General features: G+C 38.8%; 1 protein-coding gene across 1 annotated transcript; it reads right to left on the minus strand.

Moving 5' to 3' along the window:
- Positions 1 to 1,003: 1,003 nt before the first annotated feature.
- Positions 1,004 to 58,818, minus strand: PDZD8 (PDZ domain containing 8). Its single transcript, XM_030452956.1, has 5 exons — positions 57,847 to 58,818; positions 38,924 to 39,046; positions 33,462 to 33,564; positions 6,738 to 6,900; positions 1,004 to 5,694 (listed from the first exon to the last, which is right to left on the minus strand). The coding sequence occupies exons 1-5, from the start codon at positions 58,749 to 58,751 to the stop codon at positions 3,500 to 3,502; spliced, it is 3,489 nt and encodes a 1,162-aa protein (XP_030308816.1). The 5' UTR covers positions 58,752 to 58,818; the 3' UTR covers positions 1,004 to 3,499.
- Positions 58,819 to 72,089: the final 13,271 nt, after the last annotated feature.

Here is a 72,089-nt window from a genome sequence, read left to right on the forward strand (position 1 = left end):
CTCAGAAGTACAACAACACTAAGGGAGAGTTCACCTTCATCTGCAACACAAAACAAGAAGAGGAGGCCCAAGGAGAGATGGATTGATCACATTCCTCTTCAGCAGAGCCAGGTTTCTAAAAGGGGTCTCATGGACCAGCAGAATTTCAAGGTAGCCAGAGTGAAGAGCCACACATACACCCGTGTTTGGGCTCCCTCTGCCACCTTTTGCCCCCAAAATAGATATTTAGCAGTTGTTCTACGTATTCTATTTTTGGAAGAATAAGGAATCAAACCCTTTTTTCTGACAGTCAGGAAGCAAAACAGACAAAGGAAGGAAGAAATGTACAAAACCAGAAATGTACAGAACTGTTCTGGAGTAATTTTGGCTTTTCCTTGTTTTGTACATTTTGATCTATGCTAATGTGTAATAAAGCCACTTAGTTACTTGCTCCCACTATTCAGTCCTTGCCCATAGTTGCAAACTTCTACACACATTGTATTTCAATTTGAGGGGGAAAAAGAACCAAGGATAGGGAATTACAAGGAAAAACTGACTACATAACTGCACTAATAAAGAGTAAGGATGTGTTTAGTTCTTACCTATTAACATTTTCTGAAGGACAGGACAGAAGAAAAGTCAGAAGAAACTTTCTTGGACAATTTCTTTCCTCCTAATATAACTCTGGTGGTTACAATACTGCCATTCAATTATTATTTGTGTAGTTCCTGGAGCTCTTAAAAAAGACAACAAATATCCTTAGAATTTTTGAAGCTTCTCTAACCATACAGAATCACCATTTTGAAAGAAATCTATGCCTGCTATTAATCTGTGTAGAGTAACAATAAATGTATATGCAAGTAGAAAGAATGGATAAAAGCCCAATTAATCCAGCAATCAGTAGTTTTATTTAAAGCAAAATGTGTTTTGTCCCCCAGAGATCCTTCCTTTAAGTACTGGCTTTAGATAATAAACTACTACAATACAAATGTTTAAAAATATTAACAAAATGCAAAGAAGTTGATAATTTAGCAAAACTATTTTATTAAAGCTTATTCTCATGATAAAATAATAGCCAACAAAATCAGATTAGGCAGATCTGCAAATGTGTGTAGCTGCCACCAGTTCAGATATCATTAAGTCAAGATATTCTTGTTTTCTGTGGTATTCTTTATTTTCAGCTATTTACAGTCAAGCATGAAGCAAAGATTACATCAGGAATGTAGTATTACAATTTTCCTCTCAAAATTCACTGCCTTTTGAAAGTAATGCCAGATAGGAATTTAGGTTTTTCCCTCTTGTCTCTAAAATACTACTATTTTTTGCCCTTTCCCCATTCGGTATGTTTAAAAATATTGCACTACATTTCATTTCTCTCTTACAATCATCATTATTAGCAGGACTAGATGAGGAAAACTATATCCAGCTTTTCTTTACCCACTGTTTTACACAAGTCAATTGAAAGCCACGAGTGTGTTTTTGAAATCAGTATTTGCATTGTTTTCACAGCTCCTTCATGTGTACCAGGGTTTCAATGGAGTACTTGGATATATTTGAAAAGCTCTATATTAGTCCATAAGAGCAAACACTGATGGAGATTGAAAGCAGATCACCACCAATGGTAAGCCACTGAGAACATGGAGTGGGAAATCTTAATATGCATTTCAAGCAAGTAGAGGTTAAATAACTTTTAGTCATTAAGGGAAGCTGATTTTGTGCGATTATTTGCTGAAGCTTAATTCCAAAGTGTGTTACATGCCTACTTTAGCATGGATAGTGTTTTCCATACATCAACTAAACAAGTCTCAACTGCCCAGAACTCACAAAGAAGTGCAAGTAGTCGCATGAGTTCAAGTAACCATTATGTTTAGAACTACAAGGATGCTTTTCTGTCTGTGAAAACCACTGCTGCTTTATTTTGCCCAGCACAAAATAAACTGAGAAGCAAACTTAATGGAGAAGTACATTACAGACTGCCTGAAAAATGTCAATGAATTATTTTACCATCTTAGACTCAATTCCATTCCCACAAAGGCGTTTGGTTTGTTTTTTTCCTACTACCAGTACCTAACACAGTACCTAAAATAAAGATGATATTTTATACGGCATTTCTATACACAGAAGATGAAACAAAGACACATTTACAGGAAATAAGTAAGAACAACAGCCTTAGCCAGGTGATGATAAGATCCACAGTTTACACATAGCACAAGACCAGATAGTTCTTTTCAAAAGCTGCTGGCTGAAATTCTTCCTCATCTCTACTGGACTCACTGATTTTGACTCAAATAAAACATGTTATATACACTATAGGACATTTTTCTGACAATGGTGATTCTTCTGTTTGAGAAGCTGAATGCAATTAACCACTATGTGATTACTCAGAAGTTTTGAGAGAACACATTTACCTATTTTGTAAAGTATTTTGTACCTTAAGCTTTCTGAAATGATACAAGACTGCAGCAATTTTTTTTTAATTTTTTTTTTTTTAATTACTTAAACTGTCATTATATGCTTTTTCATAGAATTCAATGAAGCCTCCAGCTCTTGTGAAGAACAATTTTCCTTTATCAGGTCACCAGATAATAATACAACAACACTTAAACATAGAATATTGTTCTGGAAAGCAACCAGCCTCTTATCTCAAAGATACTCCCAGCTGAATTCTTATGAGCTACTGGTTTGTACTTTTGTATCTTGTATTATTCCATCAGGATACAATAGCCCAAAGCTCTAAGGAGAATTTTCTTTACCATAGCATTACTACAATTCATGTAAATTACAAACTATGAAAAGTTCTTGTATTTAACAAAAATATGAAAAACAAATGATATGCAACATTAACTTCAGTAAATATTAATAACAGATAAAATGAAAGACCTTTTTGTTTGCTTTCACGATATGTTTGGCAACAAATACACAACTACCTAGCAGACATACAATAACTGTGATCAATGTTTTAAAGCCTGGTCCCTCAGTGACTTCTGTGTCAGTTATCAGCTTAAGCATGCAACAAGCTTATAATTTTTTTTTTCATCATACAATGGTAACTAAACATTCTGAAAATCCTGCTGGTTTCCTGTTGAAAACACCAGCTCAAAAAAAAAAAAAAAAAAAAAAAGAAAAAAAAGGAAAAAAAAAACAAACCAAAAACAACAAACAGAAAAACAAAACAAAGAAAAAAAAATGGGGGGTGGGGGGGGAAGTAATACCTTAGGGACACCACACACAATAATGTGAAATGGTAAGGTGACATAATTAGAAAACAATAAAAATAAGTTATTAAAAATAAATTTCTGATATAAACCCCAAAATGAAGCTTTAACCAGCCAGTTTAATAAAATGATGGTGCTGTAGCTGGAGAAGAACCATTCTCAGCTGTACTCTTACACAGGCAAATAACCGTGGAGAAGCTGGCCGTATGCATCATACCAGTGTTTTAATTTCATTTGTGTGTGTTTGTAAGTAAGTGCAAAGTATTCTTTCAGTTCATTCCTTCAAAGGCTAAAGATGGTAAAGATCAGTCTACTGATTGAGGGGGATCCACTGCTTCCTCCGACGTGATGCTGAATGTCGGAGCCTCCGTCAGACTGAGATCTTCGTTATCCAATTCTTCTGCTATACTGGGTTCCTCGGAATCTTTAGTCCCTTTTTTGGCCTGTCTCTCTAGTGACATGTTCTCCAGAGACTCTAGATCCTCAATTCCTGCCCTGTAGTGGATCATCAGCAGGGTAAGGGCCTGCAGTCTTTCACCCGACTTCGCCAGCGCAGCAGAAATCAGGGCTTTTTTCCTTGCCTCCGTTGTCTCTTTTTCTTCTTTCACGAGCGAATTATTGTTTTCCAGCTCCTGGTCTATTTCGTTCTGCAGCTTATCCAGCATAAATTCTAATTTCTGGAAACGCTCCTCAGTGGGTAAACTTCTGTAGAGGTCACGTCCGATTTCTTTAACGGCGATGAAGACGCTGTCATCCAGACCCCCCTCCTTCCTCACCAGCTTTATCCCCGTGCCCCCTGCACGTTTTGAGGGACTACTTGGCCCACTGATCTCAGTGTCACTGCTCTCGTTGTCAGAAGTGTTTGGGGTGTGCTTTGGTGATGGTTCCACCACCTCTGTCCCTGGTTCAGTCAGGCGAGTTTTGGGGACTGGGCGAAGGTTTAGCAAGCGGGTGCTTGTATTGATGATGTGCCTGGTCAAACCTGTGGTTCTGTTACCAGATTTAGATTCTGAATCAACACGAGAGGCCACAGCCTGGGGAACTTCCTGCCCTTCTGTTCTAAAACCTCCCGCAGTTCGATCGAGTCGCTTTTCAGCTCCTGCACAAAAGGGCATCTCAGTCAGGCATTTTTCTTGACATTTTTTATGGCAAACGTAAGCACAGAGCATGCACTGTGAAGCTGCTTTAGTCCATACTTTCTTTTTGCAGTAATCACACCAAGTTGGATTCTGAAACTGAGTATCTTGAAAGTTATGCTTGTTCTCCGTTACAACTTGTCCCAAGTAAGGTTCCTCTTTCTCAAGTGTCCGAGCTTCTTCTTCCAAGTGAGATTCCCTTTCTTTCTCCAGGAGAGAGTTTGGCTCATCAATTTCACCTTCTTTTAAATATTTGAAGTGTAAAGTTACATCTCCATAACAAAATTTTTCATTGAATCCCTTATGGGTCGTCAAATTCCGCAAGGCTGTCCTAGTGACTGCTGCTTTAGGTGTAGGAGCATTCAGTCTAAATGTTCTAATATATTCCATTGAGGATGTAGCTATACAATCTAAAGCAATTTCTTCAAGTTTTATGCTTGCATATCCTAAGCAGATGAACCCACCTGCTTTGAAAGGGTCTCTGCACCACAGTGCAACATTAAGGTACTTATGGTATCCTTCTACTTCAAACAGACAAGAGGATGTTCTTGTCCTTGGCCATCGGCCTTGCCGGACTCTGTAAGGGATTTCTGGTGATTCCCATGGTTGATGATCATCTACACTATCTTTGGAACTACGTGTATTTTCTGGAAGTCCATCTTTCAATGTATCTTGTTTTGGTGCTGCTATTACTTTTGATACTGTCGGGTCTTCTATTTGATCATTATTCTTTACTACCTTCTCTGTACATTTCTCTCCGTTATTTGTAGGTGGAGGTGGCCTTTCTGGTTTTTCAGAAGATGCATTTCCACTTTCTAACACATTCTGAGTTTCACCAGTAGGCAAAACAGGCTTACTTTGTGGCCTAGGGGGCACAGGAGGCTTAGTACTGGCTCCTTGGGATTGTTTACCCGATTGCTGTGGTGCATCTGAACTCTCAACAGTTTTGGGTGTTGCCACTTTACCTCCATCTTTCTGTTGTGTTTTTGATGTTGTCTGATAACTTCCTAAATGTAGTTTTCGATTCAGGATGGGTGATATGGTTCCAAGTGGTTTAGCAGCAAGTATCACAACTGAACGTTTGGGACTCACAGCTGTTGGCAGTTCTTCTTTTTGGTCAGGTGATTCACAAGCTAAGTCCTCAAATTCTGAATCAAAATCCCTGCTATCCACATCAGCTGACAAACTAGACTGATCATCTTCTGTCTGTGTCAAGAAAGCTGTGTCTTCCAGCTGCCCAAATCCATCCTGCAGTGCTGAGCCATGCTGATTATACCCAACAGGCCTTTCATAAAAGACTAGAACTCTGTCCCCAGCCTGTCTAATGAGCTTCAACACTTGCACAGTTGATGTGATTTTGACACCTATTAAAAAGAAGACAAAAGATTTTAAAATTCTAATTATGATAACAATCTAACTGGCCAAAAATAGTCAAGGAGCATGTTTAGATCTTTGTTAGTGGTAGTAATACTGTTGCTTATTAACAGAGGAGGTCAGTTATGACAGAAGAGCTTAACTCAAATGTAGGAGATGGATCTTTTCCATTTTATTCATATAAAGGTATCGCTGATTTCAGGAGTGGAAAAGATACTTAAATACCCTAAACTCCAAATAAAACCAGAATTATTCAAGCTGTATCTGGAGATGGTCTGATTTAAAATTGTAGATTATAAACTAGAATCTACCTACTTCATAATGTCCAGGGATTTCAGCAGAATCTTTGAAAAAAACAAAACAAAACAAAACAAAACAAAACCCCACACAGTGCCCTCCCCTACAAAAGTCAAGGGTAACTTTTTGCCTCAATGAAGCACGTATCTGCCAGCTACAATTTGGCTACAGTCTTCATATACCAGAACTTCAGAGTAGATGTCTAAATAATATTTAGGATCCTACGTGTCAGAGCTGTCAAAAATTAATGCTAGGAGTGCAAAAGAATTACTGAATATTTAGCAGATCTTCTTGTGTCATTTTGACATTTCAGACAGTTACACTGTTAGTCAAAAATATATTTATCTTACTTGTTCCATAGTCTATTTAGAATCCTTTGGTTCAAAACTAAGTATGCAGGCCTGAGGTGTAAAATGTTATGGCTTTGTAAAGTAAGCACATTTTCAACAGCACTGGAAGAAACTAAGTAGAGAACTTCACGGCACCACTATTCGGACAGTCGAATAATTTATTCAACTTTATTTTGACTTTCACCTAGCAAAGAGTAAATAAATATGCAAGAAAACAAACAGAATGACAAAATCAAGTGACCACATTTACATAAATGTTAAGTTTTTATTATGAGAGCCAGACACAGCTGTAATTGTTGAGAAAGGCTGTCTAGTTGAACAGTTTGCAGACACATCCTCCCAGTTCGCAAGACCACATTTATTGTGAAAGCTGACTTATTACTCACTGCCAATTGCCAGAAGTCTGTCTCCCCTCTGTAGATCAGCAGCTGCAGCAGGTGAGTTTGGAGTCACAGTTTCAATGACCACATGGCCTGCATCCTCTTCCTTGGACTGCACAAGGCGGAGTGTGAGCCCAACACTTTGCAGGTTCCCTTTCACCAGTTCTGCCTAGAGAGAACCACGATAAAAGGAGGTCAGTTCAGCTGACTGCAAGGATTCCTGGTTGCTAATGGTCATTTAAATAAAATGGTACAACTGATATTATTTTTAAAATTACATTAGGACATCCATTGACTTCATTAAGGAGATTATCACATAATAGATGAACTGCCAGCCAGTTCAGTTTACACCTCTGGAGGAAAACGGAGCCAAATGTGACCAGCTCTGAAAAGCCACATATGCCAAAACTAGAGAGCATTAGAAAAAACTGTCAGCAGAATAAATATCTGTTCACGTCTGTTCAATATCTTATATAAAATAATACTGAGCTAGCCTATGCAAATACAGACCAGCAGGAAAGTCAATACGTGGTTCATCTTTGCAAAAAGCCCCAGTCCTAACAAATTACATCTGAACATAACCTCAGCATCCATTCTATTGGGAAGAAGTTTTAACAAAAGGAGCACTGTACCATCAGCCTGTGTGAGAAAACCTGTAACTACAAGTAGCTCTTCAGTAATCTACAGAAAAAATGGAGTAAGAAAACTGTTATGTACTTATACATTGCTAAAGCATATTAAGAACCAATCTGAATTAACAACAGCCCAAGCAGTTTCTTCAAAGACGCAGAACTCTTTCCTCTTATTTATCTTGCAAGATAAATACAAGAAAAAAAAAATTAACTCCATAATCTCAGATACCTTAAAGAAAATAATGACTGAGGTATAATCTCCAAGTAGTTTCATCCCACACTCCTGCATGGATCTTTTATAATCTGGAAGTCCCTATGAAGAATACATCTAGATAGTGGACAACTGTTTACATGTCTCAGTGTCTGAGATCTTTGGTAATTTCTTTTGTAATACAGACTGTCTGTAATGAATTTTAAAATATAGGCTTTTTTGCCCCAAAGCACATTCTTTCTGGACTGTTTCAAATGACTGCCAACTATCATTCCACACCAAAGTATATTTTCTGTATTTGAAAGGGAAACTAGTATTCTGTGTCTCAGCTCCGAGGACAGAAATTTAATTTGCTTTTTTTGATTCCCAAGAACAGAGAGACAGACATTGTTTGAAGAAAATCTCCACAGGAAATTTTATATTTGGTTTAAATTTACTGAGTTTAGGTAGGCATTCTTCCCCTCCATCCCTCTGCATTTACTTTGTTGCTATTCAATTGTCAATGTTTAAACTGTCTGGAGTTGATCCTTCTCTTCTGGGATCTCTTTGTTTGCTTAGTTTTGTTCAATGCCTTGCCACTGAAGGAGTGGATTACTTACCTCCAGCACATGATTCTCTCCTTGCCTGCATGGCTTTCGCTCCTTTCCTACAATTTTTACAGCCCCACATCTTGCTTTTTTGTAAATTGTTGTTCAGTTCTTTATAGAAATATAAATGCTATACTGTGTAAGAGTCTGCTTAAGAACAATAATGGAGTTTGAAGCAGACCTGCATTAACTAAGTTTTGTCACTTATTTTTTGCATTTCCCACAATCACTTTAAAATAGTATTTTTTCTCAAACTTCATTGATGTCTATAATGATGATAATATCTAGTAAATTATGTAAGAATAACAAGACCAAATAAGCTTAATGCACTCTCAAGATTGTGTACTTCTATAAGAAAATAAATAGTTGCTTACAGAAACAAGGGTTGTAGGGTTTTTTAGGGTTGCTGTGTTGGGTTTTTTTGTTAGTGAGGGTTTGAGGGGGGTTGTTGTTTTTTGGTTTTTAAATTAAGGCCAGTCTGATTTACTCCTAAGAAACTCTGACACATAGTTAAATTAAAAAAAAAAAAAAAAAAAAAAAAAGTTGTGTGTTGAGAAACAAACAAAAAGAATATATACGTTAGAAATACCAGTGGAAGAAAAGAGAAGCTTTTTTTTAAAGAAAAGAACTACTCTTCTGCTCTAGTCCTTTATTTATAAATAACATGTCTTTAAGTCAGCGATTCACAAGGGCTGCATGTGCTGTATGGAAACACCATGAACAATTACTACAATTTCAAACAACACTAGTTGAATATTTTAACTGTCAAAAGCCCAAATGACATGAATTTGCTGTGGCAGCATAAAAACCTACAACAAAAACTCTTTCCAAACATCACTCCCCTGTGCTATGTAGCTCTGCATGTTATAATCAGACAAGGAGAAGACCATTATTTCAGAGATTTGCCACAGAGTCTAAGTGCTCAAATCTCTATTTTCCTATGAAGGCTCCTTTTTAAGTCTTGCTCGAAATGATTAAGGTTGGAAAAAGATTTCCAAATCATTGTGTTTGAATAGATAAAGTAACCACTACAATGCAGCAGAAAGTAAACTCCTGCTTAAGGAATGCTGACAAACATGACTCTTACAAAGGGCAGAGGAGCAAACTATAACCATGGTTTTTCCCTGATTTTTTCTTAGTCCACTGAAGTATAAAGGTCTTCAGTGAAAGAATTGCAGGAAAGTAATGAATGCTTAGCAGAATTGTAAAGAAAAAGGACAAAAGTTATTTTTCTCTTAAGACTAAGTTATTTCTGGCCATTTAATTACACACTTTTAGAGATATATCTGTTTTAATACTCTATAGTGTCCTCTGAAATTCTGCATCAATTTCTGGAACATAGCACTCAGAACTGGAGTTAATAAAACCAAGATTTTTTAATCCAAGATAGACAGTCTGTTAGTTTTGCATAAAAACATAGCTGTAAGTTTGTCTGCAACAAGAGGTAACTCTAATGTAAATCAGTCTTTAAGCAGATTAGAAAAACATCCCACTACTGCAGGAAGCTGGCCATCCAGATACTTATGGGAAGTAAGAATCATGCAAATCTACTTTTTTACAGTTAGATATTTTCTCATCTATTCAAAGAAGTGACAAGATTTCTGAAGACCTGTTCTTCAGAAAGCAACAAGCCCTATTTGAAACAGAATGGCAGAAGGAAAACATGAGCTGGTACTGAAACACAGCATTTCTAAGAAAGGCAGTGATGGCCTCTAAGCACTGTTAGCACTTGCAGTCATGACAAAGGCAATGAGATGGGGAAGTGAATAATCAGACAGTAAAAAGGAAAAAAAACAAAAGAAAATATGTTACCAAAAGCTTTCTTACAGTTCAGACCCTCATCCTCTTGAGCTTTCTTTGAATCCAAGGACTACTTTGAGCAGATCCCAACAGTGGATGACTTAACAATCAAAATATTCTCTACTGTAAATAACCAGAAACCTCTGGGGTGATTCCCAGCATTGCCCCCTTCCCTCCTCCCCCAGGGAGAGACCACATGAAAGAAATGAGGGACAGCTGGGACCAAGGACCCCAAGGTATCTCAGAACATTTGGCTCCCATGCAGGGACCCCAAGAGCAGATTGCAGAGCATCTGACTCGCTGATGCTGAGGAGACTTCCAATTTTCCAGCAGTATCTGATGGAAAGCTGTTCCTGCAAGGAGAGCCCCTTTGAACATAACAAGCAAAGTTCATCTCTACTTTTTATTAACTGGCACAGTCACAAGCTTTCTCACGAAATAAACTGGTTTTACTTATCAACCCGAACCAGATGAATAGTTCCCTTGATTTTTCTCTCAGGAAAATCCAATCTTTCCCCAAATATTCATATCACCACTGTCCCAGGCTAGCTGCTGTGCAGGTAAATGCTGTTTCAAGCTCTCAAACACGCCCAGCCCAACAAGTACACTCACAAAACCAAGCATCTTCATGAACTCAGCACAGCTACTTGATGCCTTTCTGCCTCTCCCTCAAATTAAAACTCAATAATAAATGTGAAGAGCCAAAGACCTACTGGAACATGACACATCAGAAGGACAAAAATCAGTTAAATGACACAGAGACCAGAAGAAAGTTGCTGATAATGAAAGGATATTTATTATGAAGAAATCTTACTGCAAGGCAGAAAAAACAACATAGATGTTTAAGGAAGGAAAATTTTAACCAACTAGCCATACCATATTATAGGAAATTTATTTTAACTTGATCTAATTAATAACTCTGTTTTACTAGTTCCTGCACTCCTTGGTAGTTACTTAAATAAGGAGCAAGACAAAGCATAAAATACTACATTCTTGTGAGTAAAAGGCATATACCCTGTGAGCAATTTATATTGAAAGAGTTAGAGCTAAACTGTGTCATGGAACTTAGAAAATGTGCCTTTTTTTAAAAAAAAAAGGTAAGCAACCTCCATACTATTTATGAAATATTTGTTAAGAATTAGATGCAAAAGAACAGAAATTACTATCTTGGGAAAAAAATGAAATGAAGTAAGTTCCTTAGTGTTATATTATACAAGGATAAAACCCAAGAAGAGGACAGGATGTCCTTTCGCTTTAAAATTAATAAAACATTTTGATGTGGGGCCATGAATGCCTGATTTTACAGACCAAAGTCTATAAGCATTGATTTCACAGTACAGGCTTTAGTTCATTTATATACATCAGTGTATGAGGCACTGCAATCATTAACCCCACCAGTACCTCCAGTTCAATACTGAAATATGCTCTGGAATACAATGCAGCAGAAAATTATTTTGCATCTCATAGCCCTTCCTTACCTCAGCCTTGTTCTGAAAGCCTAGCAAAAAAACCTGGATATCAGTGGAAATTTTTCCAGCCTTTTTTAACATGCTGATACTGAACTCCACAGCTACACAGTGATCACTCTGGAGTTTATGGCTTCTTAATACTATTTAAATGTCCAAATATTTAGGCTAGTGTCAACACAGAATACACTTTTAGTCTTCAAAAGCTTTGTTAAATTATCAGTCCTAAAAGAATTAGCCAACACAAAGGGATTATAAATAAACACCCCTTTTACAGGCTGCAGACACAAATCTCATGCCATAGCATTTATTATTTGCCTCCAAAATTGTACCTTTGGAGTTAGATTGGTTTTGAAAAGTGGAGTAAGAATGGCATCAATAATGCTGTAGTCTCGTAACTACAATGTAAGTTAACACGAGATATAACATTATTTATTCTGTATTGCCTCAGAAATCAAATGTCCATAATAAATACGGAGATTACAACCTCAGGAAAAGTACATGTGACAACTTCTTACTAGTAGTGCTACATCACTCAGGTAAACTTTAAAAACTGAGATGGCTACAAAACCAAGAAGTCAGAAAAAGAAGTCACAGCATAATAATTAGAGGATAAGATACTTGCTTTTAAACCAAATTACTTGTTTTCAGGAACTAAGAAGGATTTTTTTTTTAAAGTTTCATTTTACTCTAACTAAAAGTCTGCATTTGCTTAATTATTTGTAAGTATTAACATAATAAAGATTTATTAGAATTTAATAAGAAAGTCATACTCTTTTGAATAAATGCTAAGATCAACCAAGCACATATAAGAAATCTTATTTCACTGACTTTACATCAACTTAATAATAATATTTTTACAAACATTTCTTATTCCCTATCAGTGGTTTGTAGCAGGCTGTACAAGTCAGAAACTAACACCAAGTCAGTGCTCTACTGTAGATAAAAAGCTTGTATTTCTCCAACTCAGAGTTAATACAGTGAATCTTAGGTATTATTGCAAGGTAAGGTCTAATGTCTTTTGGGGACAAGGAAGAGATAATGTCTATAAACATGCCTGTAAACTATTATAGTCTCCCAGACAGCCCTGCATGCAGAGAGAAAAGGAAGGAATTTGTCATCTCAAAAAAAAAAAAATTAAAATACAAAACCAGGGATGAGTTCCCCCTCTTCTGAACACTCTGATAGTTGTTATTTTAAAAAGGATTTTGGAATTTATCTTTAAAATATAGACTTTAACATTACTGTGTTTTTTTCAACCCTGTTATTGAACGCAGTCATTATATACATGACCTGCACAGTGCAGTTATTCCTAAACTATTTATTTATAGGGGCTAGAGGAGACAGTGAAAGGAAAACAGGTATCACCAGGCTCACAGTGCACTCCTTAGCAACACTGGACTCAAAGGAAAAAAAAGAAATTTTTTTTTATGTTCTGAGAGGATTTCCATCTATGCTTTAGAGGAGGAGTAGATGTTTTTCTTTGCCTTGTCACAGAGCCCCAAAGCCACTGTTCTCCCTCTCAGCAGATGATGAACATAACCTGCACACCACTTCCCAATTTTGTCTCAAAGAGACAAAAAACCCAAAACCAACCAACCCAAAAACTCCACAAACACATGAAACACCTTTGCCTTCAAAAGACTTGTTACATTTACTGGCATCTGGAAATGGCCAGTAAGTAATCAGTTCTTATGCTCTCCTGTGACTGAAGCACAGAAATATATTCTGACTTTAAACCCCTTAGTCTGAATTCTTACCTCAAAGTAATCACACAAAATGAATTAGCCCACTTGGAGCTCCCTGTTGAGACACCACTGGGTCTGAGCACAGATAAGTGGGTGCTGCTGAGTTATTTCTGGTGTATCAATATTGTCGTGTTGGGCTGAGATGTGGACCCAGCTTAATTTGCTTTCACTTGGTTTTCATCTCTTATCCATTTCAAGCATCATTAAAATTAAGGTAAAATTTTCTCCAAGCTATGCTGGAAGCAGTTTTACAGGACAGAATTTCCTATTACTGGGTATGCCACATTTCAGCCACCCCAATGAATAAAATTAAAAAGTCTGGTACACATTTTAATTTAGAAAATCAAACAGCATTATGAATGAAAAAATCTGGACTGCAAATGTGTCACAGAAAGAGAAATCAGGCTTATAAGCAAAGGACTCACTATCTTTGCTTTCCTAGCAAGGTCTGGAACAGTTATCAGTTTTGCTTATTGTGGAATATCAAGAAGAAGAGATTTTGAATTACAAGAAAACGGTGAAAAAATGAAAGTGGGATGTTAGACCTTTTGTTAATTGTTCCAGCTATGTGAATTGTGTTGTGTGCATGAGGAGACACAACTATCAAGGCTGCAATTTTCATGTTTGTTTTACTTTTAGGAAGAAGCAAATTTATTGAAGAATTTCTTGAGGTTTTTGTACCATTCATCCCATATAGCAGACTCAAAAATGTAAGGTACCAAATATGATGGTAACTTCATTCTGAAGTGAGCTGCATATATTGGACCAAGATCATATCTAAAGTACTAATTCATTAAGGCTACAATACTTCAAGTGTTATGCACATGTCTAACTTCGCCTTCATGCACTATTTATCTGAAATAAACGTGACAATGCTCAGTAGTCACATCAAACATCTGCACAGCTGCCTGCTGAGCACTAAAAAAATTTTACATCAGCAAAATCAACCACGTAAGGAGCTGCATCTTAGTTTCCTTGGTACTTCTGACATACTGCAGGTACTCTTTGGCTAAGCTACTACTAGAAAGATTACCTCCCAGCTGTAAGGTTAAACAGATTATGTGACATGCAAAAAATAAACTGTTCAACAATTATCATGAATTGCTTCTTACTAAACAGCAATTATAGGAGTTGAGTGGAGGAGTTGAAGATAAACAAAGCAGCAAAAACCCTGCATTTAACTCCAAAATGTCAGAAGGTAAAATGCAGACCTTCTGTTTTACTTGAAGCTCTCTGGAGAGCAATTTAATATTAACACCAATGTAGCTCTTCATAAAGTGCTTTTACTGACATCCTGATGACTTCCTTTAGCCTTAAAAAAATTGAAAAGAAATATATTTTTAATCTTTTATCACCATTTATATCTCACATACAAAGGCTTCCTCCATTCTGCTTAAGCTTGATCAGATAAATGTTTTGTAAAAAAAAAAAAAATTCAGGTAGTCAAAGTAGCAACTACTGAAAATACCCAGTCTACTGAAACTGGATATTAAATAGAAGAGAGAAAGTTCATTAATAATACCATGTATGACACTAAACCAATAAAAGTTGACTTAGCTAATGGATTCCTTCATAAAAAACTGGTATGAAGTGCTGCAATGCAAATTACAGATAAAGGAGATTAATGAGAACAGAGGAGTTAATAACCTGCACACACGAGTGGCCAGCCCAGGGTTTTGTTCACCTCTGAGTTGGGAATAAAACCCCTAAAAATTCAAGTGTATACATTAAAAACAAACCCTCTAAACCAGGTAGCAATTACTTATATTTATCTTGGAAATACCTAATTAATAGTGATAAAACAGTTGCTATTAATTTTCAAGTAATAAATTCAAAATATTAGGACTATCTTGTAAAAGTTCTTTATTCCTGTTCAAGTTTTCTTCTCCACAAAGAAACTGTTTGACAATTCTGACTATCTCACCTAGCTGCATTAACCACCACATTATTGACATGGATATTGCCATCAAAATTAAAAATATAAAAAGTTATTATCCACTGCAGTTACAGTAGCACACATCCCAGAGGCCAGTTTCCATGGAAATAAAATATACAAAACTACTTTCTAATGCATATAAATCATAACTCTTGGATTTCACTAATTGGCTTTAAAGTCACATTTTAAAATGCTTGAAAGTTACATTTCTGAAAGAAAAATGTTGATGGAAAGGATAAGTGCATTATTTAGAGGCTGATTTTATTCTGGAGCAGAAGTGTTTTCTTTAAAGCAACAACAATGCTAATTGCAGGGTTATAGCTGGAGGACTGTGAACCTTCTGAAACGAGCAGGAGCTTCATCAATTTTTCCCAATTCATCAAAAGTTCCAATTTGCTGGGACTTCTCAGCAAAATACCAGGGCTTAAGAGAGAATGACTGCCCTGAGGAAGAGCTTGATGCTGCTGGAGGCAGCAGTCGGGGGTGCTGGTGGTCCCAGGAGAGGCCAGAACAGGCAGAGCTCTCCATCAGCCCTGGCTGAGCCCTCACATTGCTCCAACAGGATATCAGATCAGGCTTTGTACCAAAGCTGAGGAAATCCAAGCAGTGCCATCTGACTTACTAAAGATGCATATTTAAACAGTTACTTGCACAAGAGTGTGTATAAAAAAAAAAATAGGTGGGGACTATACTCTTTACAAACAAACCATTGCAATTTGGCATGATAGGAATTGCACTCTTAGCAATAACACTTGTACCTAGAACCATCTTAATGATACAATTTGAAATATCACAGGACTAAAATGACCAGAATTTATTATCTCTGCACTGCATAAGCACGCTGTCTTCTTGACAACTGTTCAAATTTCTCATCAATACTAATGGCCAGATAGTTTCTAAAGAAAAACACAACCCTGAATAATATCACGACCTGATCATTTTTCAGCCTCCTGCATTCCCGCAGAACCAGCTAACCCCAAAGGAGCTAAAGCAGATGTAGTAAAATGATTTGTCATTATAATAGCTTTTCATAATTAATAGAAGATCTGTGTTTATCAAAATTAAGTTCCTGTTACATACACTCCCTTCCCATCCCCACCCTTTGCCTGGTAAAACCAGATCATCAGTTTTCCTCTAAAATTCTACATTGCCAAGACCAGAAAATAGGGGATTTGTATCTAGATAGCTTATTTCAAGTAATTACTGCAAGAAGGCCAAGGTTTTGTATACAATAATGCTTCTATACAGAGAAAGGCAGCCAAACCACATTTTGTTTTCAATTAAATTCTGGACAAAACACTGCAGCATAAACACACAGCTATATAACCAGTCAAGATTTCCACAATCATGCATCTATTTCTGGTTATTTTGTTGAACACATCACATCAAATCAATTTGTTTATGGTTATAGGGCACAAATGGCTGCTGGGCAGTGAAACAGCAGCTCAGTGTCACATCTAATTAGAGGCACCAAGACAACAGCACACCTAGAAGCCAGATTTTCATACTGTTACCATTCATCACTTATAAAAATTGCCACAACTATTAAACTGAAAAAGATCTTTACACCAACCAAGTCAAATACTGACAGTTCACTTTGCAAAAATAAATCAATACCTCGCTACATTTGCTTTGCACTTGAAAAACATTCCAGGCTTTCTTTTTCCCCAAGCCCACATCAAGATCACTTCGTAATTTCTCCAAAGAATGATTTAGAAATTGGACATCAGCTGTAAATTGGGATCAACACCCTCTCCAACTTTGCAGCCTCCGTTCTGTAAATGCTTCATGAAAATCCAAAGGTCTGAGATTTTCCTACAGTGGTTTTTGGCTTGGAAAGGGCTGTATATAAAAAGGGCTGTATATAAAAGTTTTGCAGTTTGCTCTCCATCTAATCAATGTAATCATATAACTGGCTAACCAAAATATATAGGTTTTGGCTACATTTAGATTTCTGAGTGACAAGGAAACAGAACTACTTAAACCAAGAGCCAAATGTCTTCCATTTGTAGGCTACGAAAGAACTTTAATAAAATGGATGTTAAAAAAAACCCACCAAACAAAACACACTTAGCTATGCCACAAAGATTTCTGTTAAATGTTGGAGACTGGGACTGTGCATTTTCACAAGGCTGAATCACAATTCTGGGAGAAATCTTTCCAATAATTTACCTTCCCCCATGGATTTCTGGAGGTAGCAAAATCTATGAACTCTCCAGAAAACCATTTTAAATGTTAAACCCCTAACACTGAAGCATGCAAAAGCACGGAAAGAAAGATACTTTTTCAAAGACAGCTTACAAGGAATCAAAGGAAAAAGAAATTACAGGAGGAGCAGGACACTACTCATAAGAGAAGTAAAAATTCAATAATTTTGACTGGTTATTTTGAAGTATTTTCTGGCTCAGGGAAGTAATATAACCTATTCCTCATTTCCCTGTCACAAGGTAAATGAAAAAATTACTAGGAAATTATGTCAAGCTTTAAAACTTCCTTTACTTCAGCACTAACTACAAGTTCATATATTCTGGTTTTATGCTGTACTATTATTTTTAAATTAGCAACAGACCTTACTGATACCTAGTGAAGCATATAAGAAAAATACCCAACAGATTTCATCATGCAATGTGTTTCTCTTTTCCCTTCCCCTTTCTGTGCCATCTAAAACAGGGCTTGCTTGAGACCCTGACCAATGACCTTAACCAAAGAATTTACAACTCACCCCTTTAATTTAAAATTAACAAAGAATTAGTTAATGCTATAGACTGACTGATAAATACAGACCTATATATTAAAAAAAATTAATCGTGCCAAACCAGGTGTGTGGGGCAGAGGCACACACATGGCAGAAGCTGTCCTTAAGCAGATCTTACTTTTTTACCTTAAGATGGTAAATAATTCTCTTTCTACATATTAGAGGGATGGAATCTGCATCAGTTCTGGAAACACGAGTTACTTGTTTTGTTAATTTCTTACGTATGAATAAGTCAGTTAACTTAGTAATTTGAATGAGTTTTATCACCAAAAAAAAAAAAAAATTGCTTTCAAGGAGTTGATGAGAACATTCTGTGTGAAGTAACTGGAGTCCCTGGTATCAGACCACAGCACAATACTTTCTTGACCATCACTGTAAGGCTGTTGGTGGAGAAGCCCAAAAAAGTCAGTATTTAAAAGTGGCATGTTCAGTACAAGGTTTTCAAAGTCTGAATATTTCTCCTTTAAATTAATACTTTTAAAAATATTTCATTTGAAAACCTACAGGTTTTAAGAGACTTTTCTGTAGAAAAAAACCCCCACAAATGTGCATTGTGTTGACTAAATACCTTACAATAAAATATAAGTAAAAAAGATTAAATATCTTCTACCATAGCTTCAGGATACAAAATTATTAATTTAATCATTAATTTGCTTAAATTTGTTATACAGGCACTTAACTCCCACCATAGCTCATGAGAACAAGAGATGTGTTAACTCAAAAAAAATTGTTTGCTTTTACAACCTCTGCAACACACTAAAAAGCCTATGAAGAGAGTAACTGAGAAATTATATTCAGACTCCAGAGGAAAAAAAAGGGGTAAAACCACTGAATAATGTAAAGATGGGGAGGGAAAGGAGGATGACCTCCTGATTATAAAAACTTCATTAATTTACATCAACTGCCAAAATCCCAAGGCTTATATTCAGATTTCAACTACCTATTTGTGTACACTTTTACACTTAGGTAGGGACAGCCATGCATGTATTACAATATATTCAGAGGAAGGTATGAGGAATTGGCTTTTCTTTTCTGAGAGAAAAAAAAGTTATTATTCTTCTTCCTTCAGGAATGGTAGGTTAACCATTGCTTTAATATTTTGGGTTTATGCTGTGGCATAAACCTTTAGAAAAAGGTGACCTTTAGAAAAATCACAAAATCAGGTACTCTATTGACAAGAGAATTAATACTCCTGGACTCAACATTTAATGGGACATAACACTTAAAGCTTACCCAGTAATCTGTAGGACTGCCAGACGCCACCCATCAGAAAGCACATAGCAAGAAAAAATAATAAATAAATCTGTCTTTCAAATAGATTAAGAGGAAATATTCCTTTCTTGAGCTAGTATAATTACCAGCTGAGTGAAGTGACTCCCTAATAAAATTTAAAAATAAAAAATAAGAAAGAGTACTAAAATACAGTGTCAAAGATTTGGTTTCTGATACAGACAAAAGAGCAGGAAAAGGAAGGAATTGCTTGCACTTCTCCTATTATACTGAAAAGGAGGTCCAGGATACATTCCGTCTATACCTATACAGCATCTTTCCCTAAGCTGCTCATCCTGCAGCCACAATATTCCTTGCTTCCCTCCTACTGTAGTATTAAAATATTTCTTTCAGCATTTGAAGAGTTAGACAGTAGGTTGGGAGTTTGGCAATATCAAAAAAGATCTCTTTGCTCCACTAAATTGTTTTTTGAATGTGCAGAAAAGTGTATCCACAGAAAAGTGTATCCACAGAAAAGTGTATCCACAGAAAACATTTCCAATGCCTTTATAGGTTTCTGCTTCCAGCTGTCAAAACAAATCCAGGAATGAAACTAATTTCTGTAAAGTGAATCGTGTGTTCTCAGACAGAATCAGAGTTTTTATTTTCTGGTACATCGGGTTTACTTTCATTCCAATTACTAGATATGACACAATATTAATTACTTTTTAAAAATTACTTCCTCCTAGCAGCTATTTTTAAAGCTCAAGAAATAATTACAATTCTTGGGTTACCTCAATCACACGTAACCAGGACTGTAGTTCCTATAGCACTTCTAAACATCAGTCAGCAAGGCTCTGAGTGACAGTGGCAGCCAAGGCTGTTCCTACTTATTACAAACATTTTAGAATATATGTTATTGCAGACTCTTTTCCAATAGTTACAGCTTCCAAGAACTGTATTGGAAATAGAAATATTTATCAAACCTGGCAAAAAACCTGTTTAAAATAGAATTCTTTGCTCAAACATTGTTTGCAAAGAATAAAAATCCATCACAGATGATCCCATGTTTTGACTAAACACCCATTGTAGCCAGACTGCAGACGTTTAAGAAGTGAATCAAAACCATCACATATTTACTACTTTCTCCCTCCAGCAGGTCTGTAAGCCGAGGCAAAGCCTTGATGCAATTTTATTACAGAGTTTTTAGGCTCAGGCTGCCTCCTGTCTGGAGTGCCTGCAACGCAGAGATATTTAACTCCACCTGAAGCCATCTGCAGAAACAGTTCTAGACCAAATCCCTCTATTTATAATTTTCTTTTTTATTTAACTAGTGGAAATTAATTCAGATAGCTCTGCTGCCCTTTCTCCCTGTGCAAAAGTACAGTCTGTCATGTAGGATTTAGCAGAAAAAGAAATGAACCACCAGCACTGCCTGGCTGGCAGGGGCTCCCTGAACAGGGTCCTCAGCAGCCTGAGCCAGGTTAGCCCTGACCTGCCTGGAGTTGGGACCAGGTTATCTCCAGAGGCCCTTTCCCTTCTAAACTACTTTGATTCTAGTCTAATGACCAGGCAGATACCTTGTCCAGATATAATTTAAATGTTGTTTAGAAAATATGTATTTTTAAAGAAATGCTTGGAATAGAGCCAATTTTTCTGCTGAAGCCAGCTGCTTCATGTTTCTGACATGTGTACAACTGCACGTTTGCTGGAAGTTTCTATAACCCGTAGATAACATACGTTAATCAGGCATTTTTAAGCATTCCACACTTGCCAGATGTTTAGAACTACTCTACTCCTATGACCTTACTGCTCCTGTGACTGTTGGTAGTATTGCTCTTGTCATACATCCCCTGCTCTCTGATGCAGTTGATTCATCATCTTGTCTGGTTTTCTAACCTAATAGCCATTATTTACTCTCCTTTACAACTAATAATTGTAAGACATTACATCTTTAAGAGCTACTTAGAGAACTGGTTTGGTTGAGTAACACCATTCCTAGGCCCTACGGGATTTTTCTTACCTTACTTTCAAGGAAATCCTGGCTGTCTGAACCCTTTTTCCTGAGCACCTTCTTGTTCCTTGCTGAGGTGGCTGCTCACCCAGAAATCCTTTTTCTGTGTCCCTCCTAAGGTCCTGTGCTCAAAGTGGATTTTCTCTCATTCATCTTCACATTCTCACCAGCCATGAAACAACCACCAAACTCACCCCCACCTCCCCCTGGCCTCCCTGTACTTTAATCCTCATCACAAGGCAGAGAAATTGGAAGCACCCTCAAAATTCTCATCAGCTCTCAGCACTTCACTCTTCTCCAAAACAGAGGAACAGTCCAGAAACACAGCAAATGGTTACCAGGGCAAGTGCAACTGCTTCAGTTTTAGGTACTAATCAAATTAGACAGAGGAACAGATTCACCTGCACATCATCACTACCCGTCCATTTCTTTCTCCTCCATTTTGAACAATTCTATGGGATTTAAGTTGGATGTATTGGATCCATCCTGTCTTGCCCACAGTTCCCTTCTCCCAGATACTTTACAGACAGCTAGAGCCCTCCAAGTCTTTTTCTCCTGTTCTTTCCATGATCCTCTCCAGCCCTTTACACAAAACAACTTTTGCAGCAGCCTCACGGCACAATCCAAACCCATCCACACAAGCAGCCAACCTCCTGACCACCCCACAGGAGGTAAAGTTTAACCCAGGCTTCAACAGTCTCTGTTATTTCTTCACTACACCCCCCTAAACAGAAAAATAACAAAAGCTTGGTGACCTTTTGCAGACAGATCTCTCTGCCACACGCCAAGACAGTAACAAAATAAATCTCCTATTTTTTTTAAGTTTACTTGAGAGAGAAAAAGAGGTAAGAGCTGCAAGGCAGCCAAAACCAAAGATAGAATTTGCAAGTCATGTCCCCAGCCCCCAGGCTGCACCCCTTACTAATATAAGGGCAGTGTGGTATGCACGTCCTCTCTCCAGACTGTCTTGCATTTATTTCTATTTACATGTCCATGGAGAGGGCTGCTTTATCTACAGTTTATATACATACATCTCACATCCAAAATGGATGAGTAAATGTATGTTTTACATGAGTATGTACAACATCTATCAACACCGTTGTCCCATGCTTTTCATATTCCTTAAGAAAATGCTATGTAACTTAAATCCATTCTGACTCCACATTGCACAGAAGTGAACAGGAATTTATCATTTAAGCAAGTAACTTGTTACACACTTAACTAGTTCAATGCAATCTGTTTAAAGTGTATTTTTGTCTACTTATCAAACGTGCATCTGATTTAAGGTCAGTGGAAATTACTGGTATGAAAGGGGGAGAGATTACACTGGAGATGGACCTCATGTCTGTGTTATGTAGTTCTGAACACTGAAATCCTGTGCTCACTTGTAATTCTCATTGTTATATAAAGTGATTGTAATTTTACTTTACAAGTTTCTTTACAGCCTATTCTTAATACACTCCCACAGATGTGTGATTTAACTACCAAGGAACCTAGAAACAGATTTCTGCAACTGTTCTCATAAACATCATCTTTGTATTTCTTTACTATTTTGGCTATCACTGGAGCTGTAAGCAATGATGAATTTCAGATAAGCCAAGCCAGATTTCTCAGGAATCGTTTATTGTGTCTACAAGTATCTATATTTTTTAATGCTTGGCCAACTTTTTGTCCGTGAGACTTCCATTTAAATTTAACAGAAGAGCACCTAGTGATGTTTTTCATTTTATATATACATATATACAAATCTATATATATTAAGTGCATATATTTATATACATGCACAACTCATCTATAAGTATCAATATATATTTATGTATTTCTTTAGATATGAAAAACATTATGGTTGTTTTAATAATTTATATTAAAAAAAAATAATAAATCCTTTAATCCTTTCTGCATATCCAGCCTCAGATTTCTAAGAGCTATTTTTTTGGCTGTATTTTCTTCCTTCAGCTAGGGAAAATATAGAGCTTCAATTAACATCAACTCTCTCTGAGGGTACACAGACATGATGCTTGTTCCAAACTAAGAACCTAAAAATGGAAACAGATGACGCAAATTTAGATCTGCAGATATTGACTTCTGGTTAAAACATCTGTAAAGATACGAATGGTTCAAAGACTCTATTTTATCTTAACAAAAACTTAAGTGGAGGCAGCCTTTTAAGAGGCTGCATTAAGGGAAATACTCCATTTTCTAATGGTGATTCACTACCAATTACTTCCAATATGTAGGTGTTCTTTGCAGAGCAGCAATTTGCTCCATCTAACCTTAAGACACTGGAATGCCCTTTTAGTCATTTCATTTGTATGACAGGAATCAGCAATTCCAGTTCTGATCCCCAAGGCTTTTCCAGGGCAATTGCTACACTGCCCATTCATATTACTTTCTCATTTCTGCCTTCCATAATTACAGAGCATTTGGAGAACACATACAATGCTTGCTTTACAAAATGCCTGCTTTTTTTTTTTTTTTTTAATTACAGAAAGTATTTTAAAAGTACTTGGTCACCCTTAAGAAAAAGCAAGAATTGCTTATCCTGCACTAATAATTACCCAAACATGCACTTTTGCTCACAAAGATTTCACTCCTGCTGTTCCACAGACATAGAATAGCCACAGTAGTATTTTAACTACTGAAAATTATAATGACAAGAAATAAGATGTTTCAAACACCATTCTTATTCATCCGTGCTGCCTCTGGGTGTTGAGCTTTACCCTACCAGGCCTACAAGAGACTTGTAACACTGAGACAAACATCTAATTTCTGCTTTAGCTTATGATTGAGGAGGGACAAAGGAAGAAAAAGACCCTAACAGTCATTTTGAGATAATGTTCAGCTAAATAGTTACATTCAAGGAAGGTAAGACATGACATATGTAACAACACTGCATTACCTCCAGTCCAAGATTCTGAACTACTTAAACACATTTGACTTCATCAAAATAGCTACATTACATAAAAGCATGCTCAGAAAAAGGAATTCCTCCCACAAAATTAAAGGCTTTCTTTGCAGTCACTCAATAGCTTTTATGCCTGTATTTTGACACCTGAACTGCAAAATTTAAGACCACCAGATCTCAATTATTTGTGCTATATGAAAATTCATTTCTATCCCATTAAGAAACAGAGGTTCATTAGTAAAATCATTAATAGCAATAATTACCATACCATATATTATTAAGGATACTTTAAGAAATTCCTGATAATGCTTTTGTTGCAATTGTTGATTTAGCTGGTGTAAACACCAAAATGAGAATCAGAACCAAGGAGCTGAGATTTCATCTATTAATGAGAATGTTTATACACAAGACACCCAGTGAAAAGAAAAACCAAGGGGTCCAATGCACTCTGCCCTATAAGCTCTGCTTTTCACACACTGCCTGAGCACCACCATTCTGCCACTGCTTCCCACATTTTCATACCTTTCCTTTCTAGCTCACTCTTTTCAGGAAAATCTTAATTTTTCAGACTTACACCAAGTTCAGTCATACTTGAAAAGAGGGGTAAATGATCTGAAATATTACTGGGTCCAGAGTCCCTTTCAAAGACTCAGGAAAAATAACTGCATAAATCAAATGGACAAGAGGGAAAATATATCACTGTCATTAACTTCTCACTGGTGTATCCATTTAATTGAATTATACTTAAATGTTCAAGAAGAGCTGAATACTTTCTCTTCTAAAAATTCATCAGCATAGAAAGGTAACTGTGCCACTTTCATGACTTTGATCAGTCAGGAGGAGGTCACTACCACTCAGTTTTAGATGGCACAGCTCAGCAGCCCAATACACACCACTGGGTTTCACTGTGGCTCTTTCATTTTGCCAAATGAGTTACTAAAGAGCTGATATTACACCTAGCCTAGTTATGCCTTTTCAGACTATCAAATGAAAAACAAAAACTTTCCAGGAGACCAATCTGAAAAAGGTTTACTTTAATCTTTCATACTCTTAGTCATTTGGCCAGAAACTTAAGACTGTCGAATCTCCAAAATCAATCTGAAAACTTGCACTTAAAACAAACAAATAAAATACCAACAAACCAAAACAAAAACATGAAAATCAAAATAGAAACAACAACAAAAAATCCTACTATAAATAAATTCACTCCTCCTGGACATTTATTAGCACACAAACACTCCCTACTTCTTCAGTACAGCCCATAGCAGAAACAAGCAGTAGGACAGATAAAACTCAGCAGCAGCATTTGCCATACTGCAGACATACAACTCTGCAATAGGATTTAACAAAATACTTTAGAAAGTCATTCCAGAAATATACTGAATTACCCAGAAACCACTCTGTTTACTCTGGTCAATAAAACACTGTTATCTCTCTTACAATAGGCCATACTGTTTATACACACAAAGTTACCTTTCATGCACCAGCCATCTATTTATTTAGCAAGATCAGCTATCACTCTAAATCAATTTCTTTGCAAATGAGAAACACAGCTGCTGTAAAACCTACTTAAAACTCTTTCCTGCTTCCAATATTTGGACATGCAGCAGAACAGATGACATGGAAAAAAAAAAAGTCATCAGCACCAGATCTAGTGACACACTAACAGGGTGCCAGTGTTAGCTTTCACAAGGGTTTTAAAGGAAAAGAGATCACTTAGTGTCTCCTTAACACTTTTATATTTTTAATATAAAGTTAAAAAATGACAAGAAAAGCTCACAACTGCTATTCAAACTGGGTACTGCCAGGAGGATATGAAAGATGAGCAACTAAAAGGTAACTCAAATAATCTGTACTGAGCTTGTTATTACATGAATAAACTTCAAGGAAAAAACACACAGGGAAAATGAATGTTGCTTATCAGCTCTGTAAAATGCATGTAAAGAGCAGAACTAATCACCAATCAAGCTGGAAGTTTTCTATACATTTTTTCCTAGGACAGTCACAGAGGGAGGTTTTACAAAGGTGAAATCACAGCCATTTTAAATGACTGACCAGTCAGAAAGAGGTCACTGCCATCCTTTCCTGGGATACAACACCCTGCACAGTATCACCTGGGAAGACCTCAGCTGAATAGAGAGCATCAGCAATGGCACCTGCATTACTACTTGGTTACAAAATCTAATGGAAATTTAGACTGGAATTATGTGACTTCAAAAGAAACTTATTTCACTACACGAGACAAGTACCTGGCTTCAGAAGAACTTCTCTTCCTAAGTCTGAGTACCATGGATGAGTTCTGTTGGCAGCTCTTCAGAGCTGGGGATGGGGAAGTGCAAGCACACACACAGCTACATTAAGCCCTGCTCTTTACAGATCCTTCTCGTTCAGGTTATTTTATGCATTTATCTTTTCATCTGGTATTTTAAATTTGAAACTCAGCAAGTCAGATTCGTTGCAAGCATCAATCTCTGCAGCACTCTGGAGGGGAGAGTAGGGTGCTGGGGGTGTGAAACATGACAGCTTCAACCTTGGACTTTAGGAGAAAGAATGTGCATGGAAAGGAAGCTGCAGGCTTGGTTGCAGATGATGCATTTAGTGCTGTCTGCTGCCAAATGCAAACACGCACCAAACTCTGCTTTCTGCCCATCTCAGGTGAGGGTATGCCCACCTCAGGCTTAGCTTCTGAAAGATTTATAAACAGGCAAGAAGTATCAGGCTAGTCTGTGAATAGTGCAATGCCATCTGGTTCTAAACAGCCATCTCAATATCCATGTGCTAAAAAAACCCCACAGTTTGTGAGTTTTCTGTTGGGTTTTGTGTGGTTTTGTTTTGGTTTGGTTTTTTTTAATGGTGGTACTCAATTGTCTCTGAGCAGTGAAGAGCTACAGTGGATTTTCACAGAAGGTCTTTCATTAAATCACAGAAAAGCTTTCTGAAGCCCCAAGTCAAAAGCTTAAATGTTTAGGATGAGTCTGAAAAAATCCTGATGGCCTTCAAGTTTATTTGAAAGACGGATTACAGAACATTATGTAAGGCACAAATCTCAGAACTATTCCCCATTGTATTTACAAATATTACCAAATTTTACAAGATCATGAATTTTCATAAAAAGTGACATTTTCAAAAAGCTTCTCTTACTTTAATCCTCCTCCTTTCTTTTGACAGGATTAAATGCTGAAATGGCAAGCTGTTAAATAAGCACACTGAAATGCCAACTGTGAGGAATTTCACTCCATGTATTTACAAATTACAGTTTCACAGTTGCTTTAAATTTTGACATTATAGCTTAGTATCTTCAGGCAACTCATTTCAGAAGGTGCTGGATCTGATTTACATTATTTCTCATTTTAAATTCATACATTACAGTACTGCCATACCTTTAAGTTTCCCTTAAGCCCAGATAAAAGAAATTTAGTTTTATGAAAGGCTGAGAGATATTGCTTTGTTTTTATAAACAGGTACCAACCATCCTCCCTGCAGCAATTTCAAAGTTACCATTAAATTTGCCTATAAAGGCCATATCCATCAAGACAACTTTACCATAGAATCATAGAATCATAGAATAGGCTGGGTTGGAAGGGACCTCAGAGATCATCGAGTCCAACCCTTGATCAACTACCGCCACAGTCACTAGACCATGGCACTGAGTGCCATATCGAGTCGCTTTTTAAATGTCTCCAGGGACGAAGAGTCCACCACCTCCCCAGGCAGCCCGTTCCAATGTCTGATCACCCTTTCCGTGAAAAAATTCTTTCTAATAGCCAATCTGAACTTCCCCCGGCACAATTTAAGACCATGCCCTCTTGTCTTTTTGAGAGTTGCCTGGGAAAAGAGACCAACCCCTGCCTGGCTCCATCCTCCTTTCAGGTAGTTGTAGAGAGCAATGAGGTCTCCCCTGAGCCTCCTCTTCCTCAGGCTGAACAGCCCCAGCTCCCTCAGCCTCTCCTCATAGGATCTGTGTTCGAGTCCCTTCACCAGCTTGGTTGCCCTCCTTTGGACCTGTTCAAGGACCTCAATATCCTTCTTGAACTGAGGGGCCAAACTGAACACAGTACTCAAGGTGTGGCCTTACCAGGGCTGAGTATAGGGGCAGAATCACCTCTTTGGACCTGCTGGTGACGCTGTTTCTGATACATGCCAGGATGCCATTGGCCTTCTTGGCCACCTGGGCACACTGCTGGCTCATGTTCAGCTTCCTGTCAATCCAGACTCCCAGGTCCCTTTCTGCCTGGCTGCTCTCCAACCACTCTGTCCCCAGCTTGTAGCGCTGCATAGGGTTGTTGTGGCCAAAGTGGAGGACCCGGCACTTGGCCTTGTTGAAGCTCATCCCAAGAGAGCCTCTCATACCAATAGAGGTGGAGGTCATGGCCTTTAGACGTGTTCATATACTCATGCACAAACACAGAGTGCAATATTGAAAGAGAGTCACTGGTCTTCCCCTCCAGTTACTCCAGTGTGGACCACAATGTTCAGAGTCAATTGGAGAAAGCATCAAGCAGAACTCCTGAAAGAAAGGGGGTGGGATGCTCATCTTAATTCTGGAAGTATTCTATCTTTAAGTAGATCCTAGGGGCTACTACATGTGGCGTTTTAGGTGAAAATTTTTACTTTGCAGAACTTGAAGTTTCTGCAGTGCTAAAGGTAGTAATTTCAGAAGGGCTTTAAAAAGAATTAAAAGCAAAACACCACCAAGAAAAAAGCCCCAACACTTTCTATCTTTAGAAATTCAAAACTCTAGCTATTCCTACAGTACCACCTCAGACAATGCATTGAAACCAAAATTTAAAGGTGTTTCCTCGTATTTTTCTTACATTATCCAATTTGATTCTTTCAAGATCAATAATGATTCTCTTGTGCACTTGAATTTCTATAAAAAAGACTTAAGAGAGAACTTGGAAAGGATACATTCTGTTTTGCAATTGAAAACCTCTCCACCATTACATTACCTTCATACAACTAATAAAAAGCACAAAACCATTTAGAGTTTGTCCATGCTTCCTGGGTATAAAAGCAGCAGAAGATACCCATCTATTTGCAGTAGTTGTTTGTATAAAACTAATTTATCTGTCAGGGAAATCAATACTTAAAGGAAAGGCAACACGACTGCCAAGTTATGCAGAGCAGTTTGTAGGAACAAGATTCTCATTTTGATACAGCTGTACTTGATTCATTATTCTATACTGTGCTGCAATCAAAGAAAAGTGACAGTGCTTGCCACACTCAGGACAGCCAAGCATCCATAAAGCAGCCAAGGCATTGCACAGCCAAGGTAAGGGGTACTCAACAGCTGCACAGCAACCTCAGGTCTCTGCTACTAACACTCTGAGATCATTACTATGTCCATTCTTCTACCACTTTCAAGGAGGGCAGTCTGTATTTTCTTTTTATTCATAGAGCAGCTTCAGTTTCTGCTGAAAAATGACATTATGTTTTCACAACACTACACAAGAAGTGTTGGCACAAGTAAAGTCAGCAAGATTCTCACCAGATGTAACAGGGTCCATAGAAGCAGATGAGCTCCAAGGAAAACCAGAACAATCCTTTATGCTTGCAGAAATCAATGTGGTATTGCTAACTGGCAGCTCAGTGGTCAGAAATGTTCACATTTAGAAAATATTCCTAAACATTTCACACCCAGCCTGGATTTACTATTTACAAACATGTATCTAACTCTTTAGACATAGTTAATTATTTAGCCATAGAACACCTGTCTAGTAATCCAATGCTGCTAATGCTAATTACTACATCCTATCCATACATAATTAAGTTTTACATTGCAATGTAGTGATTAAAGTTAATTCCACCAGCATGTACTGCTAATGAAGATATTTAGGAATGTTTAAATGTCACATGGGGAAGTGCCAGACAACCCCTCTCTGAAGTCTTATTGGTGTTTCAGATTCATTTGATAAACATTTGAGACACCTTTGTATTAAAACAGACACTTCAATAATTCCCTTGATATCTTCAATAACAGGGCACCTTTTTTCAAAACCAATTTTGACACCTCCTAATACTCTCTAAATAATGAGATCAGATTAAAGCCTCGCCAAAATTCATTATGGAGTATTAAACCTGTCTAATCTATCACTGTTACTGAGATAATAAAAAAATGAAAACACCAGGAAATATAGAAAGTTAAGAGCATTTTCCTCAGGAGTGTTCTGGAACACAGCCTGGATCAGAGCCTGTAGTGTCATGCCCAGGTGAAACTCTTACATATTAGATGCTTTTAAACCAGAATGTTTCTTTCTGCTTTTCATTTCAACTTAAGTCTATCATTTCTTCTCTCTAGCTTCTAAAGTTGTTATTCATTCTAACAACTTCATCTCAAATAATTATTGCACATGTGAGCATTAAAAGGACTTCATATTAGGAAGATACTAAGAATGGAGCCAGCTGCCTTGTGATTAACATTGCATTAGAGCTAAAAAAAAATAAATCACAATTAATGCTAATGTAAAATTTTTGTTTAGAAAATATCACCTTGTTTTTTCTTTATAAGTTCCTATTTAACACACTGTTGCAATTTCTCAGAAAAATAACTAAATTCCAGTGTTAAGTGTGTTAGGTCCTTATGTCTTTGACAATTCTCTTGCCACCCAGTGAGATGCACTAACACTTGGTAATTTACCTTGTATATTTAACCTGATTTCCTAAGGAAAACACACTTCCTTGATTTCATAACATCTTCTGAATGTAAATTGAAAAGCAAAAAGTAGTTTTGCTTATTTTCAGTTTCTACTCTATTGAGATTTTTCAAAAGCAGGATCCTAAAATCAGGCCACCTACCCAGCGTCCCAGAGTTCAAGGTGGTTGAGCACAGATAATTCTTTATACCAAAGCCGAGCTAGAAATGCAGGAACTCAGATCAAGGGGTCCCTGCTCTCTGGCAGTGTTTGAACAATGCTTAATGCAGAACTGCCCATAAATGCATAGAAAACACTTCTGTACACTGCAGACCAGATTTCAAACAGCTTAAAAAATTTTAAAGACCTGCCATTTCATTTTAGATGCTGAAACAGAAAAGAAATTCTTGAGAATCCCATCCTGAGTACTTTTCTTTGCTCTCAAAAAGCCATTCCACCCTCCATCAGTTTAGCCCTACTGCCATCTGCTGTCACAAACACACTGCTGCCACGCTGTCTGAAAAGTGCTTTTTCTTTCCTCTTCTGCTGCTGAAGCATAAAAGGATATATTCCAACATTGCTACTCACAATTATCTAAGAATTAGCACAAAGTAATTTTTCCAGTGAAGCAAAATGGAAAACCAGTGTACTGTCACCTTCACTGCAAGAGCATCCACCCTGCAGATCTGACTCATACATTGCTTATCCCAACCAAAAGGTCATTCACATCACTAAGTATCAGCAAGACTGGGGTCCAGATCCCAAAATTCAAAATTATGGGGTTTTTTTTGTTAGTTTTGGTTTTGTTTGTGTTGATTTTTGTTGTTTGTGTTGATTTTTGTTGTTGTTGTTTGTGTTGATTGTTTGTTTGTGTTGATTTTTTGCTTGGTTTATTTTTTCAATTCTGGCAGTCCTGCTTGTTTCTTGAAAACTCTTTCCATTTATCCTCAGGAAAGAGTTAAGGCTATACGCTGGCCAGACTACTAAGGTTGAATTGCTTAGGTGATCCTTATGCTTATGTGATCATGCAAAGAGGCTTAAAACTTTAGGCTAAAACAAACTAGAAAAAAAAAATTAAAAAAAATTACAAACTGCTGCATTAAACAGATTAAACACAAAGGCCTTGAAAACAAATTACTCAGATCTACCTCCTGCCTAGTGCTTCAATGTCTCAAGTTCAACAAGCTCAATAATGACTCTCAGGACCACCAGAATGCTTCAGTCCACCACCCGTGGCAGTGCCATGCTTGAAGTAGCTGAAATCACTGCTATTCCACCATTCTTCCTCCTTTCCCCCAGCACTGGAGTTATTATGCAGCAAGTCAAGCCCAGGATCTGATTTAGCCAGCTCATCCCCACAGAAACTCCACTGCCTGAGCTAGAAGCACGTAGAGAGGGGGCCAAGACCACAACACAACCCTGGGGAGTTGCTACACCCTACCAGCCCATGAAAAACAGGTAAATCTAACTCATTTTTACATGCATAATCCTGAGCTGCCACTGGTTTCTGTGCTGTCTGGCTGCAGAACCACTTGGAGAAATTCTTCTCTGAAGCATCTCAGTCTGTGCTGAAGCTGCAGACTCCACACTCCTTTCCCTGCCACACTCAGAGGAATTGCAGACCAGGGGTATGGGTTCCTAAAAAAGCACAGGTGACCCTCTACCCTTCCTTCTGCTCTTTCATTTAACTGAGAATCAAGATGCTAAGACAAAAACAGCGACAAAAAAAAGGATTTTTGTCTGCTCGGCCGTGTGATCTTCTTGGCAAAACTTAATGCACAGTAAGCAGAAGCAAGCATCAGAGCATTTGTCAGAAGGAATTTTAAAATCTACAAATGGAATTTAATTGCAGAAACTGAAGGAGATGCTGAAATTCTGGATTCTTGCTGTGCCAGTGGAAAAACAATGCTACAATTCCAGTCAGAGCCACCAAACTTAAGCCAGTTGTGCTCAGAATGCAGAGGATTAAAAACTGCAGGACGCTGATTTTTGTTCCAGTAATTTCTTTGCATGAATCCAATTTTTAACATGTCCTTTTTCAAACTTCTGGGTTTGTTTGCTTGTTTGGTTTCAGTAAGCACATTACTGAACTGCTCAGTCTAAGCCTAGTTCGATTTGATGACTACCACAGTATCTAACATGAAACCCAGAATCTCTTTCATACATTATAACTCTCATTTGGACAAAGAGACAATTCTCACCCACACAGATATAAAAACAAAGACAATTTGTAGGCTGTATGCTGTTGAACTCATCAAGTTTGATAATTTGTAAAAAGTAACTTACAATACCACCAATACCACTACTCTCTGCATTTGCAGACACTTGTAATTTTTTTTAGCAGACAGGGTAGGATTTGTAAGATCTAAAAAAAGTTGGAGATCTATGGCACTTTTCACAAAATGCAGGAGAAAAGGACAAAGTCACACAAGCTACCTCTGATCTTTAACACTCACATCAGGAGGGAGCACACTACTGGCCACTGAAAGACCTGTGAATCTTGCCATTTTCTAAGCATGTATAAAAGAACTATAAAAATGCATATTTTACACTATTAATGCAAGCAGACAGTTGACAATACATTCAAACCAGGTACATTTTCAAGCAAAGTTGTGATAACTGAATGTGTTACACCCATCTGTGTCAGTTCGACAGTGAAATCCTGTGCATTAAAAAGTAAATAACTGGGCTGTTATATATTTTGGGTTGGTTGGTTGGTTGATTTTTTTCCCCCTGCTGTATCAGCCATTTGATTGTTCAAAGAAACACTGTATAGACAATGTAATAAGAGCATAAAACATACAGCAATATGCAAACATTATACCCCTTTTTTACCGTTTTAATAGAACTTCTTGATTTCTCTTCCCAAACATTACTGCTCAGCTCCATTGTGCAATGAACATTTGTTTCTCTTTCATAGGATCCAAACATAAATAACCTGCAATAGAAAAGCCTGTAGTAAGAATTGCAGTACTATGACACATAACCCAGACATCCCATCCAACTCACCACTCTTGGTTATACACTGCTCTTATTATCAATGTGTGCGCACACAGAAGATTCCACAGGCACAGCCTCAGCCAAAGGAAAGACACTGCCACCCTCTAGTGGAAGAACTCCATAAATATCCAATATAACTGCATTTTTAGGGGCCTTGTTTGCTTGTTTTATTAATTTATTTTGGTTTGCTATGGTGTTTCCCTTATTTCATTTTTTGTTGTTGTTTTTCATTTAAAATAACGTGTTCAATCAAAAGACTGATACTTTTTCCATGAAAGAATAAATCAATTTTTTAAAAAGCAACAATAGCCATAAAAGTCTCCCATTCTAGTCCTAACTTCACAATATAGTGCAGCTCTCCTTGGTTTAAGCCAGTGTTACTGTAGACTGAAGTCACAGCTTATTACTGATGTTTTCATTTCACTGAAATCCTCTCATATCTGTGAATTTCTGTAACATTCATAACAAATGAAAGAGTAGTTCTTCGTGCATGATATTCTACCCCAGAAGGATATAAAGCTTTTCAGGTAGATATTGATATTATAAAACAAAAGCAAAAAAACAATAATAGCCTTTAGGCTACAGAACAGCAAAAAAAATATAGAGATTATCTGGCAGTAGCTGGAAGCAGATAAATGTTTTGGAAGAAAAACTTCAAACAGCAAACCTTTCTCTTTCAAAAGAGCTATTAAATTTTAATTCCCCCCTGAAAAAAACTTTCCATATGTATTTGACAAGGACAGTTCTAAGCTTTATTCAACTATATTTTTTGTTATTGTGATGTGCAACATATTTTTATATGATAGACAAAATTTGTCAGAAAAACACATCAATTGTCTGTTTATCTGCATGTCATTAACATCTCTACAATCAGTATTTATAACCAGAAAGTTCCTAGCTTTCCAGATGTGGAGATATATATGAAATATACCTTGAAAATTATATAAAGGTATTGAAAACAACTTTCAACCACAATTAGAACTGGTAAAATTAAGCCAATCCCAAGGGAAAAAAGTATCTCTGGCTATGACAGCTTGACTGGAGCAGAGAGAGGTCAATAAATATTTATTTTCTACATTTCTCTATGAAGAACTGAAGTGATTTTTATCAGAGTGCAAGAATGCATGGGGGAGATGAGAGGAGAAGATCACATCTGGGTTGGGATCCAGTGCCTTTGGTTCAGAGTTGGTGGCTGTGCCCTGTAACCCCAACTTCAGATGGAGGTTTCCATGCTCCAGTAACACACCACAAACAGCAGCTGTCAACCTCATTTCCAGCTTGACCTTCTGCACTCATTTGTCTAGACACTATTGATTTGATTACTGTAAGCAGAAATCCAGCCTCAGAGCCAACTGATGAGGTGCTTTGTCTGGACCAGACTAAGTTTGTTCAAGGTTACTTGAATTGATGAACTCGCACCTTCCTTCTTTATTTTTAACTCAACCTCAACAACTCTCTGTGGCTTTTCTGTTCTGCTTTTGAGTACCAGAGGTTTCTCTCAGTGTCTCATTGATATCAGTTTATTAAAGCTCTTCCACAGCTCATCACTGAGTGAATCCATTCCATCTCCTGATCACCCAGACACACACGAAGAACTTCCCAAGGTTACTTACTGTACCTAAACATCAGCACAGAAGCTATTTAGCTGTCTTATATTGGTGGCAAGATCAAGAATGAGGACAAAAGGTAGCTCAAAACAGGAATAAAGCATACTTTTTATCCAGCACTGTATCATAAAGGTCACAAGAAAAACAATGACCAATAATATTTCAAGTAGGTTATCAGCATCCAACTTGCTGATAGCTCAAGACAGCAAAACTATACAATTAAAGTTTAAAAAGCTTTCATGCTGGAGTTTGAAATTGAACTTAAAAGTTCCCCTTTGTCTTCTGAAATTGGAAGTGTTGCCACACTAAGAAAATTTTTATTTGAATAATATCTCCATTAGCATGCAGAGGTACTGTATGGTAGAACAGCTGCAGATGAAGACTGACATTAAGGTTGTCACAACACATCCAAAACAACTGGTTATTAAATAGATAAATACATCCTACAGATTGAGTTTGTAGATTAGTATGAAAATATTTGTGAAAGACGTAGGAATTCAAGGACACAAAGTGTTTGTCCTCAGATACAGAAGTGCACAGTGCCCGTGGTCACCTCAACTCTTGAGCCAAGCCAAGCCAAGCACTTCAGCAAGTATTTATTCATCTTCCTTTTCCAGAGACTCTAACAAAGCTCTCAAGTTTCCTGGTTTTTGTAGGATGATGTAAAAGTACTGATTTGCAAACTGAACAAGAAGCTGGTATGGGCAAGAAAAGCACAAAACAACCTTCAGCAACACATTATTTATTACCAGGTATATGTTAAAGCACACTGAGTTTATTCCTTTCACAATCCTGCCATAATCCTTTTTTTCAATTGTGGCCTGTTTGCAAGTATTTTAGGGCCTGAAATAAGCCAAATATTTCACAAATGTTAAGAATGTCAAAAGCAGATTCAATATTCACATAAAAGGTGCCACTGTAGCACACTGAAGTCAACTTCAAGACAAAGGGAAAGGAACACATAAAACTCCAAATCTGACAAGCCAGTCTAAGGTATGCTTTGTGGCTTTTTACTAAATAACTATCTTAGGAAAATGTCCTTGTCCACGAAGGTTCTAGTGACAAATGCTAGTTTAGAGAATCCACCTGACAGAGCACTTTAGGAAGAATATTCTTGCCTAATTTATTTAGTTTATAGTGTATCTTTACACTGTATCTTTAAAAAAAAATTAAAAGCCTGTTGGTTTGGTTTTCTCTTTTTCTTAAAAAAGTCAGGCAATAAGAGAAAACAGCATTTTTGCAACAACCACGTTCTGTGATGGTCCTTCACTTGTACAAGAAAGCATTTTCAACAGGTCAAACAAAACATTTGTGAAACAGAATTCCTTTTACACCAAATTTCTTATCCTTTCATTAATCTATTTTTTAAATTTTAATTTTTCTTTCAAGAGACAGCAACAAAAATACTACGGTGAAGCCTGCAAATACAAAAAAACAAGTGCTCAAAAGTGCAAGTATTTGGTCATGTGAAGAATACAAAGAAATTAAAGTAGGTTTTTATGACATACCAAAAGTTTGCTAAATGCTTTATCACTATAGCTTCACCACTGTGCTTCAGACATAAGCAGGAAAAGTAGTAGGAAAGTAGGAAAAGTAAATAGGAAAAGTAGTTACCAGACTAAATGGAATACCATGTCAGTGGTCAAGAACCCTACTCCAAATTCTGTACAGAAGTAGAACAGCTGCTGTATTGAGAGAGAATATCAAAACTTTCTGGGACACTGAACGAAATTAAAAATCACAGAAATTGAAGGTATCTTTCATTTCTGGAATGAAAACTATCACCAGGAAAAACTTTCTGGTGCTTACCAGAAAGCTGAGTGCCAAAGCTGTGTATTTCAGGATGCAGCCCTGCACTGCCAGAGAACTACTGGGAAGCCTCTCAGGCAACCTTCACCCCAGGTACAGTGGTGATGAAAAAAGAAAATTCTGTCATTGTTACTTCCATATATATTATGTATTTCTTCTTTTATAACCAAAATCCTCTTTTAGCTTTTCTTTCATCAATATCTTCAGATGCAAAGTAAGCAAGAATGTGTTATTTATTTCAAGGCCTGGTTAGATGGGGCCTTGAGCAACCTGATCTAGAGACAGATGACCCTGCCCATGGCAGGGGGCTTTGGAAGAAGATGAACTTTAAGGTCCCTTCCAACCCAAACCATTCTATGATTCTACTCAAGGGGGGGGGGGGGGAACTCTGTGGACTGAAGTTTTCTTAAATCAAAAAAAGGACAGGGCAAGTGGAAGGTCTGAGGAATTACCATGGGACCAAGAGGTCAGACATCTAGATTGAGAGCTGTCTGTTGAGACACAGTTTTCAAGTGTGTTTCAAGGAATTTCAGGCTCTACAAACTATTCAGATTTTGTCAGAGGTGAAGCTTACAAGACCTGACAAGCCAGTAACTGCATCCTCTCCTAGCCATATGATAAGCATCTGAGAATTGAAAATTCTGAGAGGTCACCTGATGATGTCAGATGGAGTAGTCTGGCTTCTAAATGTAACAAATAAAAAAAAATAATAATAATTAAAAAACCAACCCCAAAACACTAGTACTATGATGGTGATGTTCCACAGTGTTTTGGGTTCAGGAATGACACAGTCATTATAAAATTACTTCCAAACCAAGAACAACTGCACCCAACTCTGAGGAGTTGTTTTACAAAACAAAAGAACAAACTTCTGGGTGAAACTGGAGGCTGCCTATGAACAGAGATCAGAATGGGTAAAGAGGAAATGGTCTGACTGGCCAAAGAGTAAACAGAATCCTTTGGCACTCCTGAAATAGTCATTGAAATGATATCACAAAACCAGGGACACAGGCAAGCAATTCTGTTGCCAAAATAATCACTGCTGTAGCCCATGCAATCCTTAAAAGCAAAAGAGAATCTTCTGGAAATGCATGGCACTAATAAACCACATTAGGACAGCACACACAGTCATACAAGGATACAGAAAAAAAAAAGTGCAATGAGGAGCTCATATGGTAAAACAAGCAATGAGAAAAGGTTTCAAAACAAGTCTTGCTGAAACCAAGAGTTTAGTTCATAAAGAGCACAACAGCACATGACTAGATCAAAGCCTGAGCACTACTTGGATAAGATCTAACATAAACCAAGAACTGAGAGGTCCAACAAAAAAAAGCCCAAACAAATCAAGAGCCCACAGACCTTTTCTTCAGCCCTAACAAGAATTATTTTCTCTTCAATGAATGAAGTGGATTTTATTTCATGCTACTATCTTGTTCAAGACAAAGAAAATAAATAATGTCTCATAAAAGTTATTTGGATTAATCTAAGTAAGGCTGAATGAAACAATTATTTCTCTTTGCTTACAACAATACACAATAGGATAATTACAACATTTATACTGTCCTGTAAAGAAATTCAAAATCTGGTGTGACAAACAACAAACTGCACAAATAACAGGAGGCCCAGATCAGCTTGTAACCAGACAAAATTCAGAAGAAATGCAACTGAATGTTCCCACACAAAACACAGAAGTGCCTCAGAAACTTAGTGCAACTTTCTTTTATTCATTTACACTTTTAAAAATATGGGTTTTTTTAAATTAGAGCACATTCACAACAACAAAGCTGCTACTTCATGAACCAGAACAGCCATAGTTTTTACAGCCCTAAGAAACACATACATTTGCTTAGTCAAGAATGAGCAGAAGACCACAAAACATACCTTGTACATTCCATTAATGTGACTTTTAGTCGACCTTCTGTCAACAGAATATCCTGGATACTTAAGTCTCGATCTTCGTAGTCATCAGGGGGCATTACTTGAAATGGAAAAAATGGCTTGAACCTGAAAAATACAGAAGAGAAGAGACTTCTCTTAATTTAATTATGTAAATAACACTAATACAGAGAAATAATAATTAAAAAAAGGTAACAGGATTACAATGAATCCTTAATACATCTAAAGAGAAATACTACCAATTCCTACATATTCCTTGATCAAAAGGAACAAGTAGCAGCTACTAAAGTTTTTGGAATGGAGATTGTTTGAGAGGAATATTGTTTGGGTTATATTTACTAATGCAAATAATTTTGAGAAAGTGGAAAGCTGACAAAATTCTCAAATAAGTTTATGATTGCAAATGTGATTTAAGACAAGAGTCCTTCTGCAGTAAAAATCTTAACAGGTCTTTAAGTTTATTTGCATAAAACATGACAGAATCAGAAGGTGAAACTTGACTATGACCCTGAAGTGTAAATTTTTGTGACACTACTGTATACTTGGTGGACTGGTGCATCCAAATGAACACTACACTTTAGTTATACAGATCCATAGAGCTCTTATTTTGTGAAAAACACTGGGTTGCTCTTTTCAGCCAGTCTTCTTGAATTAAAATACAGGTATTCTAAATATTCACCCTTGAGCTTTATTTCCCTCATCACAGCACATGATCCACAGGAAAAGCAGTTCATATCCAAGATACGAAGTGTTTTACACGTTATCTCACCACATAATTCTCTCTTTGATTAGAATATGCTGAGTTCTAAATACCAATTTTATTTTAAGTGATAGTGCTTCAGTGTCAGCCACTATCTGAGGGAAGGGGGGGGAAGAGACTCCACAGCTGCCCCATGGCAAGGGGAGACACACACATGAAATCCCAACAGCAAGGGCACAACCCTGCCAACAAAATGTATCACGGAATCTGCTCCAGCATTTCTACGAAATATGTCAAAAAGCACTTGCAGGGTTTTCCTTCTTTCTGTTTTTATTTATTGCTCTCGTTCCCCAGCACTGCCCCGTGCCTTGCATTCCATCCTCTATCACTGACAGCCTCCCCATGGTTATTTCTGTTGAGAAGACTCAGAAACAGCAGGACACGAGCACCACTGCCTGCAGCATCTATCTGCCATTTCATGAGAAAGGAGTCTTGTTCAGAAGTCCTGTCTGTTCAGTCATCAGAGGCATCTGCTTCTCACACTTGGGGATCACAATATGTTCAGGAAACAGCCAGGCAAATCCAAACTGAGGAGTTTCAGAAATTCAAATAAATAATGAAGCCTCCTTTCACTGCATGCACACTCGAAGGGAGGTGTGGAAGGGAGCTCAGTGCTCTGATTTCAGACACTTAATTTCTCTACAAGCTTCAGCCTCGAACAGAGCCATGAGAAAGACATTTCTTTTGTTCTCCTTGTGAATAAATACAACTCAACACTTCAGCCATTTGCCTGAAATCCAGTTCAAGTTCTAACTTTAATTTGGTTCCAAGTTTCTCCCTCATTAACTCCTTCAAGAAGAAAATGCCTTTGGAATGGATCAAGTAAATGAGTTCAGTTTTAAATACTTTATTAGTTTTTAAATCAGTGTAGGGAAAATATGAAGTTATTAAATCACACTGGCCATACTTTAGGCTTATGTCAAACACCTCAAAAGATCCCTTGTGCCTGTATTCTCTAGTCTAATATTTTATTCATAATCTTCCTTTATAGTTCTTGGATTATTAAAGAAACTGTGTCACAAGGGCATGGAAAATATCACCAAAATAACCCCAGTATTTTCACTCTACAGAACTTGCTGCCACTTCAGGGCTTGGCCACCTCCTCTTGCCATCACCATGCAAACCATTCCATGTTTCTCTCTCCAAGCACAAGCAAGGGTAATCTGTTCCTTTTAGGAATGATTTTTACCCCTTCCAAATCCAGATTTATTTCAGATTTTGTTAGGCAAAAAAGAGAAGAGTTAGGCAAGCACACTGGAAAAAAAAGTGATATTTTGAGTGAATAAATACTTGTATGTTTGGAGGGTTTTTCAGCAAAAATAACTTTTCTATTAGTATCAACAACTGCCCATAAACCTCACAAAATCTATTTTTTTTAAAAAAAAGATACTTTTCCATGAGATTCTTAAACTAATGACCACCATCAGGAGCCTTGCTGAGCTACTGAACAAAGATTTCTGGGAGGGAAGAGCCTATCTAATAGGTTCCCATCATATCTCTGAATTTCTGCAAATGTGAGGCTTAAAAGTCTAGGTATTGACAATCTATACACACCCTTATATATACACCCTAAAAGAGTCTGCAGTCTATTTAACAAAAAAACCAAACCTGGACAAATCTGTTTTCAATACTGAAAAAAACCCCTACAAAACAAAAAAGCAAATTAACAGACTAAAAGATTCCAGGAAGTCTGCAGATATCTATCTATATATCAAACCAAAAATGCCATCTCTTAAGTAACTTCAGAACAACACGAGAAGTACAGCACACACTGCAGTCTCTTGCTGCAGCACATAATGATGAAATGAAGCCATTTTTATTGGTAGATTAGGACAAAGAGTTTACTATAGTTTTGATTTCTATCTTCAGAACACACTTATTTTAATTAATACAATAGTGAATTAAAGAGGAAAAAAAAAAATCTAAACCACCAATGCAGCTCTATGCAATAATATGTAAAATGCTCAAGAGTGTATGCTGGACTTTGTGCTGCACTAGTTAAATTTTCTACAAATATGGGATTAATAAGCAGTTTTAACATCATTTTTAATTGACAGCAAGCACTCATGTTCACATTCTTACTGCTGCAACTCATTTGCCAAATCCTTAGCAAGACACCTAACACACCACCTATTTCCATGGCTGTTAACAACGTAAAAAGATCTAAATATCCCACATTAAATCAGTTCTGAATGTTTGAGTGCCTCTCTGAAGCCTTCTAATTTTGTACCATAGAAGCTGTCTATTTAAGGCAACTTACTGAGAGTTTGTACATTTCCCAAATTAAACACTGGGCATATTATGATTTCAAGTATAATTGAATTACATATTAGGTAAGTGAACCACTGACAGACTGTTTAAGTACAAGATGGCACAAATGTATTTGGAAAGACTTTCCTATTGGGAACTGGTGATTTAATACTGACCCAGATGTAGACAGGAAGTAACAGGGTGAGACTCCATTCCCTTGTGTTATAAAACCCCATAGAGGCAACTTGTAATGCACACCCTCAGCCAAGTCAGGCAGCACCTTCTTCCCCCTGTTAGGGACAGCCTGTGAGCTACCCTACCCTTTAAAGCTCTCACCACAAATGCTGGGTCCAGCAGTATCACAGCAGGACAGGAATGGATACTGCATCTCTGGAGAAGCCAAGTGCCCCACCTCTGCCATGGATAATTCTGCTGCTTGGGAACCATCATGTTGCTCCACAAAATGTAACTGAGATGTTTGTTTCATGAAGCTTTTACGGTATGGACAATAAAACACTCTGTTAATATGAAAGCAAAGCTGTGTTTCATCACATTAAAGTACCAAGAGTAGGCTTTTAGCTGCTGTCAGTGCAAATACACCACAAATCAGGGAATGAGACAACCAATACAAACTCTATCCCCACACCCTTGCAGACTATGGTACCTTTAGTGATTCAGTATCCTGCCCAAAACTTGTAAGTAACAGACCTGTAAGTTTTCTACCATCCTATGTTCATTACTGTAATGTAGAACTTTTACTATAATGTAGAACTTTTACTATAATGCAGAACATAATTTATTAAATCCCTTGGTAAATAACTTTGCTGTAACAATAGCTTCAAGAGGTATTTTGCTGCCCTTGAATTTTTACTCCATCTTTTAGAAGTCCACCAATAAAAGCTTTAGAGAAATTCATCACACTAATGAAGAATGAAAAAATGCTATATATCCTACCAATAAGCCTCTACTAAAAAAATCTATAAAGGAACACTGACAGCAAACCAAAGTCCTCAGTGAATCTCAGCTGGTCTCTGACCTCATCACAGCACCCACCCTGGGACCTGGGCAGTTCCGGTAGGTTGCTCTTGGGGATTTAAGGCTCTCACTTTCCAAACTCTGAACAAGAAAAACAATGTGGCTTCTGCTTAGCTGTACAGAACTTTAAACATCCACGCAGTTAACTTCCACCAATGACCAAAGAAATTAGTGGCCCTCCATCAGTATAGAACAAGCCCATAATAAATGGTTTGCAACAGGTCCACTCACTGCTGCTGCCCAAGAACAAAACTTTGAAGCCATGACAGTGCTGTAGGGAAGGAAACCCAGGAGTTGCTCCTCACAGTACAAGTTGAGAAAATGTTACCAAAAGGTAATTAGAAGAGAGTTGCCCTCCAAACACTGCTGAGCTGCTACCAGGTTCTCCAAGGCAGATTTTAATTGCATCTCTATCAGACCCTTTTCAAGTGGGATGTAATGGTGCCATCTCCTCATGCAGCAAGGGCAGAAGGCAAAAGTCATACTGTCACAAATCCTTGAACTACCCCCTAAGCAGGGTTACACCAACTCAATACGAATATCCAAAAGCCTTCGTTTCAATTCCAAACCTGTGAAATTGTACTAAACAACTATCAGAATTAAGTAGATTTAGTGAGGGAGTGATTCACTCTCTTTAAACCATATTTGTTGAGTCTTTTTGTAAACTCTTCATCTTCTCCTGAGGAACGAAACAGGCACATTGTAGATGTACTAGAAAAAACAGAACAAAATACTTGATGTCCCTGCCCAAAACCCTGCTTGGATACTGCATACTGTTTCAAAGCAAAACAAAGCTAAAAACCTGAAAACAACTTTTAAAAGGGCCTTATATTAAATGTTTCTAGTGCCTTTTGAATTTTTTAAGTTATCAGTCTCCCTCCACACATTGATCTACTTACTTGTCCAGAAGTCTAAAATTCAAATAGTACACTTAAGAAAATGTTAAAGAGCAACATTTTAACTTAATAAGAGGAATCTGCATCAATCAAACTGAAGGTGACATTTTATCAAGTGAAAAAAAGGTACAAGAATAATACTTAAAAGAATAGTAGCAAAAGTGTTTCTTGATAATTAACATGAGATAGAAACAGCAAAAAAATCATTTCACATGAGGAATTAACTCTGATGATTACACTGAAAGATAATGAAGTTACTCAGTTAATACACAGGATTGTAGTTACACTCTAAAGCAGCATAATACTGTATTCTCCCATGTACAAAGCACACCAAAACATTTCCAGACACTGCATGCAGTCATTATGTCTCCTTCATAGGCAAAAACTTCCTACACTTTATTCATGCCACATTTCAGAGTCACTACGGTGGCTCATTTGCTCTCCTCTCACTGCCACTTGACTCAGAATGTCCAGATCAAAACTGCACCTGAAAAAAAAATATACTTAAACACCAAAAAACCCAAACCGAAACAAACTAACAAAAACCAACCAAGCAAACAAAAAACCAACACAAAAACCCCACAAAAACTTCACAAAACACGAACAACCCCCCAAAAATCAAGTTTGTTGCCTTTATTTGGGGTGTTTTCAGCGTCTGAATACCACTGTTCTTCCTTTCAGTTGCCAGTTCTGTGAAGGAGGAACTCACTGACTAGGAACAAGACTGTAAGTCTATGGTTTAGTTTAAGAAACAGGTTTAAGAAATATCTGAATTATATTCCCCTTAATTGTATTCACTATTCTGTAATATTATTTTGTTGTCATTAAACCAGCTTTTAACAAAGGACAGGAGTCTTTTATACCTTATTTATTTTAATTATTCTTTTACCTAAATTAATTGCTCCTACCAGTACCTATTTCAATAATTTCAGTTGCACAAAGGAATCTATTAAGAACTGGGGAAAAAAAAGATCTATTTAACTTGCCAAAGATAACCAAGCAATTAGGCATTTCCATTTGTTGCATCTGTTAGGCATATCCAGGATTACAGTACAAAAACAATTGTAAAGGGCTAAATACAGACAAACAAATTGCAAAAGCTCTCAATAGCCCATTTTCTGATGGGAAAAGCAGAAAGATTTACAGCTTCATTTGTAAATGCAGGAGGAAGCTACAAAAATTCTAAAATATTAAACCCACTCCTAAAAAGCCATGATTACATTAATGAGATTTAAAAGGGACTTATCAACTAACACTTAAGTTTGTCAGGTATTATAGCACAAAGCTTATATCAGTCACAATGAAGATACAACAATGGAACTCAGCCTTATTTTGAGAATAATTATTGAACAATAATTAATTATGGAAACAACTTTGAAAGTATGACCACTATAGATTTTGCAAAAGAATTCTCCATCTTCCAGTGATTTCACAAGGCACAAGCTGAAGGAGTGTCAGTCACCATATTCAGGACTTCAGTAATTCAAACTATGCCCTTATTCAGTATAAAAATCTACTAATTTCAACTCTAGCCACCACACCCATGGAAATTTGGCTTCCTAACAACCTGAAAAACACTGCAGTAAGATTTCTTTCCTAGGCAATTTATGGAAAACTGTTAATCAGTTCTGGCACTCCACCCACTGTGTTTCAGGATATTCTGCCATAGGCATGTGGGAGGCTCATACACAAGTTCTCTGTATATGAACAGTCACTTTTTAAATCAAGATGTGAACAAAAAAGAAAAAACAAACACAAAAAAACCCAACCCCAAATAGACAGATGAATAAAAAAGGGATTTTTTTTTTCCTTCAAAATCGTTTTACACTTTTTCAGATTCTTAAACTAAAGTTGGCTTTCCTATCAGTACCTCTGAGGCTTATCTCCAATCAGACTCTTAAAAGTTCAAGAACCACTCTATAAGAACAAACAAAGGAACAACAGTAAATAGTCAAGTAGCTCCATCCACAAAGGATAGTAGATATTTTCCTGCTTATGTGACAGATGTCAATATAAATAGTCATAAAGGCTGGCAACAGCTGTCTGGAAAACAAGTAAATACAGAAATTTTTTATCAGCTTAGCAAAGTACCTTCTTATCAGCACAAAGAAAACCAATTTGACAGACACTTTTTTGGCAAAAAAGGAACCAACAAAAAAAACCCAATTCCAAATTCTAAATACCATAAATATCTCTGAGTTTTCATGTGTTTGCTTTCTTTAAGCTGTACGTGACCCAGCTGAAGTCAACTGTTGGTTCAAATTAAGAGACAGATCAAAATCCTGCTGTATTTCTAAGACAGGATAGAGACAAAATTTCTCTGTCTCACCAGAAAACAATCCTGATGTTCTAATTGAAGTTTAAAGGTCTGTAGATGGCTCATCCATTGAGCTCAAGAGTTTTAATCGTCTGCTGTAAACACCAGCCCATGTCCATACCAAAACTCATGACATCCTCATCCATGGTTTAAACAGCAAATGACAACTGCTTGAAAACAGAGTGAAAAACTATTTCTGTTCTGAATTCTATACACGAGAGCTTTCCAAGGCTTATCCTCACTCCTTCAGTTAAATTTTAAAAATGCTTCAACTACGGAAGCTTCTCCTCAATCCACATTTATCCAGGCACTTCTGACAAGACAGTGGATGGTCCAACTCACACCCCTCAAGCGGCATCTCTGGTGGAGACAGAGCTGAGGATCAATAGCAGCATTTTCAAGGCTGAGATGACTGACAGATCTTAGAACTCCAAACAGCAATAACTAAGAATCTGTTTTACCGACAGCACAGCTACTCATGGTGGGGAGGGCACTGATGGGGACTGGGGGACAGTTCATGTCACCTACTTGCCAACTGTGCCCTCAGACAAAGGCAGGAGTCACTGCATTATATTTACCAGCCCACACTGTAAAGAAACAGGAGGAAATCAGGCCAAAGCTCAGTCTGGATGTCACCTGTGGCACCACTGTTGACAAACAAATTGTCCTGGTTTGGGCCAGGATAAAGGTGATTTTCTGTTTTGTACTTTTACTTGCACTTGCTGAAATTAACAGTAAGTTTCTCAGACAGTGTGTGCTTCTAGGACTGATAACACTTGATGTTTATAGTTACTGCTAGAGACTGGTGTGCAGAGCCAAGGACACTGCTCAGCTCTGAGGAAAACATTTTACCATCCAGGAGGATACAGAGGTCCCACCTGAGCCCTCCTTTGGGGAGGAACAGACAAGATAGATGCCAGAATTGACCAAACAGAGTATTCCATCCCATATACGTCACACTCAGTATAAATTTGAGGCATCACAAGGGCCGAGCCAGATCTTTTCCTGATTTCCTGCTTCCCTTCCTTCACCCGGCATCCTGGAAGGATCCCGTCCATTCGTCTGCCTGTGGTCCTGATCCGTGCCAGCCCATATCTGTGTGTTCCTGCCTCCGGTTCCCGACTGCTGCCGACTCCAGGAGTCCAGCCTGGACTTTCCCAGGGCTGCCCTACAGCCTCGGTGGGGATGGGAGAGTTATTGGGGGAGAGGGGGGAGGAATGTGGTTTCCATTTTCCTGTATGTTTGTATATATTTAGTAATTTTTCCTATTTATCATTACTGTTTCATTAAAGTTGTGTAGTTTAGTTTCCAACCCATAAGTCTCTCTCCCTTATTCTCTCTCCTTTCTTTATCAAGGAGAGAGAGATTAATAGAGAGCGTCTGTTATTCGGTTTAATTGCCGGGCCAGTGTTAAACCGTGACACAAATACAGGAGGGGCTTGTGAGATTAATTAATAAGATTTTTCCCACTTTGCAAATCCTGTATCATTGATCACAGGTTCCAGTTGGGACTTGTGATTACATTTGAAGGAATCAGCTGTTCAAATTACCATAATCTTCCCCCACCATCCCCATAATGAATTTGGGTATTTCCTCTAATTTGCTCTTCTTTAAGAGGACAGAGAATAATAATAATAATAAAAAAACAAAATCTGGGTTTCTGTAGTATTGTTTTAAAACAATACTACTGACTAACATTGCTGTTCCCACCCCACCTCCCCTTGTAATCCACTGGGCTCTCTGCTTGGCAACTTTAGAATTTGTTTTGTTTCTTCCATCACATTGCATTAAGTTTTCATAGCAAGTACACAGAGTTATTCTTTAAAAAAAAATACAAACTATTGAAGTTTTCAGAGTTATGTTGCATCATTTCCACTGTTTAATTACTTAGGAATTATTCACCAACCAGATCATCCACAGCAGTGATTCAAACACCACCCTAAAGCCTTCTACCATGTCACTGCAAGACTTTGCCCTTCAATTTCTGCTCTTCCAATTTTATATTTTAGCTCAGGCAAACAGAAATTATGGTTTCAGTAATTTACTACACAAGTGACATTCATGTAAAAGTCCATTTTAGTTCTTAACTGCAATGAATTCAACTTAAAGTATTATAGAAAAAGTTTATTTGATAGGGTAGTTTTCAAAGGTTTTAGCATCATTAAAGAAATTTAAATATGGAATATTAGTTATCATAAGTATTAGTATCTCCTGACACTGTCAAACAACACATAATGACACTGTCAAACAATACAGCAACTTGTACTTAATGTCATTATAAAAGTAGATTGTAACATTTGTAAACATTTCCTTCTGAATGAGGACTTTTCAAAACTATGCTGCCACTAAAAGTGATGCAAGGAAACAGACTGAAGCTCAGCAGTAAGATTTAAGTTAAGGAAGTCAGGAGCAAACTATGTTATTTCCTTTAGATATCCACAGATAATTTTAAAATATTGGACAGATATTTTAAAATAATTTTGTAAATTTCTGTCTAAAATTATCCCTGTAAACTTTACACTTAAAGCCACACAAATTGCTAAACAAATTACTCCCTTATGATTATCCTGATTTAATTTTATGCTAGTCATATCTGGCAACTAATTCCTGTAGAAGAGACTGATTAACTATCATCAGCTGATCTCTGTAATATTCTTTATTGCAGACAGATTTTTATGACATCTGGCAGGTCTTCAAAAATATGAAAATTTTATTGCTCTAGTGGGGTCCTTGTATTTTCCATCAAGCAGCTTTAACAGAGACCTGGGTGAACTGCTCCTCACAAACAATTCTGCTGAGCTCTAACAAAGCTGCAAGCTGAACAAGGGAATTAAGGAATTAGAAAAGTTGGTCCTATCAAATTTTAAGGCTAAAATGGATTACAGCAGCCAGGAGGGACACAAAATAACAAAGCAGCTTTCCAGAGCTCAACACAGAACTGAAAACAATTTCTGCCTTTCCTCATCTCACAAAAAATAAAGATTTTCTGTCTCATTTCTGCTACACCCAGCATCTCCTGGGCAGCTTTCATAGCTGTATATGGCCACAGACAGCTCCAAAATGCTGCTGGGCTCCAGTTGGGAGCTGTAGGAAACAGAGATGCACTCCCAAGTCCTGAGAAAAATGATTAACCTGGGCAGGGCTCCACAAGAATAAGAGGAATCCTTCCAGAAGGAAGAGTGTTTCTGGAAGCAGATGCAGCCAAATGGTTTTGGACAGGTGTGATGGAGAAGTCTGAGCTACAAAGCAAATGCAGCATATCCCATACCCAGCCTGTTGGGTGGAGCAATTTAGGAGGAACCACATCCATAACACTCCATCCACAACCATTTCACTGTTGGTTCTCAACTCCAACTTTACTGCAGAAACCTCCTTTGCAACACAAATGTATCTTTCAAATTAAGTTTCACTGCAGAATTTTTTTTTCCCCTAATTCACTAGGTCTGGGATCATGCAACACCTTGAAAGTCTGAATTCTAACCTAGATTCAACTGGCTTGAGAAACAGCTGCAATTAATTAAACAGTGAAGGTAAATACTAACAGGGAAAAGCTTCCCAAACTTTGTGTGGATCTTACTTCTGACTCTCAAACTGAGGTAAAGCTGTTAGTTTAACCAGAAATGCAGTGACTGCAGCAGAAGCTACTCAAAGAAATTATCTGTAAATCAGTACTTCACAATTAACTTGACAAATGTCTGCAAAATAATGACTCCCAAGCCTCTTTCACACAAACTGATTTCCATAATTAGTATTATTATGAGCAATCCCTCACCAACCCTTGAGCATAAAAACACTTACTGTAAAGCATTTTTTCTTAATTATATAAAATATTGATATTCATGTACCATAAAGAATGGAACCTGCTAAAAAAAGCTAATTGTTCCCAGTGAACATTTATATGATTGCACCTTTGCTTTCTTCTGGACAAAAGCACAGTTTGAGACCATCAAGCAAAGGTTTTTGTGGTTCTGCAATTAATGCTTTTTATTATTTTAGCAGACTGGGATGGCACAAATTATTTATTAAATTAGCAGAACAACATAGGTGTGTAGCATTCTCTCCATACTCATTTTAGACAATAAGGCTTATTAATATTAAAAGAAATTTTTAAATTTAAAAAGTCCATTACTGTTCTCTAAAGAACAATAATAGCAAGAATAATGAAATGTTGAAGAAGTTTTAAATCAAACAAGTGTGAACATGAAGTGTAAACACAGCAGCATATTGGGTGACTTCAGGCAATCTCTGCAGGAATGCAGAGCAAGCAGTTTTCCATAGAAACCCGGGAACATGAAAGGACTGGCTCCAGGAGTGAAAGCAGCAGCCTGAGACTAAGCTTCAAAGTCACTGGAGCATCACACTGTTCTACCACAGGGATTACCAAAGCCTACTGTCCTTATCCAGGCTGATCAAGTACCATGTGCTGATTAAAAAATTAACTTTTCACACACTAAATACATGTAAAATAGGTTCTACAAGAGACTCGTGCATTTTGACATCAGATGAGCTCCTGAGAGCTGTATTAGCTACCCAAGGTAAATTCTGCATCTCCATGAAGTTCTCCTCCTGGAAAATCCAGTGTTGAGTTCTGTGTGACAGGTAGGGGAAGGTGAATCACACTACATATCCACAGAAACTAAAAATCATCATAAAGCCTGTAGAAGGTAAATCAGAAGAGCCCAACTCCAGTGTCTGAACACACCTACCTGCTCCAACTTGGACATTAGTTTGATGCTTCCAGTTCAGCAATATCATTACCTCCTATATGCCCTAGATTTACTCTGAAATAAGCTACCTTTCAAAAAATTAAAAGTGCTATTATTTATTTCATATTTGATTTAAAAGAACTGAAAGCTATGCCAATTATGACAACAGAACAAACAGTATTTTAACAGCAAGATCAGCTTAAATGTTCAAGATCAGAGTTCCCATGAACAGAAATAAAGTCTCAATGCTACTGCATGCAAAACTCTATGAAGTACTAAATAAACCTTACCAGGTTAAAACATTTAATCACTATCCACATGAAAAAAGTTCACTGCAGATCAAGTAATCTTTTAAAATACAAAACAGCAACTGTGTTAAATGAGGCGATTTTCTTTTCATTATTATTGCACAAAGAATCTTTTATAGACTGTTTCAAGTAAAAGAAGTTGAAAGAGGTTTTGTTTTCCTATCATACCAATTAACCTTAATGCTAACTGGATTGCCAGCTGCAGCAAACACAAGCAATAGCCACCCAAACTTACTCTTTCATGTCTGCATCCATCTTTCCCTCCAACTGAGGTTTTCTGGTTTAGTTTCTGTGCCTCTCTATACCACTGGTATCTGGTCTAGACTTCTGGTCTCCCACTTTCTGAAATAATCCACCTCAAGTCAGTGTTGTATTAGTCCTTCACCCTTGCAGGTAAAAAAGTGTTAATATTTGTTGACTAATCACAGGAAAAGGCTCAGTCTTAACTTGCAATGAATGCCACCCAGATAGTGGGAAATGTCCTGACCATTCATTACACCTGACTTGGCAATGAACAAGTTCCAAAATGAGGTTCTTTCAGGTTTTTTTTTTTCCAGTGTGAAAGCCAGTGAAGTGCTGGAGGTGGGGGAGGAGATCAGAAGGTTTCAAGACCCCTACAATCACTAGGTCTTGAACTTGGTATTAACATAAAAAGATCTATATGCATTCTTTGTGCCACATAGTTCCCTGTAATCTGAAAAACCATGTGTTTAGTGGGCTTTCAGACACAATGCATGTCTGAGTTAGACCACGCAAAATAAGGACACTAAAAAGCTCTGTGCTGCAAAAAGCTTCCTCCTACACATGTAGCATTCTTGAAGAAAGGAAAACATTTAATGTTCCAGGGTATGGTTTTGTTTACTGTGTGTCAGGTTGCCGACAGATCCATTTATCTGACTCCTGTGTGAATAACCACTTGTCTGTGCACTACAAAGATAACCTTCCAAGCATGAAACTACTGTCTACAGGCAGATCTACTGATTCCCCTTTGCCATGAGCAGCACCAGGCTTTGTGCTGGCATCATGCAGAGCATTATCTCTCTGAAACAGTTGGAAACCCCACAAGTATCACGGTTGCTGCTTTACCAGCATTTTTTGCAGGGTATTTTTTGCAGCTCCTGCAGGCTTTTTCAATGCTTCTGTACACAAGAAGATTTTTGCACTTAGAAAAAGGCCTTCAGCAGCAACAGGAATGAGAACATCAAACAGAAGTGCCTTACAAATTTTACTAGTTCAAGAGATTGATATCACAACTACAGAAGAAAACCACTCAGGAAAAGAATACCCTCTCCCATTGCAGAAGCTGTAGAGAAAGTCTCTGCTGGCTGCTTATTTCTGAAGTTAAAGACATGCTCACTATCCCAACCACTAATTACTTCTGGTATTTCTGAGTATAACCTCATCATATGAATAATGTATACTTTTTTTAAGTTTTATGTTTTCCAATAACTCTATTACCATATTATGAAATCATTTCTATTCTAAAACTCACTTCAAATCAATAGCCACTTACATTCCTTTATCTTCAGTTTTGCCAAAAATAAGAAACTGCTGTGTAACTCAAACTGCATTCTATAATGGTAAATTTAAATAAGCTTTCTAATGGGTCTTCCCAGCAAAATTCAATATAGCCCCAGCACCCAAATAAGGCATAAAACTATTGAATATGATTGATTTCATTGCAAGTGATCACTCCAAGGATAATCCCTGCTGAAAGCAACCTCAAGATGTCACCTGATACAGAAATGTTGGAAGTGCTTTTTGTGAGACTACTTCTCAAGAAAAGAAAGTTATTCCACTTTGTGCTAGCATACATTAAAATAAAGCAATAAAATACAAAATCTTGCTTTTAAAAATGTAACTGAGAAATCAGGTGTTCTTAAAACATACAGACAGCAGACTTGCTGCTCAGGCAGTACCTAATACAATCCTCAGAGTATAAATGGATGAACTTGCAAGACCTTAAATTTAAAACAAATGGGTTTTTTTTTCCAGATTAAGATATATTGGGATTAAATTCTGGAAGGAGACTAAACTGCAAGTACTTCCTCCTCACCTTTTACCTCACACAGAGGACACTGCACCTTCATGAAGGCAAAGTGTATTTTTATTGACTAGGAAAAGCAAAAAGCCCAAATTTCTCCAAAATCTATGCAAAAAGATCAGGATGTGTGCAAAGCAACAAAACTACAGCTGACTGGTAAGAACAGACTTGAGAATACAGCATATTTACTGTACCTAAACACCTGCCATGATGAAGGGGAATATCAAGGTTGCCACCAATAAACAGCTTAATAATAGGTTCCCAAGCAAGGTAAAGCTCATTAGGGAACCAACAGGTGAGCCCCGTGACCACTGCAACACCACAAGCAAGCAGACAGACATCTGAAATAGTCCCTACTACCTCTTCTAGTATCAAAACCACTGTGGCAATGCTACTAACCACAGCTTAGCATTAACCATTTTATCCTATTATTAAAAGGACATGATATAGAAAGTTAAAACCAACACAAACAATGCCTACACTACTACTTTAAAAGAAGTGTTTGAGTATAGACAATAGAAAATCAAAAGTTGGATGAACTATCTAACATCCTGCTCTAAAAAGGAACCTATAAGAAAAATACACTGTGACAAGAGTATTATTCCTGAGAGCAGGAGCATTGGACATTTTGGGACAGCAAGACCCAGCTGGTGGGTAAGTGACCACCCTGCAGAACACCAGCAGCTGACACTACAACCAACCAACAGGGAAATCAAGACTTTCCATGCTCATTCTCAAGCTCCAACCATTGGCCAACTTGTCTAAAACTTAAAAAAAAACCCAATGTGTAATTCAAACGACTCATTAAGTCAAAATAGAGTTATGGAGTATGTAAAAGCAATTTAATGATACCTAGGAGTCTTCAGTATCTTACTGAGGTTAGCACTAGTTATAAAAAAATAAAAAATTGACTCATCTGATTTTTCAAGACTGCACTGAACTCATGTACACTGGAGAGAAAAAAAAAGTAATTTTAGATTTTCCCCACATTTGAACAAGAAACTTCTTTGACAGACCTCAATGTTTTCAGAAGAGCTGTTTGCATTCTTATTACAAAGCAAGAACAGACACGTTAAGATTAAAATTAACCACAAACCAGTAGTAACTCTTGCTACTCTTAACTGAATTGCACAAATCCTTTATCAAAAATAACTTGAAAAGCCTACTATTCACTGAATTTTACCAGCAGCCTTGCTCCCAGAGATTTAACCAAATTCTACTATGAGACAGCAACTGCCAATGGCAGAGCAGCTTCAAAATAGCATGTTTTACCAGACACAAACACATTTCTTAAAGAACTAAAGAAAACTGATTACACACTATTAGGCTCAAAGACAAATTAGTACTTACTTGTTTAGACAAAGGATGCATCCCTCCTTTTTCAATTAGTAGACAATTGCTTTTAGGGAAGAAATTGTACATAAAATGCTAGACAGACCTTATAATGCACTCAGTAACCTACATTGCTTCCCCTCACAGATCCTTGAGAGCTCTTGGGGAATTCAAGATGCCTCCTTCCACTCTCAAGCTACCTACACACCACACACAACAACACTCCTGGCAATGGATGATACAAAAGAAGATTTATTTTATTAATCACTGCTTTGCTGCTTAAAATTTTGTCCATAACTGGAAAGAAAGAATATTAAAGTGTGTGTGTAATAATTTGGCTTCAGCAACAGGCAATAGTTGCATGAAGACACGTTCTTTTATGATTAAATATTAGAGGGATCTGCTTGACACCAACTCAGTTATAGGTTGTTCAAAATGAACTGCTGGCAAAAGTTCTCTTCTTATGCTATTCACTACCAAGTAATAACCTCTCGCAGTTGCCTAACACAAAAGATAAAGAAAATGTCCTATTTTAATTTTTAATGCTACCTAGCATCTTGGAACAAGATGAAACTTCTTTCTGGACTTGGATCTGGAAGCTAACAGGGTAACCAAGTGCCCCTTTTAAGCAGCTGAAAAGAGAACTCACAGTCTAAGTGCTGTTGTTTACAGGGTTGTAATTACTGCTATTCAAAGATTTATTTACAAAGTTATTTGAGCAAGACTAAAGAGACATCAGAAAGGTTTTGAATTACACATGGAAGCAAGTACTATGTACTTAAACAAAAGGCATATGGTCCATATGGAAAAAATGGGGACAGGATAAGCACATTCCCTGTAGATGAAGAACTGTAAAGCTTTAAGTGAGGTAACAGGTTATTAAGCAGTTATGAAACACTCCTAACTTCTTCCTATACATTCTTTGCTAAGGAATATATTGACATCCCATAATCCTAAACCAAGGTATTCCCACAAATTCTATTAAAAATACCACCATCTGCAGGAGGCTTGATTTTTCCATATCACTTCTCCATAGTGTATAACCATAATGTCTCAATTCCCAACTATGCCACCACAAATGAGTGCATTGTTATTACTCATCTTTTTTTTTTTTTTTACCAAGTTTTGCTGTCAAGGGAGGGATCTACCTGCTTAAACTCATCTGAGACACCCTGATGTCTGTGTTCCACCAAACCTTGGGCAGCTATGGACAGCTAAAGGTTCACAGACAGTTAAAGGTGTCTGTTAAAGTTAAAGGTGATCCCACTTGATGTTTTAAAGGCAAAGTTCTAAGACAGGTAGGACACCTTGACCCAATCTTCCTACCTTAAGACAATTTCATTAATGAGCATTAAGCTGACTGTCCTGCTTTCCTCCTGCACAGCACAGTGGGGGAATGACACATTCAGAACATGGTATAAAATTTAAAGGTCAAAAGCACCATATTTAAGGCTGGGCACTTTCACTGAATATTTGCCATCCTGTGCTACCAGCCTACTACCTAGTGTGAAAACCACCTATGATGCTGTATTTCCCTCACATTCACAAATTCCCAACTCCTTACAACTTAAATAAAACATTTTAAAATAACATTTTGTGCTTCTTTAGTCCTATAATAATAATGCTTCCTATGTTGCTCTCTGTGTCAATTACCTTCTATCCTCATACTTCTACTCATTTCCATCCAAAACATTGTACTGCTCTTCTTTCCTCACTGTCCTCTCCAGTCCCTTTAACATGTCAGTGGCTCACCTGTCTCATCCATTCCTTCTGGTACAGAAAGTTTGAGAAATATATGAAAAATTTATTATATCTAACTAAACAGTCAGAGCACCCTACAGCCCAGGTGCATCTCCCAGTGGGAAAATCTGTCTTACTCTGCTGAGGAGGAGGAACACATTAATAGTGGTTCAACAGGAACCCTAAAAACTTTCCTAGAGAGTGTAAAGGTAATTTGCTCTGCATGGTCTTGCTAGGGGTGCTGAGAGTGCTCCACAACTGTGCTACTCCAGCTTCTCATTTGGGGTTTTCACAGCTGCCAGCTCCAGTCTCTTTCTAACACAGTAAGAGAATAGAAACAAACTTGCTTGTGACAGCTTCCCTGCTGCCCCAGGACTGATTGCTCTCTTCTGGAGACAGCAAATCAGTACCTCAGAATCTGAAAGCACCACCACGTTACTCAAAGGACCTACATATTGCTTTGTAAGAGCTCTTAACCTTCAGAACTTTTAAATTTTATTGCAGAAGAACTGGCTGAAAAGTCTTTAAAAATTACATCAAATAGCAAAGCTAGTTACACTTCAAAATTCCAACAGGCATTTTAAGACTTACTGCAGAAGAATGTGGTAAACAAAACCAAAGACCCTTATTTAAGCTTACAACCTTATTTAACCCTACAAGCTAGGAAGAATAAATGTAAGAGAAAGGAAACATAATATCCTATTAGTGGTAAGACACATGACAGAAAGGGAACATAGTATCTGAACAGTGGTAAGACATTCAATACCTTTTAATCAGACATGAGGGTGCAATCTAAGTAAAGATGTCACTTGCCACTTCTCCTACAGAAATAGCACTGAACATTTCATTCTACTCACTCTATATGCAGTCTGTGCTGCAGTGTGGGCATTTATAAAAGAAAACTTACTATCTTACAACAACAACAAAAAAAAAAAAGGTGAAAAACCCAACAGGACGCCCAAAGTTTTACTTAGCACAGTAGTGGCAAGATTTTCCCAAATTTATTGAAGAAATACGGCAAACCAGAAAGGAAGAAGACACAATCTATCATGGGATCTCAAAAATATTCCCTAGAGAGTGAACTCTATTCTTTCTCACATTAAGTAACAACCACCTTACCTCTACAGGTAAGCACAAGCCACAAGACTTGCCCAGGTGGCTCACCAGTGGCAGAAATTTGGGAGAAGGACACCCCAATCCCACATGCTCTCCACAAAGTCATCCTTCTACTTTTCCCAAAGAGGAATATCATCACGGTTGTGTCTTTGGACACCTGGCAGGATCCCAAAACTTTTGACACCCACTAATTCTGCCATTTAGTAAGACACAGTTTGGTATCTCACTATGCAACAGCTTCTCCACGTTTCCAAAAGACAGAACAATGCTCACTCCATGAAAAGATTTCAGTATCAGACAAGCAATGTACAAGGAAAAAACACCTCTTCTTATGCATTACAAGCAAAGCAGGAATTTTGATGGCATCCCAGCCACAGTAACACCGAGGACAAGGGAAACCTTACCTGATTTTGTAATTGGGTAAGGTGTGCTTGCGCTTTATAACTTTCTTGAACTGGTTCACGATGATGGAAGTGAGCTGAGGCATGGGCCTCCCTTCGAACTGAGACTTCACTTCAAAGAGTATCACGGGATCTTCCATAAAAGAGAAGGACCAGTGCGTGAAGGGCAGGCGTGTGAAGACCAACTTCAGCTTCCCCATCACCCGGGAGATCTTGACAAAGAGGTAGGCGGACTTCCCAAAGACCAGGTCGGCATCGATGGCCAAGTGGAAGCCACCGTTGTACTCCAGCTCTACCTCAAAGCTCAGCTCCTCGGGGCAGCCCTCTTCGTTGCAGACCACCGGCCGGATGAGTTTCACCGATTTGAAGACGGGCAGGACGCTGCCGAGAGAGACGTCCCGGAGGCTCAGCCCCTCCAGCACCTTTCCCGTCATCTTGGCCTGCAGCAGCTCCTCGAACTCCACCTTGATCTTCTTGGTGACCCAGTTCCTGACCAGGGCTGTGTCCCTGAGCTCCCTGAAGAGGAAAAGGAAGATGGCATTGAGGAAGTGGCACGTCTCCTCGCTGGAGGAGGGGGTCGGAGGGGGCTCCGGCTGCTGCTTGGCACCGGGCTCCGGGCCCGGGGCGGCTGCGGCGGCGGCGGCGGGAGCAGCGCCGGCTGCCGGTGCCGAGGCCGGGCCCGGTCCGGGAGCCGGATCAGGAGACGCCTGACTGCCGGGCGGCTCCGAACCCTGGAAGTAATCCTTGAGGCTGTGGCTAGGCGAGACTCGAGCGTAGACGAGACCGTCGAAAGCTCCGGCGTCCGCGGAAAGCTCCGGTTTCTTCCTGTAGAGAAGCAAGAGCTGGAACAAGAGCGTGAGGAAGCAGCCGGCCAGCGCCGAGAGCAGGATCACATAGACCAGCAGCATCCTCGCCGCGCTCCCCGACGCCGCGCCCGGAGCGCGTCCGCCCTCACCGCGCCGCCGCCATGGCGGGGGCCGCGCCCGCACCCCGGCGCTTAACGGCGGCGCCCGCCCCGGGCCGCCTCATCCGGGTCCCTACGCCGCCCTCTGCGCGGCGGCGGAGGAGGGGGCGGGGCCAGGGAGGGGGCAGCCAACGGCGGCGCGGGCCTCCCCGCTCGGCGCGATCCCATTGGTGGGGCCGGCGGAGCGGCGCTGCACACGTCACGCAGCCCCGCTCCCTGGCGTCATAGCGCGGGCGGGCGGCAGGCGCGGGGCGGTTCTGTCAGACGCGCTGAGGGGTCAGGCAGGGACAAACTGGGTCGGACCGGGTCGGGTACGGTACCCCCGGTTCCCCTCAGTGCTGTCTGCATCCCCGGCCTTCGGTAAGGGGCTGTGAAGCGTCCGACTCCCGCCCCGCCGCTTGTCATGGGGAGCTGGGTGGCTGCTGTGGGGAGTTTACCTCAGCGCCGCTCTGTGCCGGTGCGGGGGGTGTCCGGGACGCGTCACCCGCGGGGGTGATTACGGCATCGCTGAGAGGGGGGAAAACGTTCCGCCTGTGGGGATGTGGTTGGTTTCGTTGGGTGCTTTCTGTCGTCCCGGTAACGTAGAAGGAGTGGCAAGAGAGAAAGGATATTTGGTTTTCTCAGAAATGGGCAATCAGTGGATGCTGTAAAATCGCTGTGGAGATGGGCAGAGAAACAAAAATTGTTTTTGTGAGGCTCTGTGCCTTCCTAGAGCCTTGCTTTCCTGCTTGCTTGTAGCAGGTTTTCAAAATACTACATAGGTGACATTTATCAAGCTCTGCTGGAGTGGATGATAAGATATAAAACTCTTTCCATCCTTTTCACCTGTTTCCTAATTCTTAAAAGCTGGCATTGAATATATGCTGAATAAATGAAGTTTAAAAAGCAAGCACACGGAGTAAAGGAATGCAGAGGAAAGAAAGCTGAGAACTTTGCACTGTGACAACTGCAGCCTCTGATGTACAGGAGATGTAGGGCTGGACCACTGCAGCAAAGGACAGCAGTTTGTGTGCAAGAGGCAGAGCAAGAACCTGGCCATCAAACTGAGGACCAGAAAAGACTGACACCAAAATTGCTTAAAAAGCCATGAACACAGAAAGAACATGTGAGGCACAACTACAGTGAGTGGGAAGAACATGGATGCTTTCCAGAGTTGTTTCAAGTGTTTTGAGAAACTAACCCAGAGACCCACTATGTTCAAATTTGGTTTAGAGAAGAGTCATATAACATAACAGTATTTTTAACTAGAAAATACACTTTAAAAAAACCCTGTTATTCTAATCCAACAAACTCATTTAAAGGCCATTTCAAAGCTGTATGTGCTGCTGGAGGATGTGTTACAGCAGTTGCACGTTGTTTTTCCAGGTGCTTCCATGTGTTGGGTAGTTTTTCAGTCTTGAAGCTTTGTATTTTGTGAAAGAATTTTGAAAGAGAATATTTGAGACAAAAGTTACATGATAAAGCTTGGTTTTTACACTTGTTTTTATTTAGCTGAAAAGTTCTCAGATAATAGAATAAATGAAAACTCAGGCTCACTTTTTTTTTTTCCCTTCCCCTCCAACCTCCAGAACTACTTAAAAATGCAAACAAAAGGAGAAATGTGAGATTTAAGTGCCACGAAGATAAAAGCTGCCTTCCCCTCCCCCTTTATGAAGCATGTGGGGTGGGAGGATTGAAAAGCTCTTAATGATGCAGTGCTGTGGTTTGAAACTGGAGATTCAGAGTATGAATTTTTTATAGGTCTTGTGACTGAAAGTTGAAATGCCTGGGTGTTTAACACAGCATTTCTATGGAAATACCAGAGAGGTCATTAGTCCAACATTTGAGCTGCTCTGTTATGGGCTTTTTTCATAGTGAATGAAAGAATATGTGCTAAGAAGGGAAGGGTTTGGGATTTGCAGCTAAATGGCTTCTCAGATAAGGAACAGTGTATTCAGAGAGGCAGTGGTGTTGGGTCAGGAGGAACAGCAGGAGAAAAAGAAAAATGTTGCATATGTCTCAACTAAGTATTTTTTTCTTCTGAAGAATAGGAATCTGGGGACATTTTGTGCACTCGATGGCAGCTGAAGAGCCTCTGAAATGTTCTGTTCAATAATAGCTTTTCTCCTCTCCCCAGGACTTTTCCAACAGGAGCTGTGTTATCTCAGACACAGCACAGAACAAGTCTTGGGTGTGTTTGAGAGTTTTCAGTAAGAGTGAAAGTAAAGGGAAGCAGCAGCAAATGCATTGACATGAATACCAAATGCATGTGCAGAAATGTTATTTAACATAAAATGAGATTGAAATAGAAAATTATTTTAATTTGTTGAGTAGAGGTGGGAAAAAAATACCCTCATCTTAATAGTATCTAAAAAGGGACTGTAAGAGCATACTCTACTTTGACTTCAATTTGGAAGCTGCTGTTTGCATTTTCTGAGAGCCTGGATAAATAGGAAGGTGTGTGCAATCTCACCACTTCCCACTCTGGCTACAAAACTTTGCAAAACGGTGCAGAATGTTCTCAACTCTTTGCACTTTGAACAGCTGTAAATTATTTATTAGGGTGAAAGGCATGCAGAAAACCTAGAGCCTATATGTGTGGTTTTTAATTTAGAAAAAAAACTACTAGGGGAGAGTGTATTACAAAGGATGTTTCACCTGTATTTCAGTGAAAATGCTCTCTCAAATTATTTTGAGGACATGACAGCAGCAAACCTGGAAGTGTAGAACTTCAAAACCAATTTTCAACACTTTGCAAGATTTTGCAAGAGTGATGGTGTATGCAGGTTGCAAAATATGTAGAGCCAAGTAACAACAGAGAACATGCAGGATAAATTCTCAGAAGGGACATTTGCTTGAGCCAGTTCTCCTGTTTTAAGCAGAGAGTAGTGATGCCCTGGGAACAAATGTCTTGATTCATCCTCATTTATGACTGCTCCAAGTTAACCCCAGACCAGCAGGACCAGTCCAAGTGGCACACTTTAAAAGCTCATGTCATGGCACTAAGGAAAGAAACATCCACATCACAAGCTTAAAAAGCAATTATAGGTGTGTTTTGTTTTGTTTCTGAACTGCAAAGTAGCCTAAAAAATGTGTTTGTCAAAGCAGGAAGTGCTGGGTTGTTTTCTAATGGCTGGTTTTAGTAGTTTTCTTCACCACTGGACTGGAGTCCCTGCCTGCTTTTGTAATATCTGCTGGCAAAAATGTTTCATTCTTTTGCTGGGCCCCCTATTGTTGTTGCATTAAATGTTTTAGAGACTGAAATTAGATGACCATTCTCATGGTGCTGCATGAAACAGGATTTAGAAAGTGATTGGGTAAATGCATGAGGGAAAAAAAAATCCACTGAAGGCCATTCAGTACAAAGATTGCTGGAAGTGACACTGGTGACAAGCTGCTGGAGGAAGTGTCCTTTTCAATGTCCTCAGGCATCTGCAGTTTCAGGCAGGATAAGCTGAACAGAAAGCAGCTGGTCTGGACCAATTCTGAAGAGACAGTTTAAATAAATAAAATTTTAAAAAAAGAAATGCAGTCATCAGACCTGCTTCATAGAATCACAGAATGGGTTGGGTTGGAAGGGACCTTAAAGATCATCTCATTCCAACCCTCTGCATGGGCAGGGTCACCTTCCACTAAACCAATATTCATTTCCAAATCCCTCAAATACATTTCACAGTCACGAGCAAAGTTCCTCCTCTCAGAAGAGAAGGGGAAAAATATGGTTTGGGTGACTCAATCAGATTTTGGCTTTATTAGTGCTATAGAGAACCTCCAGCAGATCGTTAGCCAGATGGAATTGCTGGATCCATGGAGTTGAATACATCCATTTATCCTGCTGAAAAAACTGACCTCCCAGCTTTTAGTTATTTTTAAGGATGACAACTAAGAATTTCAGGGGGTTTTCTTCCTATCCTAGAAATGACCCAATGTATGAATTCAGAAAAGGAAGCCAGATCCATGGTTACCAGATAGGATTGTATTTTAAATATTGCTTTTTTGGTTGGCTGCTACCTGACACTCATGAGCTTCAATCTTCAGAGCTAATAAACTACAGTTTACTTTGGAGCTGTAAACACAGTGAAGCAACAGAAAGAAAATTGTCTGTTGGCTTCCCAAAGATGCAGATGCCTCAAGTGGACATTCACTTTTGGGGAAAAAAAAGAAAAAAAGGCTTTTAAGTTTTGTGACTCAATTTACCAGTCTAATACAAACTGTCAACAGGGATGCTCTGGGAAGTTATGAAGCATTTTGCAAGCTTGTGTGCAACAAGTAAAGCACTTGAGTTGGTTACTAATAGTGGCTTAGAGCCCAAAGAGTTTGGATCAGAACATGTCAAAACAAAGAGTTTTCATCCAAGGTTCAGTTTGACCCAAATACTAATCCAATATTTTGACTCAAGCTCACCTTTAATTATCATCAAAAGTATGCTGGGCTTGTTTAATCAAGAGGTTAATATCTTGGATGTAAAGGTGCTTTGAATATTTACCTCAAGAGGCTCCTGTGCAAGTTTAAAGTCTCCTGTCTTAATTAGGGATTCTACCACTATCTCACCCAGACCCTGGCTTTTATTTTATCATGAAACAAGATCCTTTGTGTAAGAACTGTAACACTGAGATCATTTTTACGAGATTAAAAAAACAAAACCAATAAGCCAACAAATATTTTAGATGTAAATATAACAAAATTCAGGCTTTTTCTATACAAGCATCCAAGACAAATGACAGATTTCCTTTATTCCCTTCCTGCTGTTCTGTCTGAAGCCCAGAAACTGTTCTTCACATTGCAGCTGCAAGGGAGGTTTGTCGTGTCTTCTGCTTCTCACTGACTTTGCTTTGCTGACTCCTGGTGTGCCCCTAAATTTGAGCTTTCTAAACCTTTAGAAGATGGTGTGTTTTGGGATAGTTTTGCCTTTTAGTGGCCACTCAAGTACCTTTTCCTTATATCCTCTAAAGCAAATTCACTGTCCCTCCTAAGAATTACTGGCAGCCTCCCCAAGGCCCTCTTGCACATTCCCAGAGCATCTTTCTGAGAAGGGAGATTGTTTCAGCCACTTCCCCTAATACATTTCAAATGTAATAACGCTGTGATCAATATGTTGCAGATGTTCCACACTATTTTTTTTAATACTCCCCAGATTAGTCCATAGCAGCCTCTGGCTGATGGAGAGGCCTCGAGAAGCTGCACTGAGTTTGTCTGAGGGTTCGGTGGATAAAGAGGAATTTTTGGGATGAGGGTCCCTGTGAGGCTTTGTGCTTTGCATGCCCTTCATTAGAAGTGTAATTAATTCCCTGCAGGTAGGTGGCTGCTCCCAGGCTTTACAGTGTGGCTGTGCTGGGGTTTCTGCCTCATGTCCTGGAAGCATCCTGTCACACAGCATCTGCTCTGGCTCTTTAGCCTCCAGATAAGCTCAGTCAAATCAGGCCACAGCGAGAAGCTTCCTTCCTTCTGCTGGAATTCACCACCCTTGCAGTAAGGTCAGAGCTGAACACGTGTCCCTGCTGCAGCCATTTCAGCTCAGAGACTCTTTATGAACCTTTATGGCCATGAAGGGGGTGGGGAGTGAAAAGGGGGGGGGGAAAGAACTGCCTGGCACTCCTAGAATCCAAGCCCAAGATCCGTGTCCTGGTCTCAGGAGGGTGCTTGCTTGCTTGCTTGCACAAATACCCAATAATCCAATTTCACCAGCTGCAGTCCTGGGATCAGTGACAGGCAGTGGCAGGTCTTGGGTTTCTGTAGCTCTGTTACAGCTCCCCTGGAGCTCAGCTGGAAAGAAAAACAAAATAAGGGAATTGAAGGGGATCTGAAGGAATCTGCCCCCCGTTCTCCCAAATTCAGAGGAATATTTCTGAATATTCTGAATATTCTGAAACCAGTGAGGTTTCTCGGAAAAGGAAGGTTCTGGGTTTTCACTGTTCTTCACCTCTCTTATTGCCTCTGAGTTTTGTGTGTGGTATTAAGCCACTAAAAGGGCAAAAAAAAAAAGGATTTCACTCATCAGATGATCTAATTACATAGCAGAGGTGTGGTCTGTGTGAGTGCTGTGGACAGCCCACACTCTGGGACTCCCCTGGCTCCTTACAGGCACCCACCCAGGGCTGTAGGTAAAAGCTGTCCATCTACACATAAATATGTTTGCAGAGTTGAACCTTGCACAGCTGCCTGAAAAGATCCTTTCATTCCCCCTCCCCACCCCCCCTACCCAGGTTTGGTCATCCACACCCCCTCTCTTCCTCCAAACTGACTGAGTGGTTTACACCAAAATGAAAATAACTTGTGCCAGGCAGTGGTAGAAGCCAGACCAGGCATTTTGATGGAAATACACCTGGGGAGGGAAAAAAAAAAAGAAAAAACCCAAAAAAGAAAAAAACCCAACAAAATAATCTGTTTTAGAGGTGAGTCTGACAAGCACTAAGTAAAGAAACAGCTTCCTCAGTTCCCACAGCAAAGCTGGAAGGTGGCCAGGTCAGGTCCACGGCTCGTATGAACTCGAGGCCCTTTAAACACTGAGGAGGAGATTGGTTTCTTCTTGCTCAATATTTTGTATTGGCAGGAAGCTCAGGAAAGGTCAATGGAAACTCTTATTTACAAATCCTCATTGCTGTCCCTTCCTACTGACAGCTTTTCCCAGCCATCTTCCCATGCCTTGTATTGGTGCTTCAGGATTCCAGGAATGAGAAGAGGCAGGGGGACTCCCATGCCTCATCCTCACACAATTAGTTTTATTTTATGTTTTATGTTTCACAAAATACTTCTGCACAAGCTTGTGGAGTTTTTTTTCATGAGGTGGCCCAAACACTGTGTTTAATGAGAAATAATAATAATTGCACACATAACTCTGGACTACATATTGTACAGGTACATATGTAATGCATCCATCTCAGTTTGGACTACATCTTTGTAATAACAAGAGTTGCTGTGCTCAACTATTTAAGGCAAAGAGATGTATTGCCAAAATATCTGTAAATACCATGAGTAACACATTTCAGCTGAGAAAGCAGAACCTTACAATTCCTGTAGTTTTCAGAGTTTATTTAATAGTCTGGTTTCATACTGTGCTGTCTGTGCTGCTTCTGTTGGGAGTCTGTTCAGAGCAAGGCAAACACCAACCAGCCTTAAATTCACCCAGCAACACAACCTCATGTTTCACACTTAAAAAGTGACATTTGTAAGGACAGAAGTGACTCAGACTTTTACAAATATTTTGGAAGTTGGAAAACTGTGTTATCTGTGTAGCAACAGGGCCATCTGGCCTTATCCTTTGACTGGGTCTGGGCCATAACTTCTTCACACTTTCTGCCTTGCTTGTGCATAAGACACTGCAGTGAAGTGAACTGCCTACACTAAGAAAGTATCAAAAATACTTCAGAAAAATAATTAGGAAAAATGTTGGAGGTGGGGGGTTGTTCTAATATCTGTATTTTCAGTACAAATAGATAAAAACCTCTGGCAGAAAAGTGTTTTAAATCAGTGTTCATTTCACATGTTTATTTCAAACTACTGACAGGGAAAACATTCAAATCCCTCTTAACTGAAAAATAATTTTCCCATTTTTGGACAAACTCTACTTTTGTAGCTTCATTAAGCCAGAAGGCAAAACTCATGGATATTCATATGGTTTTGTTCTGTTCAATTTCCATTCTATTTTCCAAGGCACTCAGTGATGCTGAGGGTACTGGCTTGACTGAGAAACTGAAATTCTAATCTGCAGGTTAGAAGAAGTGAGGAGCTTGCCTGTTGTCCTCAGTATTGCAGAGACTTAGGAATTCCTTTCTCTACCAGCATACTTTTCTGTTATCCCAATAATTTTAGAAAGGAGTCTTTAAACCATAGCATCCTGGAATGCAGCCTTTACACTTCTATCTGAATTTACTTATTGAGCTCTCTAAAAAAATGGAAAAACTGTAGTAAATATTTGCATTATGAAATGTTAATATTTTCTGAAAGAAGACCTAAAGACACCTGGCTTCCTGAATAATTTCTGCTACAATTTGTCACCCAGACAGGGTTATTTAATTAGCCAGTATTAAAACAACCAACCAACCAAAAAAACAACCCAGAAAGATGAAAAGTGTCGTATGAAAAATGAAACTGAAGTTCTGTGAAGGCTGCATTTCCAAATACTGTTCTTTTTATTAGATTGGGTAAAGCTTAGAACATGGTAATGAAACCTTGGAGGATTTTTTTTGCCAAGCTTTTGACTTCACAGCTTTTGATCAGCAACGTTTTCTAAAAAGCATTTTAAAAAGCAGCCTGTGTAACTCCATGAGCCCCAGCCATGCATCGTCTGCTTTCAGACAGACCAAATCACCTGGGCTTAAAGAGAAGTAAAATCTTTAATGCAGTCAATACAGTTATTGTGTGAATACCATGTGTTCAAACCACTCAGATTTAATGGAAGGAGCCCCAGATGCATGCACTTCCAGCCACACCAATGATAGCCCTTGTTTTTGTAATAGGATCACCCCAATTACAGTGATCAGCCTTAGAAAAGGCAGAATGTAAGAAAGGAAGAATATCTGCAAAAGCAAAGAAGGGGTGGTGGAGTGCTAAATCTTCACATCCACGGTTTTTTGAGTTGAAAACCTGAGTAAAGCTCCTCTCTACCATCGTTTAGTAATGGAAGGAGCCCCAGATGCGTGCACTTCCAGCCACATCAACGATATCCCTTGTTGTTGCAATAGGATCACCCCAATTACAGTGATCAGCCTTAGAAAAGGCAGAATGTAAGAAATGTAGAATATCTGCAAAAGCAAAGAGGTGGTGGAGTGCTACAACTTCACATCCACAGTTTTTTGAGTTGAAAACCTGAGTAAATCTCCTCTCTACCCTCATTTAGTTCCATAACCTGTGTGCTTCTACATACCACCTCGTGTGAGTGGGAGTACTGTCAGCTTCTGCTTCTCTGGGAGAGAATTGGTACCTAGGTGGAATATAATCAATGCACATCACGTACAATGGCAATAATAAAGGTCTCCCTAGCAACAATAAGAACAGTTATTTTTAAATGTTCTGCCTTTGTCTCATGTTCATGTTTTTTAAATACTACTGTTAAGTGTTCCACTGCAGATAGTGCTGAAAGCATCCGACAGAACTCTTTTGTCAAGGCTTGAAAAGATGATCCCTGCCTTGTTTTTTTCACTGATCACTGGCAGGCTTGCTTTATTTTGCAGTCAGTAAATAGTAAGTATTGCATAATTGTTTATCAACACACAGCTGGCCTGGAAAAAAACCTTTAAGAGCTCCCTCTCCTCAGGAGAAAGGGGGCTGGGAGTAGAATGGATCTAACAATGAAAATCTGAGCAGGTTAATTTAAATTAATTAAATTTAATTTAATTTAATTAAATTTTATAATTTAATCCTAAAATTATAAAATCATGGACTGGGTTAGGAGGGACCTTTAAGACCATCCAGTTCCAACCCTCAGCATGGGCAGGGACACCTCCCACCAGCCCAGGTTGCTCCAAGCCCCATCCAACGTGGCCTTGAGCACTTCCAGGGAGGAAGCATCCCAAAAACTTGCATGGGCAGACCTCCCCAGTGTCTCACTACCCTCACAGCAAAGAATTTCTTCCTAATACCTTGTCTAAATCTACCCTCTTTCAGTTTAAAACCATTCCCCTCTGTCCTATCACTCTACACCCTTATAAAAAAGTCCCTCCCCAGCTTTCTTTCAGGTTCTGGAAAGCTGTTTGAAGTCTTCCCTGCAACCTTCTCCAGGCTGAAGCACCCCAACTCTCTCATTCTGTCTTCATAGCAGGGCTGCTCCAGCCCCCTCTCTGATCATCTTCATGGCCTCCTCTGGACCCACTCCAAGAGGAAGCACACAAGCAATGGAAAAAAGAGTAGAGAGCAAGAAGCACATCATGCTCTGGAGCAGGGCTGGAGAGGCAGAGTTTGCAGCCAAGGTGCTGAGGAGGAGGCTGGAAACCTCAAGCCCCCTGAGCAGCCCTGCCCCAGGCTCAGCAGCACAGGAGCTGCTGGGTGAGCAGAGCTTGGTTGAGAGAGGAAGATCAGTAGAAAATGGTTTGTGTTTATCTCCAGGGATCAGAAATGGCTGTTTCAGGAGCAGGAAGGACAGTAAATATTTTCTGAGAAATTAAGTAGCATGTGGGTTTTTCTTGCATCCTGCTCCTTCAGACCCCGTTTCCCCAGAGCTTCATCCTCTGCTGATTATGCTGACTCCAATGTCAAGACCAAGTTAAGGCTGGAGTGGGTTATGTTAAGGATAATCCTGTCTCTTTCCTCTGTTTCTTCCCCCTGCAGAAGACAAAGCAGTTCACAGGGAGAATGAAGATTCATAGAATCCATAGAATTGTAGAATTTCAGGGTTGGAAGAGGCCTTTAAGAATCACAAGAGGCAGAGTAGAGGGGGAGAATCACTCCCAGTGTGCTGGCCACACTTCTCCTTGATGCAGCCAAGGATTCAGGAAGGTAAAATAGTTAGAGAGCTAAGCCCAGCTGTGCTTGGTGCTGCTTTATTTCTGAAAGAACAGAAAACGTCTTTTTCATTATTAACTTCCTAGGAAACACCTAGCAATGGCCCAATAATAGGGGTTTAATTTATACACTGCTGTACACAGGAGTGGGAGAGGAGCAACATGGACATACACTGCCAAAGCTCTTGGATTTCATTAAGAATGTATAAATATGCCTGCCAGGGTAAAACCAAACAAAACAAAATTTTAAAATCCACAAAAACAGCAACAACAAAACCCCCCCAATCCTCCTAAGTTTGTTACTAGACTTCTGAGATGCTAATCTTTGTTTCATTAGCTTAAATGCTTAAAACAATCTGGCAATATTGTATGTACCATGCAGAAAGGATCTGCTTGGGAAGGAGCAGGAGTCAAGGAGCCAGAGAGTGCATTTATCTGTTATCCCTCTATTAATCCCTCTATCTACACACACACCCCATCTAATCTATCCCCTCTATTACACACACACCTCTGCTTGTCACTGGAGCAGCTAAGGCACAAAAGATTTCAAAGGCAGGGAAAAGAATTTCAGGTAACCATGTATAAAGTACATGGTAAGAAAGATGGCAGGCAAAATGTTTTGCCACCTGTGAGGAACAGAGGTAAAAGAGTGAACTCTGTCCCATGCTAAATCTCTTTAAGGGAGACCAGACATCTTTAACAGAGGTACAGAAAGAGAGGTATTTATGCAACAGGATTGCTTGGGGTGGTGGAAAGAAGCACAGATTTCTATATAGGAACTAGGAGCACAGATTTCTTCATCCCATTACAGCCCTGTTCTGGATGGTGGTTGTCTAGGAGTTTCCTTCTTCAGGACTATATCCCCCTTTTCACCTATACTCTGTTTTACTGAAAAAGCCTGGGAAAGAGCCTGTTGATGGCAATTTGGCCAACCTGCCAACATCTCTAGGAAAAGGGTGGCCAACAGCAGCTATGTGAGTGCTTCATGCAGGACTTCTGGCCAAGTGGCTGGGTGAGGAGGGAAATATCTGGAGATTTAGGACCAAGTTCAAGGCCTGATTAGGATCCATGCCAAAGAGCAGGTGGACAGGCTGCTGGCTGAAGCCTGTGATGGTTCATAACCAAGGTAATTGTTGGTGTCTGATTTTACACAGGAGATTTGTGGGCATTAATGCTTCCTCCACACCAGTTGCTCAGCATATCTGATGCTGTAACATGATGCTGCTTTCTTGTTGGTTAAAAGACACTGTCAAGGGCACTTTCAAAGTGGATGCCAAGTTATTTGTGAGACCCTCTCAGAACAGTGGAAATATTGCTTTCCCACAAGAACAAGTTGTTGTTTCCTTCCCAGAGTTACTCCCTTCAGTGAGACTCTTCCTGCAGTAACTTTCTTTTTTAGCATCTTTTATTGAAAAGCTGCATTTCCTTGGGGAAGACTGTTCATTTGACACATTTGCCATTAGGACCAAACACAGGCTCAAATTTAGGTGAGGTCATGGTTGCAGTGAAGTCTGAAAAATGATTTATTGCTTCTCTACCACACAACATCAACTTTTCCCTTCTGCTTCCCCCACTGTTACCTTCCTGTAGCATCAGCAGTAATATCAAGGTCTGTGGTTGGTTTGCACTTGCATGTTCTTTTTTTGTCATATTGGGGTTTTTTTTGACACAAGTTATCTACAGAAATAGGTTGCCAGTCAGAATTCAGCAGCATGGCTCTGTCTGCCCTCCCTGTCCATCCTTCTGGCTCAACATTCTGTGTCTGTGTTACTCTGTGTCTGGGCTCAACTTGCCCAGATTCCAGGGTGGGTTTGCTTTGAATCTCCCCTTTCTGACATTCAAGGAGGGTATTTCAGTGATTTGGATACCAAAGCATGGAAAGAAGGACAGCACTTGCCAGGATTCCTTCCCTTAGCCTCCCCACAGCCATCAGCCAAGTCACCTCCTATCTTCAGAAGGTATTTTGTTCACCTGAGAACTGTGAGAAGATGGGGCTTTGCTCTTCTCATCTAAAGCCACACTTGTAAGATCAGCATAAATGTGCTTAGGAAAATTACAGCAACTTGGATAAGCTTGGATATATAGGTGCAGCTGGAATAAATTCCTTAACCTTTCATCTGTGCTGGGAGGTTGAGTCCATCCTTGCTGGAGCCATGGCTGCAGGAAGCTGTGTTCTGCTCTGCTGAAGGAGCACAGGGCAAGTGAGGGAGCTGTGGTTGCTCACACTGCATTTCTCTCCCTGTGGTTGGGTGACTCATCTGCCACGCTTCCTGATTATCCCATTTACTGACACTACAAAGTACCCTTTTTCTAATAGAGAAGTTTTTTAAAACACTGCCTTTTGGTAAACAATATTAAAAAAAAAAACGGTTCTTGGTAGCCATTAAAGTTTGGGTTCACAGTTTGGGGTTTTTTTGTGGAATGCTGATCTTTCATGCAAGCACATTCCTTTCCATTAGACCACTGCTTAACACATGGGACCCCAAGTGTTAATAGTTCAGCAATACCAGGGGTGTACTTAGTGCTTCTCTAGTCCAGAATTCCTAATGGTGGTGAGAACATGCAATATCTGAGCCTTAGCATCTGAATGTTCATGCTCAGTAAATCTCACTGCGTCTCTTTTTGTTTATTTTTGTCTGAGAACAAAATCTTCCACACGCTTTTTTTTAAAGATTGCTTTGGGTCATTCTGCTTTAGCTGGCAGCTCGGTGGCTGGTTGGCTCATCTAAAGAAATGAAGCTGATCTGTCAGGCAGTGTGTATGTTCTGGGGCTTCTGATGTAGTACCAGGTGGAAGATTTGATAACCATATTGTTATTTGTAATGCAATAAGAATGTCAGGGAATATTCCAAGATTTTTCTGGACAC

Source organism: Calypte anna, chromosome 6, assembly GCF_003957555.1.
Source record: "Calypte anna isolate BGI_N300 chromosome 6, bCalAnn1_v1.p, whole genome shotgun sequence".
Lineage (NCBI taxonomy): Eukaryota > Metazoa > Chordata > Aves > Apodiformes > Trochilidae > Calypte > Calypte anna.

What these genes read in the sequence shown, in the direction of transcription:
- PDZD8 (XM_030452956.1), bottom strand. Translation starts at nt 58,751, where the DNA reads ATGCTGCTGGTCTATGTGATCCTGCTCTCGGCGCTGGCCGGCTGCTTC. An exon ending in ACATTAATGGAATGTACAAG is followed by an intron (nt 33,565 to 38,923) that starts GTATGTTTTGTG and finishes TTTCTATTGCAG; the next exon opens with GTTATTTATGTTTGGATCCT. An exon ending in CAAGAAGTTCTATTAAAACG is followed by an intron (nt 6,901 to 33,461) that starts GTAAAAAAGGGG and finishes GGTTCTCTCTAG; the next exon opens with GCAGAACTGGTGAAAGGGAA.